At 46.0% G+C, this 72,089-nt stretch overlaps 2 pseudogenes; one reads left to right on the top strand and one right to left on the bottom strand.

Moving 5' to 3' along the window:
* Positions 1-36,464: 36,464 nt before the first annotated feature.
* On the bottom strand, positions 36,465-36,577 carry LOC142186998 (small nucleolar RNA SNORA17; annotated as a pseudogene).
* On the top strand, positions 36,519-36,633 carry LOC142186997 (small nucleolar RNA SNORA17; annotated as a pseudogene).
* The last annotated feature ends 35,456 nt before the right edge of the window (positions 36,634-72,089 follow it).

The raw sequence follows: 72,089 nt of genomic DNA, 5'->3' as shown, positions 1-72,089 counted from the left end.
CCTGGGTATATCAGTGCCATACATTTGTGCCCAAACAGCAGTTTATACCCAGATATGGCATTAACTACGTTATCCCGGGTACACCAGTATCATACACGTGGGCATAAACTGCAGTGTTGGCGCACAGCAGGGCACAGATGTGAAGGACCCCTATGTGGCTTTTGGAGTGCAGATTAAAGAAGACCTTTCACCACTTAGGGCACAGGCGGTTTTATATACCGAAGAAAGCCGACAGTGCGCTGAATTCAATGTACTGTCGGCTTTCACGATCTGTGCCCCGGGTGAAGAGCTATTGGTGCCGGTACTGTAGCTCTTCTGCGTCAGAAGGGCATTTCTGACAGTCAGGAACACCTCTCCTCACAGTAGTGTCTATGGCGCTGATTGTGAGCAGTGAGGAACGCCCCCCCCAGTACTCGTCTATGGAAGAAGCAATAGAAACCCTGAAAGCAAAAGCCTGCAGAACCTTCTACGCCATCAGAAGACAACTGTACCACCTCAAACCACCGGTGAGGGTCTGGCTGAAGATATTTGACGCAGACATCGCTCCAATCCTTCTCTATGGCAGTGAGGTTTGGGGCCCAGGCACCTACCCAGACCAGCCAAAATGGGACTCTAGCCCAACAGAGACCTTCCACCTGATGTTCTGCAAGTACCTGCTCCATGTCCATCGCAACACCCCCAACATGGCCTGCAAGGGCAGAGCTAGACAGACTCCCCCTATGGCTCACCATACAGAAGAGGGCGCTAGCTTTCCAGGCGCACATCCAGGGGAGCAATCTCGACTCCTACCACCACCAAGCATGGCTAAGCCACCTGAGCAAACCAGACACCCCCCAACCAAACAACAGCCAACCACCAAACCAAAAACACCAACAGATGATAACCAAGGCCGAAATAAAGGCGACCACAGAGGCAAACGGAGAGCGGTACATTGAAGAATGGAGAAACGAAATAAATAACTCCAAGAAACTCACCATGTACCAATCCCTACAAAGGGACTACACCATGGCCACCTACCTGGAGAGAATACCCCACCCCAAACACAGACAGACCCTGAGCCGGTACAGACTGAGCGCCCACAACCTGGAGATGGGGCGACACAGGCAGACGTACAAGCCACGGGAGAACAGACTGTGCCAGCACTGTGACCAGGGGGCCCTAGAAGACGAGACCCACTTCCTGCTACACTGCACCAAATACTCAGCTGTGAGGGCCGTCTACTACCAAAGACTCTGCCCACATCCCAGACTTCATATCTGCAGACGAGAAGAGGAAGCTCTACATCCTACTGGGAGAAGAAGAGGCCACTGTGGAGATCGCTGCCCAATAGGTGTCCAGCTGTCAACAAATCAGAGGAAGATGAGACTCCACGGACTGTTATACCCCAAACTACCCCCCACCTTCCCATATAGCGGTCACCAACTAAGAGGAAGATGAGACTCCATGGACTGTTATACCCCAAATCATCCTACCCACCACTCACCCCCCACCCCCACTTTACTAGCTTTGGCAATGCCAAATATCTATTCGGACGTGCCAATAAAGCTTATTTGATTTGATTTGTACTATCAGGAGGGGAGGGGAACACTATCAGGAGTGGAGGGGAGTACTATCAGGAGGGGAGGGGGGTACTATCAGGAGGGGAGTACTATCAGGAGGGGAGGGGGGTACTATCAGGAGTGGAGCACTATCAGGAGGGGAGGGGAGTACTATCAGGAGGCTCGTCTCCTTGCCTCTCCCTATTCATCTATCTATCATGCTGCCAACCCATCAGTGTCCATAAACCCTCTGACCACTCACAAAACAATGCCTGTCTAATGGATACAGGGAAGAGGCTAGAATGGTTAAAAATAAAAACCTGTGTTTGTCTACCTTACATTCTGCTGCTGCCGCCTGTCATCATTGCTATGAAGTAGGTTCTGGCTTATCTTGTGATGAAAACCAGCCCCAACTCCTCCTGGCTGCTTGGGATTCATCCCTTACCCAGGAGCCCATGTTATAGACCTATCGTATTTCTCTCCTTTCAGTGTGGATTACAATGCCGGGGAATCCTGCGGAGAACTGTTCAGGATCAGACACGATCAGTGAGTATTCTGCTCCTCAGAGGCCGATCAAAAGGGATACAGTGAGAAGAAGTTCGATCATGAGCATCGAAATGGGGGAGAGGACGGAGTATACAGACAGCAATACCCAGAACGAACCTATGAAAAGAAAGAAGAGTAAGTAGGACAACTCTAGAATGTCTCTTAAAGGGCATCAGAGTTTTGTCAAAAGTTGAAATATGTGCAGAGTTCTCTGACTGTACAAGTCTTCATACATGGTGTCCGATCAGTGTTTCTGCTGCTAATTGCTCCATTATGGTTGTAGCACATTTTACTTTTCTATCTGAGGCTGTGGGTGTAGTAAGGAGCAGTCTGATGGTTTCAGGAGCCCCAAACATGTATGTGTGACTGGAGATGGGCATGAAAGCGTGACCAGGAAAAGTTAAGGAGCCATTAAAAGTTTTATAAAGTTTGTTGATTAAAGTTTAATCGTTAAATTGATGGGGGGGGGGTTACTGCTGGGGACAGCAAACTATATGGGGCCACTGGGGTAGATATTAAACTATATTGGGCCACTGGTGGGGTATTAAACTATATGGGGCTACTGGAAGGAATACTGCTCATGAAGTTTATTTTTTTTCTTTTGGCGGCCCGTTTGTCGACTGAGATTGAACAAATAACAGAGAAGCCCACGTGGCCATAATATAAGAGATCCAGAAACCCTGAACTGCAAATACAGGACATTATGTAGCTATAAAAGGGACTGAGCAGAGTCAGGAAAGCTGCTTAGTGTTTCATACCATGGCTAAATTTGATGTGGATTCCACCACAAAATCATCTCCAAATTATGTCTGAAAAATCAGCTTTCTTTTCCTTTTACTGGGAGGCAGACGCCATTTTTCTCCTCTGGTTAATTTTTTTCAGCTAGTGGTAAAAATAAGCCTTAAAGGGATTTTCCAGCCTAAAAAAAAATCTTTTTTTTTTTTCTTTTTTTTTTTTTTTAAATAAAAAAGGTCTGTTAGTGCTATTAATGGGCTAATAAGTTCACCCAAATACCTTTAGCTTTGTTTTGAGTGATTTCTGGGTTTCTCTGGGAGCTCCTGGCACTCTGTGCATTTGTGTACCTGGTTCAGCTTCCTGCTGTCTTAGCTCCTGCAATGTATCAAGGTAGGCTGACTCACACTACCTCCCTCTCACTCCCTCGCACACCCTCCCCTTCCTGTCTCCCTAGCTTCTAACCCTTCCAAACTATCTCAGCCTACCCCTCCACCCCATCATACATACTTGCTTTCTTGTCCAGATTTCCATTTCTGCAGGTCGGCTCTTTTATGATTCTGCTGGCACGTGTGCAGGCTGGAGGTGCCTCCAACGCCTGTGCAGTAGAGATGGCACTCCATCTCTACTGAGCAGGTGTCAGAGGCCCCTCTGGCCCTCACACGCATCGGCAGAGTCGAAGAAGAGGAGGAGCCATCCACACAGAGCAAAGTCTGGACAGGAAGACATGTAAGTATGATTGGGGGGGGGGGGAGGAGAAGATTATTGGCGATGTTCTGTTTCCGGAAACGGGGAGACGAAACGTCCCCAAATAATCAGAAAATGTGCCTTGGGCGATCACATGACCGCCTCAGGGATCTGGATAAATATATGTTTTTGCTAAAGTATGTAATTTACAAAGTAGGTGAGGGGAGGGTGTTTAGATTGGTGTAGAAAATTAATTTTATTCCAGACAACCCCTTTAGGCGAATTTCGCTAGATAAACTCCTATTGAACTGAATGGGAGACAAATAAATACTGCCTGGCCGGTGCAGAATTTGTCAATGCAAATTCCAGAAAGTTAAGTTTTTCAGCTTGTACAAATTCCACCATGTGAACATAACCTAATTGTCTATGACTAACATCGCAACAGCAGTAACACAAGCAGTCAGTCGCAAGTACACGGACAGCTCTCCTTATATTATAGAAGCTGCAGAAAAGTTTTACTGCCTGATTTGTGCAGACTCATAGATGTTGGGAGGAGAACCTGTTCCTCCCTTCTCCACGCATTGTGTGAAAAGAGAGCAGGCCCTCTCTCCTCCACTCACTGTGAATCCGTTTTTATTTTGAAAATAACTAAAGGCAGAACATCCGTCGTAACATGGAGTGAACAGCAAATTAGCTAGAATCGAGCAACCTAGTGGCAGCAAGTTTAGAGAGGTACCGTATTTTTCGGACTATAAGGGGGCATTCACACTGAGTAACGCCGGGCGTGTATCACAGCTGTACACGCCGGCATTACGGCAGACTGCCGAACACTTCCCATTCACTTCAATGGGAGCACTCGTAACAGCGGCGTTTACGAGCGCTCCCATTGAAGTGAATGGGAAGTGTTCGGCAGTCTGTCGTAATGCCGGCGTGTACGGCTGTGATACACGCCCGGCGTTACTCAGTGTGAATGCCCCTAAGACGCACTACCCACCCCCCCAGATTTGGTTGGAAAATGAGGGTGCGTCTTTTAATCTGAATGTGTACTATAAGGGGTGCGAACGAGCGGAATTGCAGCATTGTATTGCCATCTATGGGACTTGCAATCAAATGATTGCAGGTTCAAGCCCCCTAGAGGGGGGGGGGGGCTAATAAAATAGTTTAAAAAAGTTTTAAAAAAGTAATAAAAAATTAAATAAATAAAACTTCTAAATCACTCCTTTCCCTAGAATACATGTAAAAGTAGGAAATTACTGTGAAACACATACACATTAGGTATCCCTTAGTCCCAAAATGCCCGGACTACTAATATTTTTCCTGTACGGTGAACGTCAAAATCAAAAGTGCCAAATGACCTTTTTTTCACCGTTTTGCCTCTGATTTAAATTTAAAAAAACTACAACTCCCATATATTAAACATTTTACCATTTTTTGCGTTAACATTTTTTTCCCCTATTTTCCTCCTCTAAAACCTGGGCACGTCTTATAGTCCGGTGCGTCTTATAATCTAAAACTGCAATATTGTTGAATAAAGTTCATTCCATTTTTGGTCAGAATCACATGATGTATCACTTGAGACTGTTAATGATCATTCTAATGGACCCTACCAGTTTCTGAGAATGTTGGGTGAGAACCAATGTTGCCCCTGTCACGCCTCTCGCAGTGGTTGTCACCGAGTTTAACAAAATCCCTGTTCCTTAGGGTCCATTCACACGATGTAACGCAGTGTTGATTCTGACATGTAAACTCGTGTCAGAGTCAGCTCTGCAAAATAGAATCCCATTGACTTCGATGGGTTCCGTTTAGTGCGCGTAACACATTGAAATCAATGGGATTCTGTTCTGCAGCTCTGACTCTGACACGAGTTTACGTGTCAGAATAAACGGCGCGTTACATCGTCTGAACGGACCCTCACACGTCTATCAGCGAGTTGTATCACAGTCCTTCCTCTATAGCAGATTAAAACATTTGCTCATCTCCTTTCCAGAACGCTCCAAGAAAAATAAAACAAAAATCAAGGAATCTCAGGAAGAGACTAAAGCCGTAACAACAGAAGTCATGTCCTCATCATGTCTTATTTACCAGGAGCCTGCTAAAAAACTAACAAAATCTAATAAAAGCAAAGACTCCAAGAAACGCTATGGAAAAGATTTTACTGGTGACGCTTCACATCCCAAGCTTCCTGTGGTAGAAGGTAGTTCAAAGAAGAAGAAACTGCAAAAAGGTGACAAAAAACGACTTTTAGAAGATGGTTTAAAGAAGGATTCGTTAACTCCTGAGACTCAGAGCACAGCCAGAGAACAGCAGAAAGTTACACATCTTCAGAGACGGGATGAAGACAATAAGCAACATGAGGTCACTGAACTCTTCTCCCAAAGAAATGATCCAGATTCTCCTGAAACCACATGTCAAGTACATGAAAGTGTGGGCCAGTCACAAGAACCTGTCAAGAAGAAGAGAAAGCAAAAGACTAAACTTCACCAGGTGGCTGATAACATATCAGTTGGTGATGTCTTCTCCTCAGTTGGCCACCACAGGGGTGAACCCTCCTATAGTGCACTCGCTGCGTCAGAAGATCGTCAAAGGTGGAAGAAATCTAAGACAGTTTACATGGAACATCCTTTAGAAGACAGGTCTGTGGAGGAAAGGTCTTCTCACTTGTATGTTGAGCACCAGGAGTCAAACTTGGAAGACTGTGAAAATAAAAACAATTGGAAACAAGGGCTCACTGAAGTTGTCACCCAACAAAGGAATGAAGGAGATCTAGTGATCCGAGAGCATGTGGACAAATCTGTAGACTCGGGTGAAGTATATGTGGCGAACGTAACAGCGGAAGAAAGGAAACACTCAGACAACGAGGACATGTCAGAAATCGTTCCAGGAAATGTGGAACTGGAAGACAGTAATGGTCCTACGGAAATATGGATTATGGTACCGATAATTATGGTGGAAATATGTTTCTTATGGTAGAGTTGGAAGGGACCTCAAGGGCCATCGGGTCCAACCCCCTGCGAGTGCAGGTTTTCCTAAATCATCCCAGCTATATGTTTATCCAGATTCCGCTTGAAGATTTCCATTGATGGAGCGCCCACCACCTCCCGTGGCAGCCTATTCCACTCTCTCACTCCCCTCACTGTCAGAAAGTTTTTCCTAATGTCTAATCTGTATCTCTTTCCCTTTCGTTTCATCCCATTGCTTCTTGTACTTCCTTGTGCTAATGAGAATAGAGTAGATCCCTCTGCACTGTGACTACCTTTCAGATATTTGTAGACTGCTATTAAATCTCCCCTCAGCCTTCTCTTCTGCAAACTAAACAATCCCAGTTCTTTTAGCCGCTCCTCATAGGACATGGTTTGCAGACCTTCCACCATTTTGGTTGCTCTTCTCTGGACTTGCTCCAATATATCGATGTCTTTCTTGAATTGAGGCGCCCAGAACTGTACACAGTATTCCAGGTGTGGTCTGACCAGGGAAGAGTACAGCGGAATAATGACCTCTCTTGATCTAGATTCAATGCTTGTCTTAATACATCCCAGAATTTTATTAGCCTTTTTTGCAGCAGCACCGCACTGTTGGCTCATGTTGAATTTGTGATCTACTATTATGCCCAAGTCCTTTTCCCCTATGCTATGAGGAGGAGGAAGACACCGAGCAAGCATCAATAAGTAGAAGGGACAGAGCCCAAACCTCTGCAGATGCTGACCAGAATCTGACCATACAAGGACAGTGCGAGGTGACTTCAAGCAAAAGTGACAATAGGTAAGTGACCTTAGAAGAGGCAACATATGTGTCTAACAATTGTGTCCTTGCTGTGATGGAAATCGTCTCTCCTTGTCCTTCTGGAGATCTGAAGCTTATACACAGCAGCCATTCTGGGGAAGTAGCGCTGCAGTGTAAAGCAGAGGAAACAGACAGAAGGACAGCCTGAACCGGTGGAGAAAGGAGATGGAAATAAAATCATTGCTACAGCCTATTTACTGCTAAACTCTTTACAGACCACAAACTTCAAAGGAAAACTCCACTTCCTTGCGGGATAAAGACATAGCGCTGCTTGAAGAATGTGTTCCCCGAGTATTGTCTCTGCGCCCCTCAGGATACCAGTTTGTTACCGAGTGGATGGAGGACCTTCTGACTGAGCAGCGAGGTAGGTGACATTCATGATCTCTGTATATTTGCACAGCTTAGAATCTCATACCTATTATACATGGTGGTGTTAGGACAGAACGAAGAAGAAAGTATGTGTGTGAATAGTAGCTGAGACTTAAAGGGGTTTTCTAGGTGTATCAATTGATAACAAATCCGTTATAAACTGAAAATGAGCAGGGGCTCAATACCTGGGACCCTTGTGGATCAGCGGTGCTCTGTGTGGTCTGCTTCATGTTACAGTCCGTGTGATGTCATGTTCCTCATCACATGACCGATTCACTGCAGCTAATTCTTATATAAGTGAACTGGGCTAAGCTGCAATACCAAGCACAACCACTGTGTAGTGTATGGTGCTGTACTTTGTATACTGTGAATGCTGCAGTCTGTTCAAGCAGCTGAGGGGTGGGGGGCCTGGTTGTCAGACCCCGGCTCATCTTCAGTTGATGACTTAGGGATAGGTCATCAGATGATAATAGAAAAATGTAGAAAAAGTTGGAAGGGCACTCACCCACACCGAGGCTCATCTTCTTAAAAGACTTCTTTTATTAAAGATAACACATCCTTAAAAACAATTTTAGTGCAGGGAGGGAAAGATCAGCATAGAATGGCTAGTAGGCAACAGCCGTTTCGCGCAGCTCTGTGCGCTTTCTCAAGCCTTAAAATGCAATACCAGATGGACAAATAGACAGGTTTAAATACTACCAAGGCAATCAAGCATAAGGGCAAAACGCTGGGATAGATACAACTTCTAACCAATAGGATGCTGATGTAGTCCTTCATGGTGAACAGGTCGGACCTGAGAGAGAACTACCAGCAACTCACCTAAACCAGTCAGCAGAGAGCCAACGCTCATGCGTGGAAATCTAATCCATGTCCTGCCGAGCGGCGTATCTACATCGCCGCATTCCTAATTAGTATGCAGGAGAAGGAGTAAACAACCGGCCAATGGGGGGAGGGCCTATGCGCAAGCGCATATCAATCCATGCGTGTCTCTCTCGGTCTCGCGATCAAGGAGACATCTACCTATGGAGAAAAAGCCGACGCGCATGCGCGTTGTAGCGCAGGGACATCGGCACGTTATATGAGCCCTCGTAAATGGCTATAAAGAAGCCATGTACCAATCATAAACACGCCGATACGCATGCGCATTGTAGCGCATCGGCGTCAACTTTATGGTTACAGCATCTACATTTTTCTATTTCCATAAATGCTTTTTTTCTGGTTGTTGAGCACCCCCACGGCTCGTCATTAACAAGGTTCATTCCTCATATTCACCTCCTAACCATCAGGATTTTCATCTATACATTCAGCAGTGCCATCCCACACTTCTTTCTCGTTGGTTTTCATCAGATGATAAGCCTAGAAACCTCATTATAAAGGGGAGTCCTGCTCCCTCTGCTCAGTCAAACAAGAAACATTGGAAATAGGCACTCACCGTACAAAAAACGATACAAAAAATATCAACATTTATTGAGATCAAGTTAAAAATACATTCATCACAAACAAGATGAGACAATAGCAAAGAACAGGTGTCAGACAAAAGATAGGGCCATAAAGTTTTTATGCAGTAAGTATACGCTCAAAAGAGCTCAGCGCTCACTAGTAATAAAGGAAACCAGCTCCAATGATGGGGTACACAAAGGCACAACAAGAGCAATAATACACTCAGAGTATCAGGATAGTCCTATAATAATGCAGTATGACGTTCCATAAAAGGAATACATATATTCATGAATGATACATGCCTAAAGTGCTGAATGAACAATTCTATACACCCAACATAGAGCTGACAAAGTAGAGCAACCTAAATTAGTAAAATTGTTACTTAGCCATAGTAGGTGCAAGACAAATAGATAAATGGCCTTCACCTTTGCTGACACCACCCCCTGCTCAGTGTCTGTGCCCAGCCTTCTCATAGGGGTTAGTGTATGGACACAACTATTCTTTAGGGCTGTGTTGCATTATCAGACTTGTAGTGTTGATGTTATGCAAAGATAAATATACATACAGTATGTATCTCTAATATATACATTTTATACGTGACCAAATGACTGGACTGATGACCAAATTTGGCACACGGATACTTCAGGTGTCCAGGAAGGTTTAAGACAAGGTCTTGACTCTCTCAACATACCGTTCCAGAGATACAGTATTCCCAAAACAATGACCCCCATTAGCCAATACAAACCTGCAATTCTTTCACTCATTCCCTCTGCAATACACATGGTCACTCCACATGCACAATCCAACACTGATATCCAAACTGAGATAGACGCATCAGAGGATTAGATATACGGCTGAGCACACAGTACCACACGCCAGAGGATTAGGTACGCGCCTCAGGACACAGTACCACATGCCGGAGGATTAGATACACGGCTCAGAACACATGACAACACGCTAGAGGATTAGATACGCGCCTCAGCACACTCTACCACACCCCAGAGGATTATATATGTGCCACAGCACACAGTTCAACACGGAGGATTAGATACGCAGCTCAGCACACAGTATCACACATCAGAGCTTTACTCCAGGTTTCCAACCCCACCATTTTATGTTCACTGATGTATGTTAGCTTTAAAGGGGCAGGGCACTGTGGATGACACTGTTACACAAGGCCACATTTGCGCAGCTTTACTCCAGGTCTCCATAACAACCAATTGCAGGTTTTTCACTGATATCCACATGATACACATGATGACATGACACTTATGGACACACACATAAACGACACATAAAATACACCAGTGCAAAACTGGACACTTATGGGGCCACTACACAAACAAAAAATGACATTATACCCGTGCGAAGCCGGGTCCTCTTGCTAGTAATATATATACACAGTCCTATGAAAAAGTTTGTGCCCCCCTATTAATCTTAATCATTTTTAGTTCTAAATATTCTGGTGTTTGCAGCAGCCATTTCAGGATTGAATGAGGTTTATTGTACTAACAGAAAATGTGCAATATGCATTAAACCAAAATTTGACCGGTGCAAAAGTATGGGCACCCCAACAGAAAAGTGACATTAATATTTAGTAGCTCCTCCTTTTGCCTCTAGTCGCTTCCTGGAGCTGTTAATCAGTTCCTGGATCCTGGATGAAGGGATTTTGGACCATTCCTCTTTACAAAACAATTCAAGTTCAGTTCAGTTTGATGGTCGCCGAGCATGGACAGCCCGCTCTCAAATCATGCCACAGATGTTCAATGATATTCAGGTCTGGGGACTGGGATGGCCATTCCAGAACATTGTAATTGTTCCTCTGCATGAATGCCTGAGTCGATTTGGAGCGGTGTTTTGGATCATTGTCTTGCTGAAATATCCATCCCCGGCGTAACTTCAACTTCGTCACTGATTCTTGAACATTATTCTCAAGAATCTGCTGATACTGAGTGGAATCCATGCGACCCTCAACTTTAACAAGATTCCCTGTGCCGGCATTGGCCACACAGCCCCAAAGCATGATGGAACCTCCACCAAATTTTACAGTGGGTAGCAAGTGTTTTTCTTGGAATGCTGTTTCTTTTTGGACGCCATGCATAACGCCTTTTTGTATGACCAAACAACTCAATCTTTGTGAGCGACCGGAGCTATCACCTTTGTGAAGGTGTGGGGGGCTGATGATATGCCGAATGGGAGGGCGGTGAACTGAAGGTGCAGTAATCTTCCGTCCATGTATATTGCAACTCTTAGAACTTTCTTGTGTGCGGGAAAGATAGGTACATGGAGATATTAGATTCAGGGTGACGAAGTGATCTCCAGGCTGCAGAAAGGGTAGCACAGACTTGATGGTTTCCATACGGAAATGTACCTTGCAGATGAACTGATTCAGGTATCAGAGATTGATAATCATTCGCCATCCGCCTGAAGTCTTGGGTAAGAGGAAAACCGGAGAGTAGACACCTTGGCCTTGTTCCGCCTGAGGAACAGGTTCCAGAGCTGCTTTGTCCACGTATTCTTGGACGGATCTCTCCAGATGAAGTTGTTTGGGGCCCTGAAAAGGACAAGTTGTTATAAACCTGTCTACAGGATGAGATGTGAAGACTATCCTGTAGCCTTCCTGCACCGTTTGAATGACCCAGGAATCCCGGGTGTGCAGACGCCAGGCAGCCAGATGATAGGAAAGACAGCCACCTACATCGGAGGGCATTGGGGGGAGGGAGGTAACACCGTCAGAGGGTCTTTCTTCGTTCACGGGAGGTTCCGCGTCCTCTACCTCTGGAGCCTCTCTGGGAAGATCCGCGACCTCGAAAGAATCTTCGCCTCTCAGCAGGTTGGGGAAGATTCTTTTTTTTTTTTTTTTTTTTTTTTTATAATTCAACAAGTTTCATTGACCCTTCAAATGTTTCTGGGGGTACAGAAAAAAGAAAAGGGTAGGGGTACATCAGGTTGGTACACACTGTGGGCCAGAAATAGCCACAAAGACAACAACACAGCAACACAACAAACAACATCACATCCAAACAGACCAATATGTACCATGTGAGCTGGGTCCGAGTCTGCATCTGCCGCGGCAGTACAGTGTTCACTTGGTCGGGCAAACATGCGATGTTAGGGCGGTTAAGGCACGGGAGAGGTAGTGGGGGGGGGAGGGGAGGGAGGGGAGTGGAGGTCGTTAGAGGGGAAGGGTGTAGCTATTCTCCAACAGATCAGTAAGACTTAAGCGGTATAGACAGTGGGTGTGGTGTCACCCGAGTAATCCTAAGCGAGGCAAAGTTGCACTAGAGGTAATATGTCAGGAGGGAGAGCAAATCATGTCTTCAGCCATGGCGCCCAGATTTCATTAAATTTCTCAATTCGCCTGTCTGACCAGGCAACCAATTCTTCGAAGCGTGCAAGTTCCTGTACCTTTGATTCCCAAAGTGATAGCGGTGGGGCAGTCTGTTGACGCCAGAAGAACGGGATGAGGAGTTTGGCTGCTGCTATTAGTTGAGTGGTTAACTCATCTTTGCGTGGGGAGTATGTGTCGTTTGGTAGAGCCAGGAACACAACCTCAGGGGTGAGGGTCAAAGGTTTTGAAGTAATTGTCTGGATTCGATCTCTTACTGCTTCCCAGAATGGAGCTATGAGTGGGCACGTCCACCATATGTGGAGGTAGGTTCCTGAATGCGCTGAACACCTCCAGCAGACATCATTGTCTGAGAGGCCTCTATGGCGAAGCCAGTCCGGGGTCCTGTACCATCTAGATAGGAGTTTATAATGACACTCCCTCATCCTAATGCAACGCAAGAAGCCTTGAGAAGATTTCAAAATTTTCGAGGCGTCTTCATCTGATAATGTAATGTCCAAATCCTTTTCCCAACTATGCAGGAAAGCTGGTCTGTATGCTTCCAGCGGTGCTATAAATCTTCTCAGCAAGATTGAAGTTTTACGCAGGAGCTTTGTTTTGGATAGTAGCGTTTTTTCAAACTGCGTCAGGTCCTTTCTCAAGGTGTTAGAGGCAGTGAATCTGTCGAGAAAGTGGCGTAGATGGTGCTCGTGTAGGAAAGAGATCCCTTTAGGCGCAAAGGAAGCGACAATCTCCTTAGTTGGCAAGAAGGATGAGCCCACCAAGATTTCTCTAATAGAGGTGTTGCTCAGTTTTGACCAGAGGTCTTCGTATAGGGTGAACCCAGACCGGAGCGAGGCAGGGATAAGGCCGGCGGGCAGTAGCGGAGAAGGGTGTGGTGCTAGTTTCTGCTTCTGTTCTCTCCAAACCTCAAGTGCGCCCCTTAACAGGGGGTTTCGAGAAATTGAGGATCCAAGAATTTTAGGAGGAAGCCATAAATATTGAAGTTCGGCAAAGGACGGCCTGAAGGTAGAGGTGGTCAGTGGAAAGGTTAAATGTGCCCACCAGTGGAGCTGAATCGCTTTGTAATAGGTTTTCGCATCCGGGAGGCCAATTCCCCCTTGGCTTTTATGACGAGTCAATAGTGCCCAGGGAATACTGGGTGGCTTCTGTTTCCAGATGAATCGGGAGAACATAGATCGCAGCGTTGTGAAAAAGGACTGAGGCAGATATATCGGAAGCATAGACATCGTATAAATGATCTTGGGGAGCAGGTACGTTTGAAGGAGGTTCTTTCTCCCGAACCAGGAAAGCGGTAGATGTTTATACGAGTCCAGGTCCTTCCTCAATTGGTTCAGCAAGGGGATGAAATTCTTCGCGTAAAGGTCTTCCACACGACTGGTCAAGTAGATACCTAGATACTTTAGTGACGCTGTTGCCCACTGGTATGGTGAAGAGGTCTTGAGAGATTTAACTTCATCATCAGGGAGGGTAATATTGAGAACCTCCGATTTTCCCAAGTTCGCTTTGTATCTGGACACTTTACCAAAATGTAGAAGGTGATCCGTGATCGCTGGAAGAGCCTTCTCCGGATTAGTCAAGACAAATAATACGTCGTCTGCGAATGCTGCGGAAACGGTGGTGACATCGCCAATCTGCATTCCATGGATCCTCCCGTCCTGGCGAACCGTCTGCAGAAGTGTTTCCAACGTGAGATAAGGGTAGGGGAGAGCGGGCAGCCCTGTCTGGTTCCGTTAGTGATGGAGAAGGTCTGTGATAAGGTGCCATTAACTTTAAGCTCAGCATGGGGAGCCTCATACAGGGAAAAAACAGCTTTCACAAATTCTGCAGGGAATCCGAATTTCAGCAGGGTGGCTCTCATAAAGTCCCAGTCCACCCTATCAAACGCTTTTTCAGCATCCACTCCGAGGAGTACAAGCGGGGTACGGGTAGACTGGGCACGTTGTATCAGGGGAAGGAGTCTAGCCGTGTTATCTCTTCCTTCTCTTCCCATGGTAAACCCAGATTGTTCAGGGTTGAGCAGACCGGGTATCAGGCTCTTTATTCTGGTTGCCAGCAGTTTTGCCCAAATCTTTAGGTCCAAGTTGAGTAAAGATATTGGTCTATAACTCGCACAAGAGGTAGGGTCCTTACCCTCTTTGGGGATCAGGGTGATATGCGCTTCCTGTGTTTGTACGGGTAATTTGCCGCCTCGTAGTAGGTCATTACACACATCCAGGAGCCGTGGCGCCAAAACCTGCTGAAACTTTTTGTAATACAACAAGGGGAATCCGTCTGGTCCCGGACTCTTCCCAGGTGGAAAGCTATTGATCGTGGATAGTATCTCTTTCAGCGTGAATGGTCGCAAGAGTTCTTGAGCTTGATCGGTAGAGATCTTAGGGAGGGAAAGACGGGCCAAGAACTCCTCAATCAGGTTAGGTTTGGCAAGACGAAGCTCAGGGGAGTCTCCGTCGCGAAGGTTGTACAAGCCGGTATAAAATTTCACGAACTCCGCCGCGATATCTTTGGTGTTCTCCGTCATCAAGCCCTCTTCCGTTTTGATGCTTCCTATATAGGAACGAGCTTTAGCTTTATGGATTAGGGCAGACATTAGTCGGCCTCCCTTGTTTCCATGTGCGTACAGGAGTTTCCTATAGCTCATGTGGAGTTTGGCCGATCTGGAGTTCAATATGTCCAGGAGTTGTTTCCTCAGACCTGACAATTCAGAAACAATCGCGTCAGCTTGGGTCTTTTTATGGATTCTTTCCAGTGAGGCAATGCGCTTCAACAAATCATCTAGCAATTTCTGTTTAGCTTTTTTAATCCTAGACGCTGTGGATATTAAGATGCCTCTGATGTACACTTTATGTGCTTCCCATAGGATTGGAGAGGTGATTTCGGGAGTAGCGTTGATCTGGAAATATTCCTTCAGTTTAGCAGTTAAGGTCTCAACTTCTTCTTCCGATCCTAAGATAGATTCATTGAGCCTCCAGAAGTACGACCCTCTAGGCACGTGACTGAGCTCCAGTGTTATGGTGACCGGTGCATGGTCCGAGATCGTTACAGAACCAATCTCGGAGGATTTGATCAGAGGGAGCAGATTACTTGAAGCAAAAAGGTAGTCGATTCTGTGGTATGATAGTGCTGTCTGGGAGTAAAACGTAAAATCTTTGACTGTAGGATGGTGGGTTCTCCACACATCAATCAGATCCAGACTCTGCAGGGCCCTAACAAGTGCACTCAGCGCTCTTTGGGAGAATGGTGTGGCTGTGGAAGACGAGTCTAGCGCATGGTTAATGGATACATTAAGGTCTCCCCCGAATATCAAAGGTCCCTCCCTGAAAAGTTTCAAGGTCTGGAGAGTGTCTATCAGCCAGCTAATCTGGCGTGTGTTGGGGGCATAAACATTGGCGAAAGTGTAGAGTTTATTCGCAATAGTGCCTTTAATGAAGAGCGCCCGCCCCTCCGCGTCGGACCATTGCTGCGTTAAGACAAATGGGAGTTTGGAGCTAATGAGAATGGAGACACCTCTAGAGGCAGCAAGTGGGTTAGTGCTATGAAAGCTGGCTTGGTACTCTTTGGAAGGGAGTTTGGGAATTTTTGTGCCTTTGAAGTGCGTTTCCTGTAGAAACACCACATTAGACTTGAGTTTTCGGAGGAGCAGGAAAATATGATGTCTCTTGTTAGGGGAGTTGAGACCTTTCACATTGAATGTCGTGCACACTAATGTTGCGGGCGTTGACGGGGTATCTGGAGCCATATCACTTAGGAGGAGTGTCAGAGATAGAGTAACTGAGTTGGAGTCTAGTAAATCTGAGAGCCAAGGGCTACAGGGGTAGAGAGATGGGAGAAAGGGGGAAGGTGAGGGAACGTCTAGACGGACGTTGAGAGTGCACGGGTGTGTATATGTGCACTAGAGCAACTACTGTGAATGCGTCAGCTAACAATTGTAGTTCCTAGAAACCTGGAACTGTAGCTAACTTAGTAGGAGTTAGAGTTGTGTGAGAACAAACAACAATACGAGTAACACAAGTAACATTCTAACCAGCTATAAGGTGAGCAAGTAACGGTTCAAGAGAAAATGGTCAAGCAATTGAAATATGATAAGTTAGGTAGGTAAGTAAAGAAAAACAGTTCTAAACAATGCTATGAATAGACTTGCAATATTAGAACAAATAACAGTTGGCACTAATATCAGAAAGGGACAGTCTACAAAGCAAACTGTCACTCAGTGCATGTGGGTCGTGCAGGGTCTGCTCACCAAGGAGAGCCAGAGGCCAACGAGGCTACGAAATAGAAGATACACTCACCGGCCACTTTATTAGGTACACCTGTCCAACTGCTCGTTAACACTTAATTTCTAATCAGCCAATCACATGGCGGCAACTCAGTGCATTTAGGCATGTAGACATGGTCAAGACAATCTCCTGCAGTTCAAACCGAGCATCAGTATGGGGGGGAAGAAAGGTGATTTGAGTGCCTTTGAACGTGGCATGGTTGTTGGTGCCAGAAGGGCTGGTCTGAGTATTTCAGAAACTGCTGATCTACTGGGATTTTCACGCACAACCATCTCTAGGGTTTACAGAGAATGGTCCGAAAAAGAAAAAACATCCAGTGAGCGGCAGTTCTGTGGGCGGAAATGCGTTGTTGATGCCAGAGGTCAGAGGAGAATGGCCAGACTGGTTCGAGCTGATAGAAAGGCAACAGTGACTCAAATAGCCACCCGTTACAACCAAGGTAGCCAGAAGAGCATCTCTGAACGCACAGTACGTCGAACTTTGAGGCAGATGGGCTACAGCAGCAGAAGACCACACCGGGTGCCACTCCTTTCAGCTAAGAACAGGAAACTGAGGCTACAATTTGCACAAGCTCATCGAAATTGGACAATTGAAGATTGGAAAAACGTTGCCTGGTCTGATGAGTCTCGATTTCTGCTGCGACATTCGGATGGTAGGGTCAGAATTTGGCATCAACAACATGAAAGCATGGATCCATCCTGCCTTGTATCAACGGTTCAGGCTGGTGGTGGTGGTGTCATGGTGTGGGGAATATTTTCTTGGCACTCTTTGGGCCCCTTGGTACCAATTGAGCATCGTTGCAACGCCAAAGCCTACCTGAGTATTGTTGCTGACCATATCCATCCCTTTATGACCACAATGTACCCAACATCTGATGGCTACTTTCAGCAGGATAATACGCCATGTCATAAAGCTATTATCATCTCAGACTGGTTTCTTGAACATGACAATGAGTTCACTGTACTCCAATGGCCTCCACAGTCACCAGATCTCAATCCAATAGAGCATCTTTGGGATGTGGTGGAACAGGAGATTCACATCATGGATGTGCAGCCGACAAATCTGCGGCAACTGTGTGATGCCATCATGTCAATATGGACCAAAATCTCTGAGGAATGCTTCCAGCACCTAGTTGAATCTATGCCACGAAGAATTGAGGCAGTTTTGAAGGCAAAAGGGGGTCCAACCCGTTACTAGCATGGTGTACCTAATAAAGTGGCCGGTGAGTGTATATCGCAGTGGCCACAACTAAGAGCTTATCGCTAACAGTCAAACTAACACTTAGGCTACGTACTCTACAGATCGTATTTGCGTGGGATGCAGGACTAAGAACTTAATGACAAACGGCCAGCTGGCTGAGCAAGTAAGCAGGCATTACACTAGACCCAAATAGTAAAGTGGTGCCAAACATGGTGAAGTGGACTGATAGGCATTACTCATCTGGATCAGCCGATCGTTGATCCGCCTTTCTCGTCTTAGGCGATTTCAAACGTCCTGTGGTGCGTGGCATCTCCAGTCTACGGGCCACTGATGTAGATGTCGAATCATCTCCCATGGGTAGCCAGGAGGGGACTTCTACTGGATCAATTCCCAAGGCTGGCCAAGCGTTATCTAAGTCTCTCGGCGTGTATATATTGATCCTCTTACCGTTCTTGAGTACTGAGAGACCGAACGGAAACATCCAAGAATATTGAAGACCATGGGATTTCAGAGTGTCTAACAGCGGTCTCATAGTGCGTCTCTTTTGGAGAGTAGATGGGGCTAAGTCTTGGAAGAACTGTAGCTGGTCCCCTTCATACAACACATCTTTCTGTTCCCTTGCAGCTTTAAGTATGGCCGTGGCGTGAGCTGAGGAAAGGAGAGCGCAAATAACATCTCGGGGGGGGGGGGTTCATACGGGTCTGGCTTAGGGCGTATAGCTCGATGTACCCTCTCAATATGCATGTCTGCGACAGAGTCTTCCCCAACTAGAGATTTAAAGATAGAGGTGGTTACCGCCTGTAGGGAGTCTGGCGTGTGCTTTTCTGCAAGACCACGAATACGGACGTTTCTGCGTCTGTTTCTGTTCTCAAGGTCTTCCAATAACAGATATGTTTTGTTCAGGTGTTCTGACTGTGTGTCAATTTTGTGCGCCAGAATCTTTGTGGTCTTAACTACACCTGATTGTGTATGTTCAAGTGTTTCCACTCGTGAGTTCATGGTCCTAAGCTCAGCACGAATCTCGGACATTTCCGTGTGTAGCGGCGCTAAGGCCTGCTGCAGCGTTTTGCGGAAAAATGACTTAGTAATAACAGAGGGATTTTTATCTAGTTGGGAACCGTCATCATCTGAGTCCATGGTAGTGTCTCTGACAGTACTGGTTTCTTCTATCGCAGCTCTGGCTGTCTGAAGTGGAGATTCTGAGTTCTTTTTCTTGAGAAATTTTTGCATGTCTGCCTGTAAGGTCGGAAGTTTAGAGGTAGCACCAGTGTCAGTAGGTTTGTCTTTACCAATTTTCACCATTTTAAATTGAACTTGAGAAAGAGAGGTTAGAGATACTTGTAGGAACCTGGGCAGCTAGCAAAGCATGCCGGAGGTAGTGTTCACACAACAACAACAAAAGAGCTCTGGCGACACCTTGTGGGAGAGAGTTGCTATAACAGTTTCTTCTCGGTTAGGGAGAGGGGTACTGGAGCTAAATGTACAGAAATAGAAGGCTGGACTGTACAGTCAAGATAGTTTAGCAAATAGTCTCCTAATCCAAAAATGGCAGTTTGCAATAGAGGGAATAGCAGCAGTGTAGTCCTGGTGCTTTTGGTAACACAGGTCACTGGGAGGGTGAAGGAAAGTTCCTATAGGGCTTCACAACCAGGGCCTAGCATGGAGAGGGAAACAGATCCTGGCTCTCTACAGACCTAGAGAGAGCTATTCCCGTGCTGCAGGTGTAGCCCTACCTGCGCCTGGCAGTGGTGTGCCGTGTGGAGCCTGTGGAAGCGCTGCGTATGTCAGGGCCAGCGTGTGTCAGCGGTCCGGAACAAGGGGAAGTCCCGGCTGCGCTCAGCAATGTCGGCGGAGGACAGGGTACCGCAGGAGTCGGAGAAGTGATGCCGCGATCTCCAGTGCAGGTAAGGGTCCAGGGGTGAGGAGGCGGTCTGAGGGGGAGCTGTAAATTCGCGGGCTCAGGCTCCAAGATGGCGGCGCGGCCTAGCAGGCCAGCGTGCTAGGGGAAGTCCAGCCGTTCTATCTCCTCTCACAGAAAAGCAGGGGTGTCGCAGGGAAGCACGGAGGTGTGGGGGATACCCCTGGTGCAGGGACTCTGTTTTGTGTGGCCTCGGGTGGGAAAATCCAACGGTCACGGCCGGTTGGTGCAGGAGCTCTTATCCAGCACGTCTGCTCTCGCCAGCAGTTGGCCACGCCCCCCCCTGGGGAAGATTCTTCCCCTTAGAATCAGTGAGGCCCTCCATTATTCTGTCCAGCTCTGTGCTGAAGAGCCTACCTGGTTCAAAGGGGAGCGAGCAGAGGCTGAACTTCGAAGAGTTGTCTACTCGCCGAGGCTTTAGCCATGCCCATAGGGGACGTCTGGCCGCAGTGGAGAACGCCATAGCTCTGGCAGCCAGTCTTGCCTGGAAACGTCTGAGATGGTCAACCAGCAGGTTGATGTCTTTCACTGCCGACGAAGGTAAGAATCCAGGGGGGGGGAGAGGGAGCCCCGACCCCTGTAAGAGGCCAGAACATCTCTCCCCCAACCACCTGTCCCACAGGACAGAAAAAAACACAAGTGGGAGTTGGTCTTCCGGCGTCTTATAGAGGTCAAAGCTGTTAGGTAATTAAAAATTCCACCTGTCCTAACAGCTCATAGGGGCAGGAATACCCCAGTTGTGCTGCTGTTGGGTGTAGGGGGAAAGGCTATTCCACACTTACCGTTAGTATGTAAATTGCCTCAGTAGATTTGGAATAAGTCCGTTTTTATTCATATGTTAATGAGCTTAGACCATGCAGCGGAAGTGTCTGTGTGCACTGTCTGCTCTATGTGTATGTATAGCAGAGAAGACTCATCAGCACAGCAGCCTCTGCTATACATATATACATATAGAGCAGACAGTGCACACAGACACTTACGGTGCACGGTCTAAGCTCATTAACATTTGACTTATTCAAAATCTACTGAGGCAATTTACATACAAAAGGTACGTGTGAAATAGCCTATCCAAAAATGACTTTTCCCAAAGATAGAGCCCCTTTAAGAGGATTAAATTGAGACTGAGATACCAGTAAGTCTCCACTAGATGTCAGTATTGCTGCAAGTCCAAAGATAAGACTAGATCACTTTAATATTTCCTATACTGGGAATAAGGAATATGGGACAAACAAGTAAGGCTGTGTTACAAAGGCCATTCTACTCCGACCTTCCATTCTTTTCTTCTCTCCACTGTTTCTAATAAAATCTATTTCTTCTGTTATGCTAATTACGATCACAGAGCAGCGGGGGCGCTCTCCCTGTGCTCTGAGCACCCCTACATTATAATCTTCCACCGCCCCTTAGCTCATCGTGTTCACTCCCCTCTTCCTCTTCTCCGTCTCTTCTGCCTTTCGCAGATATCGAACGCAGCGCTGTAACAGACCACCATAAAATGGAGAAGAAAAGAATGGAAGGTCGGAGTAGAATGGTCCTTGTACAAGGTATTCCTACATGCCATTGATTAAAAAGGTGTTTTTCTAATGATAAATCACATCTAGAGGATCATCCAAATGATAGAAGGGTCCAAATAAAGAATGCGGACAACATAAAATGGTATAGTCCTTTCCAGAGTATATAAAGGGAGTCTATCATTGCTATGTTACATTTGTAAATAAGCCCGTCATTATAGAAAAGTATCTGTAGCTCACCATACAAAGGATCTTCTAAGCAGCATGAACCTCAGGGCAGGGGTGAACCTACCCCTTTCGCCGCCCGAGGCGAATGACAGAAAGCCGTCCTCCCCCTGGAGGAGGGGGCGAAGCAAAGGGGGCGGGGCTTAGCGGCGTTCGCAGGCAGAGAGCAGGCACGGAGAGGACCTGCTCTCTGCCTGAGCGTGAGGGGATGCTGCTGGAGCAGCGCTGCTTCAGCGGCCTCTCCAATCCACCGCTCGGTGCTAAGCCAATCCAGGACAGCAAAAATGCCGCGCTCCCTGGGGCCCTGACATAGCGCCGCCTGAAGCAGTCGCTTCAGGTCGCCTCATGGGTGGTGCGGCACAACTGACCTATATGTAGCAGAGGAAAGCGAGTGACCTATACTGTATGTAGCAGAGGAGAGCGAGAGACCTATATGTAGCAGAGGAGAGCGAGTGACCTATATGTAGCAGAGGAGAGCGAGAGACCTATATGTAGCAGAGGAGAGCGAGTGACCTATATGTAGCAGAGGAGAGCGAGTGACCTATATGTAGCAGAGGAGAGCGAGTGACCTATATGTGGCAGAGGAGAGCGAGTGACCTATATGTAGCAGAGGAGAGCGAGTGACCTATATGTAGCAGAGGAGAGCGAGTGACCTATATGTAGCAGAGGAGAGCGAGAGACCTATATGTAGCAGAGGAGAGCGAGTGACCTATATGTAGCAGAGGAGAGCGAGTGACCTATATGTAGCAGAGGAGAGCGAGTGACCTATATGTGGCAGAGGAGAGCGAGTGACCTATATGTAGCAGAGGAGAGCGAGTGACCTATATGTAGCAGAGGAGAGCGAGTGACCTATATGTAGCAGAGGAGAGCGAGTGACCTATATGTAGCAGACGAGAGCGAGTGACCAGAGATAACTCTCAGCCTGCGCTGTGAACAAACAGACACCGGAGATCCCTGGGCGGCCACAGAACGCCGCTGTTTCCTGCTCTCACTTACCCACCCACAGACACGCCCGCCCCACTGGCGGCCTCCCCAATCCACCGCTCGGTGCTAAGCCAGTCCAGGACAGCTTGAGAGACCTATATGTAGCAGAGGAGAGCGAGTGACCAGTGGCGTAACTACCACCATAGCAGCGGTAGCAGCTGCCACAGGGCCCGGGGCATTAGGGGCCCGGTGACAGCTGCTACCGCTGCTATCATTATTCTCGGAGGTCTTTTCGGACCCCCGAGTATAATGATCGGGGCCCCCTGTTGGTGGAATACTTTCCACCAACAGGGGGCCCCGAAGCTGCAGCAACGGCCGAGACACAGGAGCTGCAGGTCTGGCTCCAGTCAGCGCTTCAGGATGCTCCCCCTCTCTCCCCCCTCCCTTTCTCTGCTGTCCTCTGCCCACCAATGAGAGGAGGAGGCGGGGCTTATCCCTGTCGAGCTCCTGCCGTCCTGCACTGGAGGAAGAAAGGAAGAAGGAAAGTGAAACTAAAGCTACACAGGTACGTACTGGGGTTACTTATTAATGTCAGGCATATGGGGTGATTACTTGTGTTTTAGTAACTCCATGTGCCTCATATTAATAGCAGTTAACCCTATCATCTCCCTCACATTAACCCCTGTGTGCCTCACCATAAGAGTTACTGATATGTGAGACATATGGGGGTAATAATAATGAAGATACTTTATTATTACCTCCATGTCTCTCACATATCAGTTACTCTTATGGTGAGGCACACAGGGGTTAATGTGAGGGAGATGATGGGGTTAACTGCTATTAATATGAGGCACATGGAGTTACTAAATTGTAATGCACATGACCAGATTTTTTATCCACAATTTGTCCTGGTATAGCGGTCAGCGGGTGACGTGACAGTATTTAGTCCTGTAGGGGCCACTAAGGGACATAATACTGTGTGCAGTGGCCACTATTGGGTATAATACTGTGTGCAGGGGCCACTATGGTACATAATACTGTGTGCAGGGGCCACTATTGGGTATAATACTGTGTGCAGGGGCCACTATGGGACATAATACTGTGTGCAGGGGCCACTATTGGGTATAATACTGTGTGCAGGGGCCACTATGGGACATAATACTGTGTGCAGGGGCCACTATTGGGTATAATACTGTGTGCAGGGGCCACTATTGGGTATAATACTGTGTGCAGGGGCCACTATGGGACATAATACTGTGTGCAGGGGCCACTATGGGACATAATACTGTGTGCAGGGGCCACTATTGGGTATAATACTGTGTGCAGGGGCCACTATTGGGTATAATACTGTGTGCAGGGGCCACTATGGGACATAATACTGTGTGCAGTGGCCACTATTGGGTATAATACTGTGTGCAGGAGCCACTATGGGACATAATACTGTGTGCAGGGGCCACTATTGGGTATAATACTGTGTGCAGGGGCCACTATGGGACATAATACTGTGTGCAGGGGCCACTATTGGGTATAATACTGTGTGCAGGGGCCACTATGGGACATAATACTGTGTGCAGGGGCCACTATGGGACATAATACTGTGTGCAGGGGCCACTATGGGACATAATACTGTGTGCAGGGGCCACTATGGGACATAATACTGTGTGCAGGGGCCACTATTGGGTATAATACTGTGTGCAGGGGCCACTATTGGGTATAATACTGTGTGCAGGGGCCACTATGGGACATAATACTGTGTGCAGGGGCCACTATTGGGCATAATACTGTGTGCAGTGGCCACTATTGGGTATAATACTGTGTGCAGGGGCCACTATGGGACATAATACTGTGTGCAGGGGCCACTATTGGGTATAATACTGTGTGCAGGGGCCACTATGGGACATAATACTGTGTGCAGGGGCCACTATTGGGTATAATACTGTGTGCAGGGGCCACTATGGGACATAATACTGTGTGCAGGGGCCACTATTGGGTATAATACTGTGTGCAGGGGCCACTATGGAACATAATAGAGCGCGCAGGAATGCATAGGAGGGACTCGGTCGAGATCTTCGGTGTCGGGGGGGCCCCATGTCAAAAGTTCGCAACGGGGCCCCGCCATTCCTAGTTACGCCACTGCGAGTGACCTATATGTGGCAGAGGAGAGCGAGTGACCTATATGTAGCAGAGGACAGCGAGTGACCTATATGTGGCAGAGGAGAGCGAGTGACCTATATGTGGCAGAGGAGAGCGAGTGACCTATACTGTATGTAGCAGAGGAGAGCGAGAGACCTATATGTAGCAGAGGAGAGCGAGTGACCTATATGTAGCAGAGGAGAGCGAGAGACCTATATGTAGCAGAGGAGAGCGAGTGACCTATATGTAGCAGAGGAGAGCGAGAGACCTATATGTAGCAGAGGAGAGCGAGAGACCTATATGTAGGAGAGGAGAGCGAGTGACCTATATGTAGCAGAGGAGAGCGAGTGACCTATATGTGGCAGAGGAGAGCGAGTGACCTATATGTAGCAGAGGAGAGCGAGTGACCTATATGTAGCAGAGGAGAGCGAGTGACCTATATGTAGCAGAGGAGAGCGAGTGACCTATATGTAGCAGACGAGAGCGAGTGACCAGAGATAACTCTCAGCCTGCGCTGTGAACAAACAGACACCGGGGATCCCTGGGCGGCCACAGAACGCCGCTGTTTCCTGCTCTCACGAACCCACCCACAGACACGCCCGCCCCACTGGCGGCCTCCCCAATCCACCGCTCGGTGCTAAGCCAGTCCAGGACAGCTTGTCCTGGACTGGCTTAGGTAAGCAAAAGTGCCGCCCTCCCTGGGGCCCTGACATAGCGCCGCCTGAAGCGGTCGCTTCAGGTCGCCTCATGGGAGGTGCGGCGCTGCCTCAGGGCGCCGCACAAAGCTTCTGCGGACTTGGAGTAATATAGCAATCCTTCAATTTAGAATAAAAATCGGCATCTCTCTGAAGTTAGCAGAAAATGTAACTTTTAATCCATAAGAATAAAAATATACAAACAAGAGAAGAAAAAAAGGAAAATATAAAAAAAGTTTTTTTTTCCGCTTTCCATTGATTTCAATGGGTTTTTCAAGGCAAAATCTGCATGAAGATTGCTCAGGTCACTTTTTTTTTCCTCTAGCTGAAAAAAATCAGATAGAGGAGAAAACTGCTACTGACTACCCTGGAAATGAATGGGAGACGGTTTTTGTGGTGGATACCGCCTCATAATCAACCTGCAAAACCCCATGTGAACCCTTTCCAGGCTCATGTTTTTCTGTATAATATATGTAATAATAAGAACATAAAAGAAAGAACAACTTTATGAAACAATAGCTCAGTAAAGTGGTGGTGACATTACCGCCGCTGTCCACTGTTTCCATCGTAAACCCTGGGGACACTGGACAGGGGACGGCTTGCCGGTGGTCAGCTTTATAACCCCTTCATTTGTACGTGCAGGACTTTCTATCTGTGTAACAAAAAAAAACCTTTCCAGGCGGAGAGGCCGCATATGGACACCGGTGGTCACCTATAAAAATCCATTCAAATGATTGGGTTTTAAAGCTGACCCCCGGCAAGCCGTCCCCTGTCCAGTTTCCCCGGGGTTTACTATGGAAACCCTGGTGCAGACTGCGGCCGTAGTGTGAATCCAGCCTAAGATAATATATCTGCCCATGTTATGTAATGGTACATTGATGCCAATCTGTATTCTAAGTACTGCTTATACATCATCTTGTAAGCAGATCTGAGTGTACTTGTACTGATATTATATACTGATAATATCCTATGCATATATCTGGCTGTCCATAATAAGAAATGTCTAGAATCTGCATATACTTTATACTAAGTACCAGTGGCGTAACTACCGTGGTAGCAGCTGCCACAGGGCCCGGGCCATTAGGGGGCCCGGTGACAGCCGCTACCGCTGCAAATTTTTTTTTTTTTTTTTTTAATAGGCTGATTAATAGGGCGTTACAGGCCCTATTTACTTGCCGATCCTGGCTGGGCCGGGATCGGGAAGTGACACCGCGGGCCCTACAAATACTATCATTATACTCGGGGGTCTTTGCAGGCCTCCTTCCTAGTTGTCTGACGTCTCTGACGTTACATGAACCCGGCCTGCTTCCCGGGTCATGTGACATCCGACGTCATAGAAGAAGGACGGCAGCGGAGAAGACAGCATAGGAGCCGGGAACAGGTAAGAAACAGTGGTTTTTTAATGTTTTTATTCCCCTGAGTCTCCGATTATTATAGTCTGGGGTCTGAAAAGAGTATAATAATTGTTTATGAGTGTCCACAGTGGGGCATTATACTGTGTACTGGGGCCACTAAGGGACATAATACTGTGTGCAGGGGCCACTAAGGGACATAATACTGTGTGCAGGGGCCACTAAGGGACATAATACTGTGTGCAGGGGACACTAAGGGACATAATACTGTGTGCAGGGGCCACTAAGGGACATAATTCTGTGTGCAGGGGCCACTAAGCGACATAATACTGTGTGCAGGGGCCACTAAGGGACATAATACTGTGTGCAGGGGCCACTATGGGGCATAATACTGTGTGCAGAGGCCACTAAGGGACATAATACTGTGTGCAGGGGACACTAAGGGACATAATTCTGTGTGCAGGGGCCACTATGGGGGATAATACTGTGTGCAGGGGCCACTATGGGGTATAATACTGTGTGCAGAGGCCACTAAGGGACATAATAGTGTGTGCAGGGGCCACTAAGGGACATAATACTGTGTGCAGGGGCCACTAAGGGACATAATTCTGTGTGCAGGGGCCACTATGGGGGATAATACTGTGTGCAGGGGCCACTAAGGGACATAATACTGTGTGCAGGGGACACTAAGGGACATAATTCTGTGTGCAGGGGCCACTATGGGGGATAATACTGTGTGCAGGGGCCACTATGGGGCATAATACTGTGTGCAGAGGCCACTAAGGGACATAATAGTGTGTGCAGGGGCCACTAAGGGACATAATACTGTGTGCAGGGGCCACTATGGGACATAATACTGTGTGCAGGGGCCACTATGGGGGATAATACTGTGTGCAGGGGCCACTATGGGACATGATACTGTTTGCAGGGGACACTATGGGACATAATACTGTGTGCAGGGGCCACTATGGGGTATAATACTGTGTGCAGGGCCACTAAGGGACATAATACTGTGTGCAGGGGACACTAAGGGACATAATTCTGTGTGCAGGGGCCACTATGGGGGATAATACTGTGTGCAGGGGCCGCTATGGGGCATAATACTGTGTGCAGAGGCCACTAAGGGACATAATAGTGTGTGCAGGGGCCACTAAGGGACATAATACTGTGTGCAGGGGCCACTATGGGACATAATACTGTGTGCAGGGGCCACTATGGGGGATAATACTGTGTGCAGGGGCCACTATGGGACATGATACTGTTTGCAGGGGACACTATGGGACATAATACTGTGTGCAGGGGCCACTATGGGGTATAATACTGTGTGCAGGGCCACTAAGGGACATAATACTGTGTGCAGGGGTCATTAAGGGACATAATACTGTGTGCAGGGACCACTATGGGGTATAATACTGTGTGCAGGGCTTAATAAGGGACATAATAGAGTGCGGAGGAGGGGGTCGGTCGAGGTCTTCGGCGTCGATTTCGTTTGGGCGGGGGGGGGGCATGTCAAAAGTTCGCCACGGGGCCCCGCCATTCCTAGTTACGCCACTGCTGAGTACAGACGGCCAGTAACACCGCTATTATTCACAAACTGCAAAATACAAGTAGACAAATGATATGGAAACATTACAAAATTGGGAAGTGAAATTATTATACTTTGTGGTGGCTTCAGACCCCAGACTATAATAAGTGGAGGCCCAGGGTAGGTGTGGAAACATAATAAACAGTTATACTCGCCTTCCTTCACCTCTCCTGGGCACCATGTGCTGCTCCATCCTTGTGGTCCTCTTCTGGCCTCCTGGGTGACATCACACAACCTGGTGACCTGTAATTTGGCCTCAGCAGTCCCATGGGGCACGGCAATGTCATGGCACCATATGACCCATTGCTAAAATTAATAGCCGTTTACTCATAACCATTACAATTATAAATATTTCTCTATATATAAAATAACAACACAAGACACTTAAATTCTTTAGTGGAACTTTTGGCCCCGGTGTTTATTAAGGTAAATAAAATTAATAACAATAATAAATAATTCATTAAATAAATAATTAATTCATAAATAAATAATTAATAAATAATCAATCAATAAATAATCAATCAATTAATCCACATAAAAAGATGTCCTATGAGCATTAGCTACAAACCAGCACTGAATCCTTCCAAGTAGATGTGCCTGTAGGAGAACCCATTAATGCTGGGCAAGAACTTTGCCATTGCTCTGTTAATTCTCTTGCGAATTTTCTCATAGAAACGACCGGCCTTGCCAGACCATATTAACCAGGGAATCATCTCTGAAAAAAACAAAACAGTATTTGGAAGCAAAAAATCACTTCTCATTTCACAGAGCAGTGGTAAAGTTCCAACCTTAGACACGTCATTCCCACCACAATGTATGATAAGTAAATCAGGAGAAGGCCAAGTATTAATCAACATTTTTATCTCCCCGACTACTCTCTTCCAGGTTAATCCTCTAATTCCCCACCATAAAACCGAAAGTCTGTTAGAAAAAGCGAAGTTCTCAGTATACGTCCTCCTCATAGCGCGCTGCCTTGCCCAGTGGATATACGAATGACCTAAAATCCAGATGAGCAGATTATTCCCTATTTAAGAGAGAACATAATGAATCATCTAAACATAACTCAGGACGGACATAAATATTAAACCTTCTAGAATTCCATCTCCCAATTCTTCTTATCATTGACTCATCCAGACCCAGTCTCGCTGCCTCAGTCACAGCTCCAATCCTGAATGAATGTGAAGTAAATTTAAAATCAATTAAACCCAATTCCCGCAGCGCTTTGTTAAGTACAAATGAAAATTGATACTTTGTAAGTGGAGAACAATTGGAATGAATGAAGAAAGGGCCATCACCCGTAGGTCTCTTCTGTAACCAACTTAGCACATTCTGCACTGGACATACCTTATTACCTGTTATCTGTCATAGCTTCAGCAGCTTTCCCTTTCCGGTTTGATCTGTTTTGGATTTTCTTACCTTAATGAAGACTACCTCCTGTTGTACATAAACATCCGAATCAAGCAATGGAGAAGTAGATTTAGCATTGGGTGCAACCATCTCACTGATGCGCAAAGCCGCAAAAAATGCAACAACAAACGCTACTCTAAAAAGACTTTTCTCAAATTCATCCTTGCAAACTAGATACAAAACATCCCATAAATCTGCTAACAGCTTAAAAGTAATCGGTCTCCTATTATCCTCCTTACAAGAGAAAAAGAAAAATACGGCACCGAGCCGACCCTAGTGTAGTAAATTCAGCACAAGTATGAGTAAAGGTAAGCAAATGGGAAGCCGCTCACCTTAGGGGGTTGTGTAGGACACAACAACCCCAACAGTTAAAAAGATGCTAGAAACTGAGAGGGAAGCAGCTGGAAGAAACGTCACTGGGACGTAGAGGCATCAACAGACTGGGACCAAAATCTTCAGAAGGTTTGGCAAGGAGAAGCGCTCACCCAATTGGATAACAATATGTTTATTAAGGCACGACGCGTTTCAGGCACTTAGGCCCTTTATCAAGTGCAATAAATCACCTTAAAAATAACATACAGACAAAAGGAACATCATCTAAAATTTAAGCAGTAGACAACAATTAAGCTGGTCAACAATGTAAAATCACACAAAGTTTTTTTCACAAAAAACGTTTTGTATATATCTTATAAAAACCCTAAATCACAATATAAAATATAAATTTATAAAACTGTAATATGTTGCCATATGAATAAAAAGACCCTGCATGGCCGTAATAACAATGCTGAAATAATAATATATCACTAGGAGGTAATCCCCACAAGTTCCTATAGGACGTGGAGGTCCACAGGATTAAAGAATTAGGTCCAACCAATAATAATATGAAACCGCTCTACAAATAAAATCATAGGTCAATTAATAGAAAGAAGATGGCTTACCTTCCCAGAGCAGCTGGGAGTCTTAGTGGTTCCGAGTTCAGGCTCTATTATTTAGCAGCCCGAGAGGCAGAAGCCACATCACGCGGCAAGACATACAGCTCGCTGCACGTGTAAAGACACGGCGGCGTCTGGATAGAGAACATTGCGCATGTGTGAGATTCCCGAGACGCACATGCTCAGTTAGACTCACTCCGGGCCGAAACAGGCGGCTATGACCGCTGAACGCTTTACCAGAAGGCATTGCAATGTGCTATATGCTAATTAGGTAGTGGGAAAATGGCAATATGTATTAAATGAATGAAATCAATAGCTAAGTGTGTTACAAATGTGTTAACAAAGATAAAAGAGGGGGCAGAGGGGGAAAGGGAATACAAACTCTGCAATAGAAGTAATAACAATAATGATAAATAATGATACTAAGCTCATTCCCCAAGACACAGTTGAGGCCATGTGTATTGTCACGGAGCAAAGGTATACGTCTTCCTCCGGATGGTCTTTTGAATCAACACGGACGCAAGAGGTCGGGAGACAACAGCAATTTATTGTAATCCACAAAGTTAGTAGCCGGTGGCCTTCACATCAACCGTAATAACAATAAGTCCACAGAAGTCACAATCCAATGATAGCTTTGGCTCCTTGGTCCTGTAACTAAATCCTGGCTCTCTGCAGAGCTGTGCACAGGCCGGCTAACACATACTAACTGCAAGCTACAACTATATACTAAGACTGTTACACCTATATCTGTGGGTGGGAAGGGCTGAGTCACAGATCCTTCCCCCCTCACCTATACCAAGGAGAGCAGACTCCCTGTCTACTATGGATAATGCACCGTCCAACATCTTCTTGGAGACACTGATCAGATTATCTCCACCCATTGTCCTCACTAGTTAGAGGTATTTGCATACAATGTGCTAACACACTAGACCCTAATCAGCCAACTACACATTGATGTATATAACAGGTTAGAGAATACATTCCACATGAAATATATATTACACATTGCCTATAGTATAGACTCTAACCATCCCGTGACATGTATATACATAAATATATATATATATATATATATATATATATATATACACATACATATGAATAGCATGATACTGACCAGCTGAAAATTAAATGATAAATAAGTATGTATAAATGTATATGTAAATAAATATGGATAGATAACCGGTAATGGAATGATAGAACACATAGAATAAAATAAATATATATATATATATATATATATATATATATATATATATATATATATATATATATATATATATAAAAAGGAGAGTGGGTGGATGTGGCAAGAGCGAGGAAGAGACTGAATGCACCTCAACGTGTGACATCTTCCAAAGTCTCATTAAGACCCTTGGGTACCAAACAGTCAAATTTATATATCCAAAAAATTTCCTTACGTCTAAGTGCCTCAAACCTATTTGGAAAATGGGGAGGGACAAAGTCTATGGGCATGACCCTGAAGCCCACAAACTGGCTGTTATGGTATCTGGCAGCATGCCTAGACACCCCATGCTTCAGATAGCCGTTAATCACATTTGAGTGATGTTTATTGAGTCTTATTCTCAGTGGCATGATGGTACGGCCAATGTATTGCCGGCCACAGGGGCACTCTAACAAATACACTATATAGGAGGAAGAGCAATCTAAATGGTTGGTAAGTTGGAAAGATTCCCCAGTGTAATTGCTCATGACTAAGTCCACTGCGTGATTTATGCTAGTACAGCATTTACATTGCTTCCTCCCACACCGAAAACTTCCATTGGATATTGTCGGATTCAGCACATTGGACGATGTCTCTTGGTTAGCACTCTTTAGTCTACTTGGTGCTATTAGACTCTTTAGTGTTCTGGCCCTCCTAAATGTAAAACCTGGTCTTGTTGGTAGTAGCTTTTGTAAATGAGGATCATTTAAAAGGATGGGCCAATATTTTTGTATTATGGACCGAATGTCTTGATGGGACCCATTGTAGGTTGTTAGAAAATTATGCTTGAAGTCGACCTTAGTGTCCCTTCGACCGGGCTGTAAACAATCCTGTTGTGATAAAGCTGCTGCTTTCATCTGAGCTGCTGTTACAACAGCTTTAGGATAGTGCTTCTCCTGAAACCTTTGGGTTAAGATGGCACTCTGTGCTTCGTATACAGATTTGGATGTACAGTTGCGTCTAATCCGTTTGTATTGCCCAAAGCCGCAAAAAATGCAACAACAAACGCTACTCTAAAAAGACTTGTCTCAAATTCATCCTTGCAAACTATATACAAAACATCCCATAAATCTGCTAACAGCTTAAAAGTAATCGGTCTCCTATTATCTTCCTTAACTGACTTCCTTTTCTATCCTTTTATAAGCTGTTTCACTGGAAAGAAACGTAACAGTGATGGCTTGCTATTTAGCTTTAGAAAGACAGAAATTGCCGCTACTATCTTGGACACTGTAGGAACCGCTTTACCCTTAACAAACAACCTATTTACAAACAATAATGCAGAGCTAACACAAACATCAAAACAATCAATATTACTATTGTTACACAAATGTAACCAATCCCTCCATGCGGCCGTATAACCTGCCCATGTACGAGGGGTTACTGAATTCTTTATATTAGTGACTATTGTTCCCAAATCAACTCCCATAGATGCGGTGAGCAGGGGATTCCCTTCTCTTCTGCGTCTGGAGCCAAATGCCGGAAAACATCCCACTGGCAACGAGAGATTGCATCAGCCATTAGATTGGTCTTCCCTTCTAAATATTTAGCTTTCAACCAAATGTTTAACTTCAGACAACATAAGACCAAATGTCTCAACAACCTTGAAGTAAGAATGCACTTAGATGATAATGTACTGATAGCGAACCAAACTCCTTTATTATCAGCGTGTAACAAAATCCTTTTGTTCCTAAATGCAGATCCCCAAACAACAATAGCAACTACTACCGGGAATAGTTCTAAAACAACTATATTCCTAGTTACTTTATTCAAAATCCAAGATGGAGGCCAGCGCTCCGCTGACCATTGATTATCATAAAAAGCTCCATAACCCACACTGCCAGCTGCATCAGTGAGCAAATTGAGGGCATCCGATTCAATAAAATCATCCTGAACACAGGTCCTACAATTAAACTGACCAATAAACTCTAATCATAGTCCCAGACAGGCTCGGACTGGCCCGCCGGGTAACCGGGGAATCCCCCGGTGGGCCCCAAGCCCTGACTGAAAGGTTTGATTTTACCAATGCAGATGCATTGGTCGGGGCCCAATCGGGATGGCCAGGGGCCTCCAACTGGGCACCTGGCCAATGCATCTGCCTCCACACACAGGGGCCCCCATTAGCTGATGCTGAAGCTGTACACATCGGAGGACAGCATGTGTATCTTCAGCATCAGCTAATGGCCTCTCCCTTCACTCACCTGCAGCTGCTATGCTGCTCTCCTGTGAGGTCTCCCCTGCTGCACGCACACACTTCCTCCCCCTTCCCCCTCCTCCTCACACGGAGTCCTCTTACATCGCAGCGTGTGGGGAGGACAGGGAGCCGTCTGCTGAGTTTACTACTGCTAGAATAGGTGAGTAAATTCTTTTGGTAAAATCTGTATGTTTAATGTATATATGTGTACATTTGTGTAAAGTATGTGACTTGTATACTGTGTGAGTACTGTATGTTTGTATACAGGTATGTGTGAGTATATACAGTATGCTATAATGTGTATGTATATATGTGTGTGTGTATATAGTATTCATACAAGTATATATATGACTTATATATGGTATATGAATGTATATAAATGCATATGTGCTATAGTATTGTATATGTGTGTGTATATATGGTATATGTAGAAGGCCTGGTTCACATCTGCGTTCGGTGATCTGCTTGGGGAGTCTGTATGGGAACCCCCTCCCCCTTCCCCCCGAACGGATTACCAAACGCATTAGCAAGTGGTGTGCAGTGAAAGTACGCGGACCCCATAGACTATAATGGGGTCCGTGTGCTTTCCATGCGGTGTCCGCACGAGTCATGTGGACAGGAAAGTAGATTGTGAAGTACTTTTCTGTCCGCATGTTCTATGCGGACACCGCACGGAAAGCACATGGACCCCATTATAGTCTATGTGTGCTTTCACTGCACACCGTCTGCTAATGCGTTCGGTAGTCTGTTTGGGAGGGTCCCCATGCGGACTCCCCGAATGCATTACTGAACGCAGTGCAATCCCATTCACACATTGCAGAAAAACACACACGGCAGACACACTGCAATTTCCAAAACTGTTGCGGTTTTGGAAATTGCAGCATGTCACTTATATCTACAGAAACACCTGCAGTTTCCCTACAGGTATAAGGCTAAGCTCACATGGGGTTTTTTGGTCAAGAACCTGAGGCGGAGGCCGCCTCAGGTTCTGGACCAAAATACGGGTAGCCGCGACTGAATGCCGGTGCACTGCACCATCATCCAGTCACGCACTCCGCTCCGGATTAGGCCCAATAAATGGGCCTAGATGGGAGGAGGGAGTCTCTTCAGGCTGAATCGCGAGGCGAAACGACCTGAAGAATGAGCACCTCGCTATTTTTTCCAGGAGCTGGAACAAACCGGCTCCCAGAAAAAAGAACTGACCGGTTCCCATTGATTTCAATGGGAGCCGTCTTTTTGGTCAGGATTTTGAGGCAGATACGGCCTCCTGACCAAAAATCCCAGCGTAAACTTACCCTAAAGGAAACAAATGATATCACGAGGGACCGGGAATTACAGAGGATCACCGCGCTCGACTGATTGCCAAATGGATAAACTTTATTTTCATTAAAAGCACACACTACGCATTTCGGGCTGGGTGCCCTTTTTCAAGTGTAAAAGCTGTGTAACACAAAGATAGAAATACAAAACATACAAGTCGAATGCATCCAAGTACAATGCATACTCAATGATTCATCAGGCATGGGAGAGGCATAATCCAGTCCCAGCAGGATTGTAGGGGGAATGTGTATGAAAAATAATTCATAGTTCTTACCTTGCTTTCGTCTTAGCTGGATGCATGTCCAGCCGACAGAAGCAGGTACTATTTATCTCATTGGTGGCAGTGAATGTCCGCGCGCCCTTTTTCCGACGCGCATGTGCAGAGCGCAGCACGCGGGGGTGAATCCCGGCGTGCGGCGGGCAATAGTGTCACTTTTTTAAAATAGGCTTATCTTTTATATGGACTAATCCACCAGTCCTTGGACTAAAATGCAATATTATATATACTATTGGTTAAATGGAATTTGTACTTGGATGCATTCGACTTGTATGTTTTGTATTTCTATCTTTGTGTTACACAGCTTTTACACTTGAAAAAGGGCACCCAGCCCGAAACGCGTAGTGTGTGCTTTTAATGAAAATAAAGTTTATCCATTTGGCAATCAGTCGAGCGCGGTGAACCTCTGTAATTCCCGGTCCCTTGTGATATCATTTGACACCAAAGGTGGCACGGATCTTGCTGTTTCTTGACTCGGGGCGGAACCCCCCCATTTTGAAGTGGTTCAAAGCTATATACAATGGTTGGACATACAACCTCCTAAAGGTGAGAAGCTTTTTTCACTTTCCTGTTCATTTATCCATACGGTACTTCACCATATGCAGCTCGGTGCTGTTCTTTGTTTTTATCTTTAAACTAAAGGAAACAAAGTCCTCAGAGGAAGACGGAAAGCTGTCAGACCGGGTGCGGCGGCAGGGCCGCCGATAGGCCAGTACTACTGCTACTGGCGTCAGGGGCCCGGCCAAATTTAAAAATGCGGGGGGCCCGGGCCCCCTGGCGCCGGCAGCAGTCATTGTATGTCCTGTTTGTTTCAACTCAGATCTGCGTCCAGAGGACGCAGATCTAAGTTGAACACATATGTGGCTGAAGCAAGGAGCTGACACAGGTCAGCTCCTTGCTTCGCCGCTGCCGCCTCTCTCGCTGACACATATGCGGCTGGCTCAGCCGCATATGTGTCAGCGAGAGAGGCGGCAGCGGCGAAGCGAGGAGCTGACACAGGTCAGCTCCTCGCTTCAGCCGCATATGTGTCAGCGTCAGCGAGAGAGGCAGCAGCGGCGAAGCGAGGAGCTGACACAGGTCAGCTCCTCGCTTCAGCCGCATATGTGTCAGCGTCAGCAAGAGAGGCGGCAGCGGCGAAGCGAGGAGGTGAGACAGGTCAGCTCGCTTCAGCCGCTGAAGCGGGGAGCTGACCTGTGTCAGCTCCTCACTTCGCCACTGCCGCCGGCTACCCGGCAGTGTAGACGCGATGTGATGACGTCACATCGCGTCTACAACTGTGCGCCAGTAAGAGAGAGAGGCGCGCAGAGAGCAGTGGGGGAACGAGGAAAAGGTAAGTGTAACGTGGATTATGTGGAACGTGAAACTGGGGGCAGATGAAGGAGAGGATGGCATGACACTGGGGGCAGAGATGGAGGGACATGAATCTGGGGGCAGAGATGGAGAGGATGGCATGACACTGGGGGCAGAGATGGAGGGACATGAATCTGAGGGCAGACATGGAGGGGACATGAATCTGGGGGCAGAGATGGAGGGGACATGAATCTGGGGGCAGAGATGGAGGGGACATGAATCTGGGGGCAGAGATGGAGGGGACATGAATCTGGGGGCAGAGATGGAGAGGACGGCATGACACTGGGGGCAGAGATGGAGGGACATGAATCTGGAGGCAGAGATGGAGGGGACATGAATCTGGGGGCAGAGATGTGGGGACATGAATCTGTGGCAGAAATGGAGGGGACATGGATCTGGGGCAGAGATGGAGGGGACATGAATCTGGGGGCAGAGATGGAGGGGACATGAATCTGGGGGCAGAGATGGAGGGGACATGAATCTGGGGACAGAGATGGAGGGGACATGAATCTGGGGGCAGAGATGGAGGGGACGGCATGACACTGGGGGCAGAGATGGAGGGACATGAATCTGGAGGCATTGATGGAGGGGACATGAATCTGGGGGCAGAGATGGAGGGACATGAATCTGTGGGCAGAAATGGAGGGGACATGAATCTGGGGGCAGAGATGGAGGGGACATGAATCTGGGGGCAGATGAAGGGTGTATATGAAGCTGGGGGAGAGACGGAGGGGGGACATATAATTTACGGGTGACTGTAGGAGGATTATACAGTGTGCGGGCACATGAAAAATTAATGAGTGGGTGGAGTCAACATAACTAAATTTCCAGCGGCGCGCAAAGCGCACATTTTATCCCTCTTTTGGTTCTTCAAAAGTTGGGAGGTATGGGTACAGGGGGCAATGGAAAGATGTTAGAGGGCGGGGGGGGGGGGGGATTGTTGGGACTTCGGGTGTGCGGCACTGCGGAGAGGGAACTGGGGCAATAATATATAATATATAAGTTTTTAACTGGAGAATAATAATGATGTAGGCCGCTATGTTACTAGCATAGCAGCCTGTTTGGGGGTGGGACTTTCACTTTAAAGGAGTATTCACGTTGCGTTTTTGGCCTCCCTTGCCGGGATACGTTGGTAACCAGTCACAATCAGCTCCCCACTTATCCCTGCACGGAGAACTGCAGGCCCCCTTTTTTTTAATGGCCAGTTCTTCGTGCAGGGATAAGTTGACAGCTGATTCTGACTGGTTACCAACGTATCCCGTCAAGGGAGGCCAAAAACGCAATGTGAATAAGCCCTGAGGATTTATTAGGAGGCTCTTATAGATGATGTTGGCTCTCTATAGGCGCTGTCACACGTAGCAGATTTTACCTGCAAATAGAATCTGATTAAGCCTTGTAATGCTGCTAAATAAAGGGAAATGTAATACATAATTAGTATGACGCAAAATAAGGTCGTTTTAAAATGACGGGGGGGGGGGGCAGACACTTAGGCTGTATGGGGCCCCAAAATTCCTGACTGCGGCCCTGTGCGGCGGTGAGTGTTTTATGCTCTCCGCTGCAAAACTGTTTTTTTAAAACCGAACACATTGTACTGCATGTCCGACTCTGTGTCCGATTTAAAAAAAAAAAAAAAAAGCTTTTTCGGCGGGGAGCATAAAACGCTCACCGGCGCTCATGGCCGGACATCTTTCAAATCCACTCAAATGAATAGGTATGAAAGAGTCCTGCAGGTTTCCGTCTCCTGCCTCTGTTTTGTGCAGGAAACGGAAACCTGCAGAACGGAGACCGGGCGCAGATGTGAACGAGCCCTAAGGCTGAGTTCACATGGAGTTATTTGGTCAGGAATCCACCTCAAAATCAGCCTCCAAAAAAGCCTCCCGCTAGAACTCTAACCCTCCCAATAGAACCAAATTCCTGACCAGAAAACTCTGTGTGAACTCAGCCTTATAGTATGATGCTCAGTATATTGAGATAATAAGGATGAGGCCCAACAGTGAGACGCAGCTAAAAAAACAGCTGTGCAAAAAAATAGCGGCGAATCTCAATGTATTTTTTCCACAGTGTTTTTTTCATTGAGCTTTTGATGCATTTTCCCTGCACTTCCACCCAATTGCGCAGCTGAAAGTAACCGCCATGTTTTTAGGAGCGCTCGCATTTTAGAGTTTGTGGCTGTTCCACATCTTTTTTTCCTGCAGTGTGCGGATGAGGGAAATCTGATTACATTTCATTCACTTTTCACATTTTTTTTTTCTGTAGTAGCCAAAGATGTTGTGTTTCTGCAATGTGGGGACAACCCCTTTAATATGCCGCACACAGTGTAACATCCCCCTTCTGCACAATATGTTACCCCATCACTGCTCCCACACAGTATAATGGCCCCATCACTGTATCCCATACATTATGGGGGACCAGTGAAGTGGCCATAAAATATTTGGCCCAGACAACCCCTTAAAACAGCTTGTCTATAAACTGGAGTGATCGCTATGGTGGCCACCAGGGAGGTGTAAAAATAATTTTTTTTTTTTTACAAAAAAGCTTTCTCCCCTGTCCTCAGCCCCCCGTTGTCCCTGCCTGTGTTTGGTCTCATGGCCTCATTTCTGGAAATCCTGCACCTAATTGGTCTCAGCGATCACATGAGGTGCAGGACTCCCAGAAAGTAGTGCCAGTACGAGACTGAATGGACACTAGCGGCGGACAACGGAGCGCCGGAGACAGGTGAGGATTCTTTTTTTTATTTATTTGTTTTTTATTTTACACCTCCCGCCCACCACATGAGTTGCTCCAATTCCTGGACAACCACTTTAAAGGATTTATCCATCTTTATAATATTGATGGTCTGTCCTTAGGATAGGCCATCAATATTACATCTGCAATGATACAACAGCCAGGACCTCTGCAGATCAGCTCTTCCAGGACACTGCAGCTACAAGTAATGGTAACATTTCTAGGAGCCATGCTGGTCACTTGCCATACAGGCTGTAGCAGTAGGTATATGTACTGCACATGGTATAGTGCGTGAGTAGCATGGCTCCCAACATGTTATTACCTTTAACCGCCTTGTCTCGGTACCGCTGATCTGCAGGGTCCTGGCGGTGGACCCCTAGAAACAATTCCACTGGTGAGCCCTAGACATCCCAGTCCGACCCTGGTCCCAGATCATATTTTATGGGACGAGTCAATCTAATATGACTCCTAGGTGATTGTAAACCTCTGGTGGAGTAATAAAGACTTTTGCAAAATACCCATCGGCATAATTCTGGTCGCAAAATGTAACATACCAACTAATGATTGCATTTCCTTTAGAGTAGTCTTATCTTTGGACAACATATTAATCAAGCTAACCTTGATCTTCAATAATTTGTCTTCTGGCAACCGAAACTCCATTTTTTTGGTATCAATCACAATCCCTAAAAGCTCTAACTCCTGACAAGGAAAAACGGTCTTATCCATAGCCAAAGGTACATTAAAGAAATGGCAAACATCCATAAACATAAACAATAAATCCTTACAAATCAGGGAATCTGCATCACCAATGACTAGGAAATCATCAAGGTAATGGAGAATGCCACCTTGCTGTGCACAATCCTCCACCACCCAATGCAAAAAGCTTGAAAATAGCTCAAAATAAAGACACGACAGCGAAAAACCCATTGGCAGCATTTTATCATAAAAATAACCATCCAAATGCATCCCCAAGGAATTATAACCAGAGGGGTGAACCGGCAATAATCTGAACGCTGACTTAATGTCACCTTCGCCAGTAATGCCCCCTGGCCATAAAGCCTCAATAATAGTATAACATCCTCAAATGAACCGTACCTCACAGACGCCAGTGAACAATCTACTTCGTCATTTAAAGAGTTATTTGGTGGGAAGGATAAATGATGGATAAGCCTAAAACTACCCCCCTCCTTCTTTGGTACTATTCCTAAAGGCGATACCCTAAAGTTATTATAAGGAGGACTGGAGAAGGGGCCAGCTATCCGACCAGCCTGAACTTCTTTCAACAATTTTTCTCTAACTATTTCTATAGAATCATCAACAGACCTTAGATTCTCAGAAACAACACAACCGAACCCCTTAAACTCTGGAACTTTAAAACCTTCAGAAAACCCTTCAAACAATCCCCTAGCTTTCTGCCTGTCTGGGTACCTGTCTAGCCAACTGCACATTCTTTCCACTATCACCGGCGTCCATACTTTTGGAAAGCATCTCTTTTGCACTTGGTTGCTGTTGGTTGGCTTGAGCCCTTTTAAAACACCGTGAGACCGGATGAGTGCCCGAACCAAAGGAGCACTCATGCCGGTAACGACAATTCTGCAACCACTTGCATGTAGGATCATTATATGCAAAGCAGAGCCCCTTTTTAAAAGGAGTCTGATTTGCATTAACCTGCTTGTTGGGTGCAGAACGCTGTGGGAGCATTAAATTAAGCCATAGTCCCACATCCTTTACACCCCAACGCAGATTTGGGTGCACTGCTAGTTTTTGCCGAAACATTTCATCGTACAAATCCCAAGCAATGCCTCCAAAGTTTTTGTATGCTTCTAACACTATATCTACATGTTGGAATAAACCACTACATATATATAATGGCAGACATATCCCCCCATACAGTGATATACATGTGCCCCCTCCATATACAGTGACAGCACCATGTACCCATATATATGATGGCAGACATATCCCCCCATACAGTGATATACATGTGCTCCCTCCATATACAGTGACAGACCCATGTACCTATACATATAATGGCAGACATATACCGCCATACAGTGATATACATGTGTCCCCTCCATATACAGTGACAGACCCATGTACCCATATATATAATGGCAGACATATACCGCCATACAGTGATATACATGTGCCCCCTCCATATACAGTGACAGACCCATGTACCCATATATATAATGGCAGACATATACCCCCATACAGTGATATACATGTGCCCCCTCCATATACAGGTACAGACCCATGTACCCATATATATAATGGCAGACATATCCCCCCATACAGTGATATACATGTGCCCCCTCCATATACAGTGACAGACCCATGTACCCATATATATATAATGGCAGACATATACCCCCATACAGTGATATACATGTGCCCCCTCCATATACAGTGACAGCCCCATGTACCCATAAATATTATTGTAGACATATACCCCCATACAGTGATATACATGTGCCCCCTCCATATACAGTGACAGACCCATGTACCCATATATATAATGGCAGACATATACCGCCATACAGTGATATACATGTGCCCCCTCCATATACAGTGACAGACCTATGTATCCATATAAATAAATATATATATATATATATATATATATATATATATAAATGCAGACATATCCCCCCATACAGTGATATACATGTGCCCCCTCCATATACAGTGACAGACCCATGTACCCATATATATAATGGCAGACATATAGCCCCATACAGTGATATACATGTGCCTCCTCCATATACAGTGACAGACCCATGTACCCATATATATGATGGCAGACATATACCGCCATACAGTGATATACATGTGCCCCCTCCAAATACAGTGACAGACCCATGTACCCATATATATAATGGCAGACATATACCCCCATACAGTGATATACATGTGCTCCCTCCATATACAGTGACAGACCATGTACCCATATATATATATATATATATAATGGCAGACATATACCCTCATACAGTGATATACATGTGCCCCCCCCATATACAGTGACAGACCCATGTAACCATATATATATAATGGCAGACATATACCGCCATACAGTGATATACATGTGCCCCCTCCATATACAGTGACAGGCCCATGTACCCATATATATAATGGCAGACATATACCCCCATACAGTGATATACATGTGCCCCCTCCATATACAGTGACAAACCCATGTACCCATATATATAATGGCAGACATATACCGCCATACAGTGATATACATGTGCCCCCTCCATATACAGTGACAGACCTATGTATCCATATATATATATATATATATATATATATATATAAAGGCAGACATATCCCCCCATACAGTGATATACATGTGCCCCCTCCATATACAGTGACAGACCCATGTACCCATATATATAATGGCAGACATATACCCCCATACAGTGATATACATGTGCCCCCTCCATATACAGTGACAGACCCATGTACCCATATATATAATGGCAGACATATCCCCCATACAGTGATATACATGTGCCCCCTCCATATACAGTGACAGACCCATGTACCCATATATATAATGGCAGACATATAGCCCCATACAGTGATATACATGTGCCTCCTCCATATACAGTGACAGACCCATGTACCCATATATATAATGGCAGACATATACCGCCATACAGTGATATACATATGCAGGGTCGGACTGGCACGCCGGTAAACCGGGGAATCCCCCGGTGGGCCCCCGAGGCTGACTATTAGTTTTCATTTCCAAATGTACTTTCAGGGACTTCAGGGGCCCGATCGGGATATTCAGGTGCCCGATCGGGCTCCTGACCATCCCAAAATGGGCCCCTGTATCATTCCCTGCGAGTGTGTGAGAATTAGCAGGCGCGGGGCTTCTCCTCCCTGCGCTGTGCACTGCCGGCAAGTAGCAGGACGTGTGCTGCCCCTCCCCCACACAGATCGGAGAGTGCAGGGGGAAGTCTGCCGGCTACTGCGATGAAGCAGAGCTTTCACCACAGGCCAGACAGGACAAAGCTGCACAGGAGCCTCCTCCATATCCAGTGCACCAGGCCAAATGTAAGTACATTTTTTGGGTAAAAATATGTATATTTATATGTATATTTAATGTTTGTATATTTGTGTAAAGTGTCTGATATACTGTGTGATACCTGTATGCTTGTAGATAGGTGTGTGTGTGTATATATATATGTATGTATATTTAATGTGTGTATATTTGTGTAAAGTGTCTGATATACTGTGTGAGTCCTGTATGTTTGTAGATAGGTGTGTCTGTATGTATGTATATTGTATATGAATGTATGTGTGTAAATATATGTTATATGTATTAGGCCTGGTTCACACCTGCGTTCAGTATTCCTTTTTGGGAAGTCCACTTGGGGTTCCCCTGAACAGAAACCTATACGCATTAAAAAGCAATGAGCAATGAAACCACATGGACCCCATAGACTATAATGGGGTCTTTGTGTTTTCTGTGCGGTGTCCACATGAATCACGTGGAGAGAAAAGGAGTACTTGCAGCACTTTTCTCACCACACGATTCATGCGGACACTGCACGGAAAACACATGGACCCCATTATAGTCTATGGGGTCCGTGTGGTTTCATTGCTCACCGCTTTTTAATGCGTATAGGTTTCTGTTTGGGGGAACCCCAAGCGGACTTCCCAAAAAGAAATACCGAATGCAGATGTGAACCAGGCCTAAGTATATCCAGCATATGAGTGTGTTTCTGTTTTCTTCTGTACATGTCTACCATTATGTGAGTCGCCCCGGCTCGGCCTATGTGGATTCACGGTGCGAGCAGGCCCGACACCGGGGCGGCAGCGCCTTGAAAAAGGGGAGTTTTAAGCAAAAATGGATGAAATTAAAATAAAGAAAAATAAAAGTTTGTCGTGACGCCAGTTGGGGTTTCGGCTTGAGGTGAAGCCGGGCACTGTAGGCAGGGCCTCTGGGAATAGGTGGTGATGCAGTGCCAGATGTTATACCCTCCCCAACCAGGGCAGGTCCCAGGGCCAGATGATATAGGTGAAGAAGGGGAGATTTCCAGGAGGAGTAACAGAGGGATGATCAATAAAGGAATACAGTCCAGACAGGGGTTAACCAAACACTTACAGTTTACTTCTGTAGTCAGCAGGAGATAACAGATGTTACAGGAGGATTCACCTTGCTTCAGTATAGTGAGATGCCAGTCTTCCCTTTTACCACTAGTATGATTCAGCCTTCCATTGCTGCTCAAACTCTCTAATAGATTTCCTCTGGTCCTGGGTTCCAGGGGTTCAGAGGTTTCGTACAACTGGGTAGATCCCCCTTCTGGACAGCAAGTAACGCGGGTTCTTTGGGATGCTGGATACACTCACCCCCAACTCTGTATGTTACTGAGCCTCCAGGAATCTTGCATTCACTAGGCCTCGGTCCAGTGAGTTTCTCAATGTTCTTAGTGTTTCTCACACTAGTTAGGAATTGATGGTCCTATAACTGCAGTTCCGTGCCTGTGAGGTCTCATCTCACCTCTGCAGGTCTCCGGCCTCCTGTGTTGTTCTATCACACCATGAGGCTATAGCACACACTCCACCTCCACACACCTCTCCTCTCTCTTGCACACTCCTGCCCAGGAACTGAAAGAGAGAGACCCTCTTCCAGTCTGTAGCTCCACCCCTTTTCTTAAAGAGATAATGGCTGTGGAACTTTGTGTATGCTGACAGGTTGACTGGATCTCACTATACCTTCACAGTACACAGTGTAGATCACATAAGATGACATTTGTAGTGACCCACTCTGTGGGGCGCTACATATGCATACTAGAATTGTATTTTATAGTGTGATGTTCAGTATACTGAGATGTTACAGGGGTTATCCAGGAATTACAGTTCTCTGCAAGGGAAAGGTCACAAATAAGAAAAAAAGCAAAACCCATACTCGCCTGTCTCCGGTGTCTCCCACGTCCGTCTGGTCCAGTGGCTCCCGGAGTGTTGTTCTGGCAGATGTCATCGCCACACGTGACTGCTGAGGCCAATCAGCGGCCTAAGGAAAGGACACGTGACATCACAGGTGACATATGTGAGTGATATCGCGGTTTCTTTCCTTAGGCTGCTGAGGCAGATGATTGACTTCATCAGTTACGTGTGGCGAGGACTGAAAAAACTCTGGGGCACCGCTGGAGCGGACAGGGGTAGGAGAATCAGGGACAGGTGAGTGTGGGTTTTATTTTTTTTTCCTTCACCGGCCTCCTTGTAGAAACCTGTAATTCCTGGACAAACCCTTCAAGGATTAGGCCCAACTGATCAAAACACAGCTAACGCTGGGTTCACACCAGCGTCTGGTCTCCGTTCTGAGGTTACCGTCTTCTGCATGCAGAAGACGGAAACCTGTCGGACCGAGTCTGGCCGTGAGCGCCAGTGAGCGTTTTATGTTCTCTGCGGCAAAACCTTTTTAAACCGGACACAAAGTCTTGCATGTCCGACTCTGTGTCCGGTTAAAAAAAATCAAAACGTTTTGCCGCAGGGAGCACAAAACACTCACCGGCGCTTACGGACGCACACTTCATTTGAACGGGTTTGAAAAATGCCTGCAGGTTTCCATCTCCTGCCCAGTTTCGGGCAGGAAACGGAAACCTTAAAGTGGAGAGCCGGGGCGCAGATGTGAAGGAGCCCTTAAAAACACTTTCTATTTTTTTTAAGCACACAAGCATACTCTCCTGTTCCCAGTGTCTCCCAGCGCGGTACAGTCCGGCATGTAACTACCAGCAGAACTGCAGGACCGGAGCACTGGGAACACATGAGTGTGGGGTTTCTTTATTGTGTACTTTGTTTTTCACCTCCCCGGAATAATTATAAACAAACAAAAAAAATTATTCTGGACAACCTCTTTAAAGTGTGGGGCATTCGGGGGGGAAAATTAAAGGGGTTGTCCAGGCATAATTTTCTATGGTTTATTGTCAGCATAGGCTATAAATGTCTGATCTGTAGGGGGCCGACACCCAGCCCTCAGACCGATCAGCTGTATGGAGCCACTTCTGGCACCAGTCCTGTACACAATACAGGGCCAGAAGCAGAAAGCTCTGTCCACTGTATATCAGCCGGCACCTTCTCTGCATCTCAGCACTTATTGAAGTCAGTGGGAGCTGAGCTGCCGTGAATCTGCCAGGCAACTATACAGTGGATGAAACTTTCTGCTTCCAGTCCTGTATTGTGTACAAAACGGGCGCCAGAAGTGGTTCCGTACAGCTGATGGGGCCGCGTATCAGCCCCCTAATGATCAGGTATTTATGGCCTACCATGAGGATACGCCATAAAAATAATTAAGCCTGGACATCCCCTTTAATATGTATATGTATGAGTGTGTAGGTAACTGTTGTGTGCAGTTTTTGGAAATCGCAGCATGTCATTTATACCTACAGAAACACTTACAGTGTCCCTATAGGTATAATGGAAGCAGAAAGTCCTCGGAGGAAACCTCTGTGGAGTTTCTGCAAAAAGTGCTGCAGGAAAAACTGATGTGTCGGCGCCAGGGGTTTTCCTGCAGCGCTTTTTGGCTGTGGGACGCTGTGTTAGGCCTTGTTCTTATAGTGTGGTGTACAGTATATTGAGATGTTAAAGAGGACCTTTCACCTCCTGGGACACATGCAGTTTAATACACTGCTAGAGAGCTGACAGTGCAATGAATTCAGCGCATTTTCGGCTTTCCCGTTCTGTGCCCCCCGGTGAAGAGCTATCGGTGCCGGTACCGTAGCTATTCAGTGTCAGAAGGGCGTTTCTGACAGTCAGTCCGGAACGCCCTTCCTCACAGCAGCGCCTATAGCACTGTACTGTGCGCTCAGCGTCATCGCTGCCTGGTAAGCAGCGACCTCTCTCATAGTACAGCGCTATAGACACTACCGTGACGAAGGGCGTTCCTGACTGACTGTCATAACGCCCTTCTGACGATGAAGATCTATGGTACCGGCACAGAACGTGAAAGCCAATAGTACACTGAATTCAGCGCACTGTTGGCTTTCTAGCAGTGTATTAAACCTCATGTGCCCCAGATGGTGAAAGGTCTTCTTTAAGGATTAGGCACAACAGCAAGATGCAACTAAAAAAACATTGTGGGAAAAAAATTGCAGTGAATCTCAATATATTTTTTCCACAGTGTTTTTCCTTGAGCTTTTGTCCCCAGCACCCCGTTTGTCCCCGCCTGTGTCTGTTACACATCGTATGGTGGGTGAGCAGCATGGCTCCTAATATGTTATTACCTTCAGCCGCCCTGTCTTGGTATCGCTGGTTTGCAGGGATCCTGATGGTGGGCCCCTAGAAATAATTCCACTGGTGGGCCCTAGACACCCCAGTCCGACCCTGCACAGAACCCCGTGTGAACTAACCCTGAAAGTTTTAATATTAGGGGAGATAAACAGTTACAAAATAATTACAACATTGTGAAAGTTTCTACAGTAACAAATGATAAATTGAGAGACAGAGAGAGACAACAGACTAGAGAAGATGACAAGAAGGATGTCGCTGGCGTGTAGTGGAGGAGACGCTGGGCCGTATGGGTCGCCAAGTCCCTCAAATCTGCTGGAGCTGCCACTAACTGGCGGGCACAGCTAAGGAGGGCCGAGTCACAAGACGAGAGGTAAGGGTCTGATTGTGGGGTAACAATGCTTGGGCTCTATCTGTCCGATCCTTTTTGAGTCGCACCGACAATGTAATGTAGTGTCCCCGCATGACTGTACTATAAGCCTCCTAAAGAACAGCACCTGAAGCCGCTGACTCCCCATTCTCCATAAAGTAGTCAGGGGCATCCGTACTGTAGTTTAGGGAGTGGGTGATTTAAGTAGAGCCTCATTGAGGTGCCAATGGCAGTGTCTAGTTAGGACTAGGACAGGGGGCAGAGATATAGTCACCGGGGCATGATAGGACCGAGGGACTGAGCTCTACCTCAGTAAGCAGCGTAGGGCTGGTGCACTGCAAAATAAATAATCTGTTTTAGTGTGCGCGTTATGGGGGTGGGAAAAAATCGTATGAGTCCATAGGCGGGGGGGCTCAGCACCCGTGATAATGGTGAATCCAGTTGGGGGGGGAGCACATTATGTTTTCATGTTAAAAGTAGTCAATAAAGTTATAGTAAACAGTCACCTACCTCTTGTCACTTGGTTGGTCACATACCTGTAGGAGGACAACAAGAGGTGCAGCTTTCGGCTCCTGCCCCCAGTGCAGTATCTGTAATGGAGACCAGATCAGCCTTGAGCCATATAACATTTTTGGAAGCTTCTCCAGGTTAATACTTGATGGGATATAATATATACATATTGGACCATATTCACATTGTGGTCCTGTTTACCCTTTTATTACCTTTGGATCGCTCAATGGACAGCTATAGAGGTTCATATATCATATGTCACATATTAGTATTGGACTATATTCATACTTGGTCCTGTTTTGGTGCTGTTTTTCTCCCTTTTTCGGGTCTGTGTATTTAAATTTAAGAGGCACATTGAAGGGAACATTAAACTGTGGGGGCCACTATGAGGAGGGCATTATACTACGGGGGGTACAAGGGGGACACTATACTATATGGAGGCCATAAGAGGGCATGATGTCATGTCAGGGCTACCAAAGGGACATTGGCTGGAGGCCGGCCTTACCATACCGAAATACACCAACAACACCCCTAATATACACTGATATATAATAGGTCCCTCTATAGAGTAACAATTCACATATGCAATGATTTATTTTCACATGTCCTCATATACATGACCACCAGGGGGCATATCTGTAGAGAGGTTGTAACATCATACAGGCCCCCAAACCTGCAGGGGGCCTCTGTCTTGTATTAAGAAACAAATCCTTGTAAATATAGATCACCACTGAGCCGCTGCAGATTTTACATTGGGGCCCTGGAGCTTAAAGCTACTACTACATTTATACCATCAATATTCACCTACAAACAGCCATATACAATATCAGACACATCCCCCGTATACAGGAACATGTCACCATATATACAATGACAGATACTTGCCACTAAATACAGTGATATCCACATGTCCTTGTATGTAGTGAGAATCAGATATCAGATACACACACATATATATATATATATATATATATATATATATATATATATATATTGTGGTAAAGTGTACGGTAAGGTGGTGGATGGAGTGTATATCTCTCCTGGTTTCCTCAGCCAGGCGAGATAAAGGAAAGCCAGGGTAATCATGTTCTAGCAGAGCATAGTCTGCTGGAACTCTTGTTCCTTATTATGGACTGGCTTTTCTGGACTGGAGGGCAGGTTGGTAGTGGGAGCCTTCCAGTCCACACCCTTACTCCACCACGGGTTTTGCCCTGAGTCCGGGGCATTCACAGGTGAGCTTCCTTAGGGCTATTTGACTGGGGAAGGAAGCTCAGTTAGTAGCCCTGATACACACATGAAGTGTGTGAGCAAAAACCCTCCTGAGACAAACAGGTATTGTGTGGATTTGGACCTGCTTATATGGTGACTCAACCTGCTCTAGGTCAGAGAGGTAACCTGCTGTTTAGGTAGAGCCGGACAAGGCTTAGGTTTACTTTGTTGTTTTGTTACTTTGCTGGCACAGTGTTTTATGCCGAAAACCCAAATAAAACACTGGACTTGTTTATTGTACTACCTGTCTGCATGGTGTCATTGCCGTTCCCAACCGGGTGAGCTGAACCCCTTACAATATATATATATTTATATATGTCCCCATATACAGTGTCAGTGCCCTAATGTGCAGAACAAACACATGCCCTATATGACACATGCCCTAATATACAGTAATAAACATATGTCCTATATACAATGACAGATCCATGCTCATATACAGTATAGTGATATCCACAAACCGACATATACAATGAGAAACACGTGTACCCCTATATATAATGGCAGACATATACCCCCATACAGTGATATACAGGTGCCCCCTCCATATACAGTGACAGACCCATGTACCCATATATGTGATGGCAGACATATACCGCCATACAGTGATATACATGTCCCCCTCCATATACAGTGACAGACCCATGTACCCATATATATAATGGCAGACATATACCCCCATACAGTGATATACATGTGCCCCCTCCATATACAGTGACAGACCCATGTACCCATATATATAATGGCAGACATATACCCCCATACAGTGATATACATGTCCCCCTCCATATACAGTGACAGACCCATGTACCCATATATATAATGGCAGACATATACCCCCATACAGTGATATACATGTGCCCCATCCAAATACAGTGACAGACCCATGTACCCATATATATAATGGCAGACATATCCCCCCATACAGTGATATACATGTGCCCCCTCCATATACAGTGACAGCCCCAGGCTCACATATTGGTATTTGCCCCCATTCCCTCCTTCCTGTTCCCCTTTGTTGCCCAATAAGCAGGACAGTGTCCCTGACCGATCCTCCATCTCTGAGGACCACTAAGGTCCTGAGGACGGTCTCTCTCGCTCCCCCTAATAATTACCTGCCCTCACCCCACTGTTTGCCACGTGTTTTTTTTTTTTTTTCTTTTTCTTCAAATTTACCCCATTCTGAATTGTTTTCTAGCTTCTCAGGACATTATATAGAATAATTAATGGCGGCATCATGAAGAAAAATGTGTCCTACAAAGATTAAGACCTCATATGGCTCTGGGATGTTATGGGGTTTAGAAGGAGGGGAGTCAAAGACGTAAAACCGGGGGGGGGGGGAGTTATCAGCACTATGATCCACCCCCGGTATCACCACCGCTCACACCCCGGAGATTTCTTACTTTCATACTTTGTATCTTTCTGTCTGTATTTGAACCCTACACATTGTACAGCGCTGCGGAATATGTTGGCGCTATAGAAATAACATGTATTATTATTATTATTATTCTATTTCCTATACAAGCTGTGGGGCGGCTCATGCTCGGTGTCATGCTTACTACAGGTCAGGCTGCGGCCTAGTACAGGACAGCAGGGGCTCATCAGAATCTCAGGACTGGTCACATCATGAGATCACAGTGTCACACTTCCATCACTCGGCTTGTCACAGTCATTCCATGGAAACCAGGACCAGTAAGGCGGCCATTTTCAGCCCACAAGATCAAGCAATCGCTCCATTAAGATCTCCAGTACTGAGGTGTCCTGCTTGTGAGTTCGGAGGAGGGAGAAGTCTGTCCAGGAACAGCCGAGCCTTGACCAGAAGGACGTCACAGTTACTGCAGGATTTAGGAGGAGCAGGAAGTCTCCATTTGTGTCTGGAGGATCCATGCAAGACAGGTGAGAGCTGGGGGAGAGGTCACCTGTCCCCTCACTGGGTTACCCAGGGCTCAGTTGGGCGGCCCATGGATTATATTGGGTGCAGTCTAATGACTTCTGCCCCTGTAGCCATGACAGTGGGGTGCAGGCGGGTAATTATTAGGGGGAGCGAGAGAGACCGTCCTCAGGACCTTAGTGGTCCTCAGAGGTGGAGGATCGGTCAGGGACACTGTCCTGCTTATTGGGCAACAAAGGGGAACAGTAAGGAGGGAATGGGGGCAATTACCAATATGTGAGCCTGGGTCTGTCACTGTATATGGAGGGGGCACATGTATATCACTGTATGGCGGTATATGTCTGCCATTATATATATGGGTACATGGGTCTGTCACTGTATATGGAGGGGGCACATGTATATCACTGTATGGGGGATATGTCTGCCATTATATATATGGGTACATGGGTCTGTCACTGTATATGGAGGGGGCACATGTATATCACTGTATGGGGGTATATGTCTGCCATTATATATATGGGTACATGGGTCTGTCACTGTATATGGAGGGGGCACATGTATATCACTGTATGGCGGTATATGTCTGCCATTATATATATGGGTACATGGTCCTGTCACTGTATATGGAGGGGGCACATGTATATAACTGTATGGGGGTATACGTCTGCCATTATATATATATATGGGTACATGGGCCTGTCACTGTATATTGAGAGGGTACGTGTATATCACTGTATGGGGGTATATGTTTGCCATTATATATATGGGTACATGGGTCTGTCACTGTATATGGAGGGGGCACATGTATATCACTGTATGGGGGTATATGTCTGCCATTATATATATGGGTACATGGGTCTGTCACTGTATATGGAGGGGGCAGATGTATATCACTGTATGGCGGTATATGTCTGCCATTATATATACATTATATATATATGGGTACATGGGTCTGTACCTGTATATGGAGGGGGCACATGTATATCACTGTATGGCGGTATATGTCTGCCATCCTATTAATATTATAAATGTGAAAGTTTGTGGGTTTGTGTGTTTGGATGTTCGGATGTTTGTTCCTCATTCACGGAAAAACCGCTCCACTGATTTGGCTGAAATTTTCCACAAACATAGTTAATACACCCGATTAAACAATAGGCTACTTTTCGTCACAATAGCGCACATACGTTTGTACCAGGACCCCCACAAAACCCAAACTCACACCACCATCTCTGCAATCTCACACACTTTGGACCATAGCAAGCCACAAAATTCATATTACCCTCTACAGCCTCGCCCCTAACCCCACACAATCACATATACATATACTTTACCACTTTGCCCCTCACCTTACCGATACTCCAGGAGGCTCTCTTTAACACTCCGGAGCAGCCATGTTTGCCGACCCCCACCGCTCTGACAATCCGTGACACCGCCCACCCATGTCAATACCCCTAGGCGGTCTAATAAATGCAAAAAAAAAAAGTTTAAAAAAAGTAAAAAAATATATAAAAACAAAATAAAAAGGATTAAAAATTCAAATCACCCCCTTTCCCTAGAACACATATAAAAGTAGTTAAAAACTGTAAAATACATACATGTTAGGTATCCCCGCGTCCGAAATCGCCCGCTCTACAAAGCTATACAAATATTTTTCCTGTTCGGTAAACGCCGTAGCGGGAAAAATGGTCAAAAGTGCCAAACCGCCATTTTTTCACTGTTCTGATTCTGATAAAAATTTGAATAAAAAGTGATCAAAGCAATAACATTTCCCGAAAATGGTAGAACTACAAAGTACACCCGGTCCCGCAAAAAAGACGCCCTATACATCCCCGTACACGCACGTATAAAAAAGTTACGACTGTCGGAATATGGTGACTTTTCAAAAAATAATTTCTTAACACAGTTTTGGATTTTTTTTAAGGGGTCAAAATCTAAATAAAACCATATAAATTTATATATCCCCGGAATCATAACGAAACACAGAATACAGGGGACATGTCATTTTGGTTGCACAGTGAACGCCGTAAAACCAAAGCCCGTAAGAAAGTCACAGAAATGCATTTTTTTCTTCAAATCCACCCCATTCTGAATTTTTTCCCTGCTTCCCAGTATATTATATAGAATAAATAATGGCGGCATCATGAAGAAAAATTTTGTCCCAGTTAAAATTAAGACCTCATATGACTCTGGGAGCAGAGAAATAAAAAAGTTATGGGGTTTAGAAGAAGGGGAGTCAAAAACGAAAATCAAAAAATGCCATCGGCGGGAAAGGGTTAACTTCAAATACTTCTGTCCCAAAGTCACTATGTCACGTTTCTCACAACACCGTATAGCAGCTCAAATACAAATTAACTTCAACACAAAAGTCTCATGTATTGTCTGAATTACAGCAAAAACAAGATACAAAGTTTCATTTCATATCCCATACCTTATACACAGTACGAAAACCTTACCCGCGCCTGTATATACCCACTTCTACAATCACCGCAGACGAAGTCGCAGGTACCAGCTAGTTATATATATGGGTACATGGGACTGTCACTGTATATGGAGGGGGCACATGTATATCACTGTATGGGGGTATATGTCTGCCATTATATATATGGGTACATGGGTCTGTCACTGTATATGGAGGGGGCACATGTAGATCACTGTATGGGGGTATATGTCTGCCATAATATATATGGGTACATGGGTCTGTCACTGTATATGGAGGGGGCACATGTATATCACTGTATGGGGGTATATGTCTGCCATTATATATATGGGTACATGGGTCTGTCACTGTATATAGAGGGGGCACATGTATATCACTGTATGGCGGTATATGTCTGCCATTATATATATGGGTACATGGTCCTGTCACTGTATATGGAGGGGGCACATGTATATAACTGTATGGGGGTATACGTCTGCCATTATATATATATATGGGTACATGGGCCTGTCACTGTATATTGAGAGGGTACGTGTATATCACTGTATGGCGGTATATGTCTGCCATTATATGTATAGGTACATGGGTCTGTCACTGTATATGGAGGGGACACATGTATATCACTGTATGGCGGTATATGTCTGCCATTATATATATGGGTACATGGGTCTGTCACTGTATATGGAGGGAGCACATGTATATCACTGTATGGCGGTATATGTCTGCCATTATATATATGAGTACATGGGTCTGTCACTGTATATGGAGGGGGCACCTGTATATCACTGTATGGGGGTATATGTCTGCCATTATATATATGGGTACATGGGTCTGTCACTGTATATGCAGGGGGCACATGTATATCACTGTATGGGGGAATATGTCTGCCATTATATGTATGGGTACATGGGTCTGTCACTGTATATGGAGGGGGCACATGTATATCACTGTATGGGGGTATATGTCTGCCATTATATATATGGGTACATGGGTCTGTCACTGTATATGGAGGGGGCACATGTATATCACTGTATGGCGGTATATGTCTGCCATTACATATATATGGGTCTGTCCCTGTATATGGAGGGGGCACATGTATATCACTGTATGGGGGTATATGTCTGCCATTATATATATGGGTACATGGGTCTGTCCCTGTATATGGAGGGGGCACATGTATATCACTGTATGGCGGTATATGTCTGCCATTATGTATCTGGGTACATGCTCCTGTCACTGAATATGGAAGGGGCACATGTATATCACTGTATAGCGGTATATGTCTGCCATTACATATATATGGGTCTGTCCCTGTATATGGAGGGGGCACATGTATATCACTGTATGGCGGTATATGTCTGCCATTATGTATCTGGGTACATGCTCCTGTCACTGAATATGGAAGGGGCACATGTATATCACTGTATAGCGGTATATGTCTGCCATTACATATATATGGGTCTGTCCCTGTATATGGAGGGGCACATGTATTTCACTGTATGGCGGTATATGTCTGCCATCCTATTAATATTATAAATGTGAAAGTTTGTCGGTTTGTGTGTTTGGATGTTCGGATGTTTGTTCCTCATTCACGGAAAAACCGCTCCACTGATTTGGCTGAAATTTTCCACAAACATAGTTAATACACCCGATTAAACAATAGGCTACTTTTCGTCACAATAGCGCACATACGTTTGTACCAGGACCCCCACAAAACCCAAACTCACACCACCATCTCTGCAATCTCACACACTTTGGACCATAGCAAGCCACAAAATTCATATTACCCTCTACAGACTCGCCCCTAACCCCACACAATCACATATACATATACTTTACCACTTTGCCCCTCACCTTACCGATACTCCAGGAGGCGCTCTTTAACACTCCGGAGCAGCCATGTTTGCCGACCCCCACCGCTCTGACAATCCGTGACACCGCCCACCCATGTCAATACCACTAGGCGGTCTAATAAATGCAAAAAAAAAAGTTTAAAAAAAGTAAAAAAAAATATAAAAACAAAATAAAAAGGATTAAAAATTCAAATCACCCCCTTTCCCTAGAACACATATAAAAGTAGTTAAAAACTGTAAAACACATACATGTTAGGTATCCCCGCGTCCGAAATCGCCCGCTCTACAAAGCTATACAAATATTTTTCCTGTTCGGTAAACGCCGTAGCGGGAAAAATGGTCAAAAGTGCCAAACCGCCATTTTTTCACTGTTCTGATTCTGATAAAAATTTGAATAAAAAGTGATCAAAGCAATAACATTTCCCGAAAATGGTAGAACTACAAAATACACCCGGTCCCGCAAAAAAGACGCCCTATACATCCCCGTACACGCACGTATAAAAAAGTTACGCCTGTGCTAGTAGTACCATATAGGCCCGAAGCCTGTGCTAGTAGTACCATATAGGCCCAAAGCCTGTGCTAGTAGTACCATATAGGCCCGAAGCCTGTGCTAGTAGTAGTAGCCTGTTACTGCTAGCACATGTATATCACTGTATGGGGGTATATGTCTGCCATTATATATATGGGTACATGGGTCTGTCACTGTATATGGAGGGGGCACATGTATATCACTGTATGGGGGGATATGTCTTCCATTATATATATGGGTACATGGGACTGTCACTGTATATGGAGGGGGCACATGTATATCACTGTATAGGGTATATGTCTTCCATTATATATTTGGGTACATGGGACTGTCACTGTATATGGAGGGGACACATGTATATCACTGTATGGGGGCATATGTCTGCCATTATATATATGGGTACATGGGTCTGTCACTGTATATGGAGGGGGCATATGTATATACCCCACTGACCTTATATCATCCTTCTCTTACAGGTGCTTGGACTATAATGAAGAAATGGCGATAATACTGAGAACACAAAGATCGGCATCAACAAGAAGGGAAGAATGTATATCTGTAACTGTGCCATTACTGAATGTGCATATGGAATCATGTACCCTGTGATATGTACATAGCCAATCATGTAACCCCTTGACTTGTACATAGCCAATCATGTAACCCCGTGCCTTACATGATTGGCTATTTACAAATATAATAATATATGTGTATACTTAGAGACTGGTCTGGGATGTTACCATATAGGCCCGAAGCCTGTGCTAGTAGTACCGTATAGGCCCGAAGCCTGTGCTAGTAGTACCGTATAGGCTCGAAGCCTGTGCTAGTAGTACCATATATGCCCGAATCCTTTGCTAGTAGTACCATATAGGCCCGAAGCCTGTGCTAGTAGTACCATATAGGCCCGAAGCCTGTGCTAGTAGTACCATATAGGCCCGAAGCCTGTGCTAGTAGTACCATATAGGCCCGAAGCCTGTGCTAGTAGTACCATATAGGCCCGAAGCCTGTGCTAGTAGTACCATATAGGCCCGAAGCCTGTGCTAGTAGTACCATATAGGCCCGAAGCCTGTGCTAGTAGTACCATATAGGCCCGAAGCCTGTGCTAGTAGTACCATATAGGCCCGAAGCCTGTGCTAGTAGTACCATATAGGCCCGAAGCCTGTGCTAGTAGTACCATATAGGCCCGAAGCCTGTGCTAGTAGTACCATATAGGCCCGAAGCCTGTGCTAGTAGTACCATATAGGCCCGAAGCCTGTGCTAGTAGTACCATATAGGCCCGAAGCCTGTGCTAGTAGTACCATATAGGCCCGAAGCCTGTGCTAGTAGTACCATATAGGCCCGAAGCCTGTGCTAGTAGTACCATATAGGCCCGAAGCCTGTGCTAGTAGTACCATATAGGCCCGAAGCCTGTGCTAGTAGTACCATATAGGCCCGAAGCCTGTGCTAGTAGTACCATATAGGCCCGAAGTCTGTGCTAGTAGTACCATATAGGCCAGAAGCCTGTGCTAGTAGTACCATATAGGCCAGAAGCCTGTGCTAGTAGTACCATATAGGCCCGAAGCCTGTGCTAGTAGTACCATATAGGCCCGAAGCCTGTGCTAGTAGTACCATATAGGCCCGAAGCCTGTGCTAGTAGTACCATATAGGCCCGAAGCCTGTGCTAGTAGTACCATATAGGCCCGAAGCCTGTGCTAGTAGTACCATATAGGCCCGAAGCCTGTGCTAGTAGTACCATATAGGCCCGAAGCCTGTGCTAGTAGTACCATATAGGCCCGAAGCCTGTGCTAGTAGTACCATATAGGCCCGAAGCCTGTGCTAGTAGTACCATATAGGCCCGAAGCCTGTGCTAGTAGTACCATATAGGCCCGAAGCCTGTGCTAGTAGTACCATATAGGCCCGAAGTCTGTGCTAGTAGTACCATATAGGCCAGAAGCCTGTGCTAGTAGTACCATATAGGCCCGAAGCCTGTGCTAGTAGTACCATATAGGCCCGAAGCCTGTGCTAGTAGTACCATATAGGCCCGAAGCCTGTGCTAGTAGTACCATATAGGCCCGAAGCCTGTGCTAGTAGTACCAAATAGGCCCGAAGCCTGTGCTAGTAGTACCATATAGGCCCGAAGCCTGTGCTAGTAGTACCATATAGGCCCGAAGCCTGTGCTAGTAGTACCATATAGGCCCGAAGCCTGTGCTAGTAGTACCATATAGGCCCGAAGCCTGTGCTAGTAGTACCATATAGGCCCGAAGCCTGTGCTAGTAGTACCATATAGGCCCGAAGCCTGTGCTAGTAGTACCATATAGGCCCGAAGCCTGTGCTAGTAGTACCATATAGGCCCGAAGCCTGTGCTAGTAGTACCATATAGGCCCGAAGCCTGTGCTAGTAGTACCATATAGGCCCGAAGCCTGTGCTAGTAGTAGTAGCCTGTTACTGCTAGCACAGGCTTTGGGCCTATATGGTAATATCTCAGACCATGTGACATCTGGGACATTATCATATAGGCCCAAAGCCTGCTAGGATAAAACATCCAATCCCAGAGAGGTAACACAGTTTATTATGTTTCCTCACCTCCCCTGGGGCCCCGATTATTATACTCGGGGGTCTGAAAAGAGTATAAGAGTATAATAATAATAGTTCATGAGTGAGAGACTGTGGGGCATAATAGTCGGGTGGGCAACTGTGGGGCATAATAGTCGGGTGGGCAACTGTGGGGCATAATGGGTGGGCAACTGTGGGGCATAATAGTTGGGTGGGCAACTGTGGGGCATAATAGAGCTTGAAGGGTCTGCTGTGGCCCTGTAACCTCTATTATGCCCCGCAGTCTATTGTGCCACTGTGCGGTATAATATGGGCTGCAGGGGCCACTGTGGGTATATACTGGAGCGCACAATGGGTGGTGGTGATATACCTTCATTCTTTTGTGAGCGACGTATTAGGGGGATCACGTGTTTCTAATGTAGCGGCATGCTGGTCCACTCTTCCCACTGTGTAGAGCTTTGTTAGTGGGTGTATACTGGAGCGCACAATGGGTGGTGGTGATATACCTTCATTCTTTTGTGAGCGACGTATTAGGGGGATCACGTGTTTCTAATGTAGCGGCATGCTGGTCCACTCTTCCCACTGTGTAGAGCTTTGTTAGTGGGTATATACTGGAGCGCACAATGGGTGGTGGTGATATACCTTCATTCTTTTGTGAGCGACGTATTAGGGGGATCACGTGTTTCTAATGTAGCGGCATGCTGGTCCACTCTTCCCACTGTGTAGAGCTTTGTTAGTGGGTGTATACTGGAGCGCACAATGGGTGGTGGTGATATACCTTCATTCTTTTATGAGCGACGTATTAGGGGGATCACGTGTTTCTAATGTAGCGGCATGCTGGTCCACTCTTCCCACTGTGTAGAGCGTTGTTAGTGGGTATATACTGGAGCGCACAATGGGTGGTGGTGATATACCTTCATTCTTTTGTGAGCGACGTATTAGGGGGGTCACGTGTTTCTAATGTAGCGGCATGCTGGTCCACTCTTCCCACTGTGTAGAGCGTTGTTAGTGGGTATATACTGGAGCGCACAATGGGTGGTGGTGATATACCTTCATTCTTTTGTGAGCGACGTATTAGGGGGATCACGTGTTTCTAATGTAGCGGCATGCTGGTCCACTCTTCCCACTGTGTAGAGCGTTGTTAGTGGGTATATACTGGAGCGCACAATGGGTGGTGGTGATATACCTTCATTCTTTTGTGAGCGACGTATTAGGGGGATCACGTGTTTCTAATGTAGCGGCATGCTGGTCCACTCTTCCCACTGTGTAGAGCTTTGTTAGTGGGTGTATACTGGAGCGCACAATGGGTGGTGGTGATATACCTTCATTCTTTTGTGAGCGACGTATTAGGGGGATCACGTGTTTCTAATGTAGCGGCATGCTGGTCCACTCTTCCCACTGTGTAGAGCGTTGTTAGTGGGTATATACTGGAGCGCACAATGGGTGGTGGTGATATACCTTCATTCTTTTGTGAGCGACGTATTAGGGGGATCACGTGTTTCTAATGTAGCGGCATGCTGGTCCACTCTTCCCACTGTGTAGAGCTTTGTTAGTGGGTATATACTGGAGCGCACAATGGGTGGTGGTGATATACCTTCATTCTTTTGTGAGCGACGTATTAGAGGGATCACGTGTTTCTAATGTAGCGGCATGCTGGTCCACTCTTCCCACTGTGTAGAGCGTTGTTAGTGGGTATATACTGGAGCGCACAATGGGTGGTGGTGATATACCTTCATTCTTTTGTGAGCGACGTATTAGAGGGATCACGTGTTTCTAATGTAGCGGCATGCTGGTCCACTCTTCCCACTGTGTAGAGCTTTGTTATTGGGTATATACTGGAGCGCACAATGGGTGGTGGTGATATACCTTCATTCTTTTGTGAGCTACGTATTAGGGGGATCACTTGTTTCTAATGTAGCGGCATGCTGGTCCACTCTTCCCACTGTGTAGAGCGTTGTTAGTGGGTATATATTGGAGCGCACAATGGGTGGTGGTGATATACCTTCATTCTTTTGTGAGCGACGTATTAGGGGGATCACGTGTTTCTAATGTAGCGGCATGCTGGTCCACTCTTCCCACTCTGTAGAGCTTTGTTAGTGGGTATATACTGGAGCGCACAATGGGTGGTGGTGATATACCTTCATTCTTTTGTGAGCGACGTATTAGAGGGATCACGTGTTTCTAATGTAGCGGCATGGTGGTCCACTCTTCCCACTCTGTAGAGCGTTGTTAGTGGGTATATACTGGAGCGCACAATGGGTGGTGGTGATATACCTTCATTCTTTTGTGAGCGACGTATTAGGGGGATCACGTGTTTCTAATGTAGCGGCATGCTGGTCCACTCTTCCCACTGTGTAGAGTGTTGTTAGTGGGTATATATTGGAGCGCACAATGGGTGGTGGTGATATACCTTCATTCTTTTGTGAGCGACGTATTAGGGGGATCACGTGTTTCTAATGTAGCGGCATGCTGGTCCACTCTTCCCACTGTGTAGAGCGTTGTTAGTGGGTATATACTGGAGCGCACAATGGGTGGTGGTGATATACCTTCATTCTTTTGTGAGCGACGTATTAGGGGGATCACGTGTTTCTAATGTAGCGGCATGCTGGTCCACTCTTCCCACTATGCAGGCTCCTGTATTCTATATTTATCATTTATTTTTAGTATTTGTCAATGTTACTTTTATTTTTTAGCACTGTTGTAAGGGAATTGATAGATACTAAATAAGACTAAATATTGTCACGTTTTTTATCAGGTATATGAACTTGGAAATGCAGTGAATTGCTGCAAATTTTTCAGCCCATCCCCCCCCCCCCCCCCCCCCAAAAAAAAAAACCCAAATGCAAGGGTTTTTTTTATCAGGTATATGAACTTGGAAATGAAGTGGATTGGATTGCATCTATCTCTATGCAGTATATATGCCCCCACCAGGGTCCCCCTACCACGACCCCGACACCTACGAGGTCCTACAAAGGGAAGCCGCCCAATTCCAACCCAAAGGCAGAGTACTAATATGCGGAGACCTGAATGCAAGGACAGGCACAGAGATAGACTACCTGCCCCCTGACGACAACCCACATACGCACGGTAGTGAGATCCACCACCCAGAACCCACACAGACAAGAAGAAACAGCCAAGACAGAATTGTCAACAAGAGCGGGAGACAACTGCTGAACATGTTCCGAAGCCTAGGATTGTACATAATGAACGGACGTATCAGAGGCGACTGCATAGGACGCTTCACACTAAACTCTCAAGTGGGCAACAGCGTGGTGGACTATGCCAATACAGACGCAGACCTGTCAGACATTGAAGACTTCACAATCGCCCCTGACTCCCATCTATCAGACCACAACCAGATCCTACTATACATGAGAACCATGAACAAAACACCCACACATGAGCCCCAACAGTCCGGCCTCTACAACCTACCAAGACATTTCAAATGGGCCAACCACCAGGCCATAGAATATACCAACGCAACCAACCGACCCGAAATCAAGACACTGCTCACAAACTTCCATACAAACACCTATCAGCAAGACCAACAGGGAGTCACCAGAGCTGTGAAGGATCTCAAGTACATCCTACAGACCACAGCAGAACTAGCAGGCCTGAAACCAACCAAACCAATAAGACAAACCAACAAACAGTCCCACAAATGGTTCGACAGCGACTGCAGAGCATTACGCCATACCCTAAGAACAACCTCCAACCAAAAACACAGGGACCCCAACAACAAGGAGGTGAGGGAAGCCTACAACAATCTATGCAAGCAATACAAAGGCACCCTCAGAGAGAAGAAACAGAGGTACCTCTCCAACAAAATAGAGCAACTAGAGGACTCCCTCCAGGACAGCTCATTCTGGGAGACCTGGCACCATATGGGCACAAAGCCCAAGAAAAACTCTCTCCACATCCAAAATGGCAATATCTGGCTCAACTACTTCAGAGGTCTCTACAAAAACATCCCAGAAGAAGAACTAACTCCAGAACAGCAACAGATAATCACCAAACTGAAGGACATGGAGAAAGTCATCAAAGACTTCCAGAACCCTCTGGACTCACCAATCACCATAAAAGACATACAGGAAAGAATTGTCCTGCTGAAAGGAAAAAAGGCCAGTGGCCCTGACGGCATCCTACCAGAGATGATCAAATACAGCCCTCCAGCAATACACGCGGCACTGGCAAAGCTATTCACCCTCGTGCTCAATGCTGGACACTTCCCCAAAGACTGGAACAAAGGCCTCATAACCCCCATCTACAAGAATGGGGACCAATATGACCCCAACAACTATAGAGGGATCTGCGTCAGCAGCACGCTGGGGAAACTGTTCAACAGCATCATCAATAACAGAATCCTCACCTTCCTCACACAACACGGGGTCCTCAGCAAGAGCCAAGCAGGGTTCATGCCAAACCACCGCACCACAGACCATATCTACACCCTGCACAGCCTCATCAAGACACACGTCCACAACACCAGAAGAGGCAAGATATTCACCTGCTACGTGGACTTTAAGAAGACGTTCGACTCAGTATGGCACCCAGGCCTACTCCTAAAACTCCTAGAGAGTGGAATAGGAGGAAGAACGTACAACGTCATCAAGAGCTCCTACACCGGAAACCAGTGCAGTGTGAAGGTGAATGGGAAAAGGACAGCATACTTCCAACAGGCCCGAGGGGTCAGACAAGGCTGTAGCCTGAGCCCAACGCTCTTCAACATCTATATCAATGAACTGGCTACAGCCCTGGAGGCCTCACCAACCCCAGGCCTCACCCTGAACAATCGAGAGGTGAAGTTCCTGCTATACGCCGATGACCTCCTACTCCTGGCCCCCACCGAGAAAGACCTCCAAGAAAGCCTATCAGTGCTGGAAAAATTCAGCACCACATGGGCCCTACCCATCAACCAGAAGAAGACCAAAGTCATGGTATTTCAGAAGAAGGGCCACAACAAAGCCCCCACCCACAATTCACAATGAACGGCTCCACACTGGAGAAAACCAACAGCTACACCTACCTGGGGCTGGAGCTCAGCCAATCAGGAAGCTTCAAAGCAGCAATAGAAACCCTGAAAGCAAAAGCCTGCAGAACCTTCTACGCCATCAGAAGACAACTGTACCACCTCAAACCACCGGTGAGGGTCTGGCTGAAGATATTTGACGCAGTCATCTCCCCGATCCTTCTCTATGGCAGCGAGGTTTGGGGCCCAGCCACCTACCCAGACCAGTCAAAGTGGGATTCCAGCCCAACAGAGAACTTCCACCTGGAGTTCTGCAAATACCTGCTCCATGTCCATCGCAACACCACCAACATGGCCTGCAGGGCAGAGCTAGGCAGACTCCCCCTATGGCTCACCATACAGAAGAGGGCGCTAGCTTTCCAGGCACACATCCAGGGGATGAATCCTGACTCCTACCACCACCAAGCATGGCTAAGCCACCTGAGCAAACCAGACACCCACCAACCAAACAACAGCCAACCACCAAACCAAAAACACCAACAGATGATAACCAGGGCCAAAATAAAGGCGACCACAGAGGCAAACAGAGAGTGGTACATTGAAGAATGGAGAAACGAAATAAATAACGCCAAGAAACTCACCGTGTACCAATCCCTACAAAGAGACTACACCATGGCCACCTACCTGGAGAGAATACGCCACCCCAAACACAGACAGACCCTGAGCCGGTACAGACTGAGCGCCCACAACCTAGAGATAGAGACGGGGCGATACAGGCAGACGTACAAGCCACGGGAGAACAGACTGTGCCAGCACTGTAACCAGGGGGCCCTAGAAGACGAGACCCACTTCCTGCTACACTGCACCATATACTCAGCTGTGAGGGCCGTCTACTACCAAAGACTCTCCGCCCACATCCCAGATGAGAAGAGGAAACTCTACATCCTACTGGGAGAAGAAGAGGCCACTGTGGAGATCGCTGTCCAATACGTGTCCAGCTGTCACCAAACAAGAGGAAGATGAGACTCCACGGACTGTTATATTTATCCCAATACACCCGCCCCACCCCACCTCCCCATATAGCGGTCACCAACTAAGAGGAAGATGAGACTCCACAGACTGTTATACCCCAAACCAACCGCCCCACCCCACCTCCCCATATAGCAGTCACCAACTAAGAGAAAGACGAGACTCCATGGACTGTTATACCCCAAACCACCCACCCCACCCCCCCATACCCACCACTCACCCACCCGAATCCAACTCTCTCATCCCCCCCCCCCCCCACAATACTAGCTTTGGCAATGCCAAATATCTATTCGGACGTTCCAATAAAGTTTTTCTTGATTTGATTTGCTTCAATTTTTCAGGCCCCCCAAAAATGCAAGGTTTTTATCAGGTATATGAACTTGTAAATGCAGTGGATTGCTTCAATTTTTCAGCCCCCCCCCCCCCTCCAAAATTCAAGGTTTTTATCAGCTATATAAAATTGGAAATGCAGTGGATTGCTTCCATTTTTCAACCTCCCCCCCCCCCCCAAAAAAAAAAAAATAAAAAAAAATGCAAGGTTTTTTTTATCAGGTATATGAAATTGGAATTGCAGTGAATTGCTTCAATTTTTAAGGCCCTCCAAAAATGCAAGGTTTTTTTTATCAGGTATATGAACTTGGAAATGCAGTGAATTGCTTCAATTTTTAAGGCCCCCCCCCCCTTCCAAAATTCAAGGTTTTTATCAGGTATATGAACTTGGAATTTCAGTGAATTGCTTCAATTTTTCAGGCACCCAAAAAATGCAAGATTTTTTTTTTTCCCCTTCTTTTTATAACAATTTTATTGCTTTACACAACACATACAAAGTAGATAATGACAAAGCAATTGTGGATTGTAGACAAATGTAAGAGTAGTAACACGAGATAAAGGAAACATAACGATTAATTGTGTATAAAACTAGCAAATAAACATTAAGGTGGGGGGAGGACCTAACAAAAAAGGTAATAGTTGGCGTATATGGGCGGGGAAGGGGGGGGTTAGGGGATATTTAAGTAGAAAATAAAGGACGTCCATAAAACTTGAATCGGCTTCACGTGATATTCATATATGTCAAAATGAGTTTAAAAAGGATGTTGAAGAGAATTAGGAGGAGGAAATGAGAGATAATATTGTGGAGACAGAGGTAAAGAAGGGGAAAAAGAAAAGGGAGGGGGGGGGAAGGGGTAGGAAGGGGGGGAAAGGTGGTAATCCGACCATTGCAGTCCAGGACCTAAAAGAAGGCGTAGAAGGGTTTATAAATTTAGGTCTCTCCAGGGGGTCCAGATTTTCTGGTATTTATCATGTCTTCTAGCTTTCCAGCTGGACAATTCCTCGAAGCGGGATATTTGATGTACTTTATTGATCCATTCTGCAATCGTGGGTGAGTCAGGGTTGAGCCATTTCAGGGGTATGATAGAGTTCGCGGCTGAAAGGAGGAGGGAAGTAAGGTTTGACTTTGAAGGAGTATAGTCTGGGGAGTGTAAAGAGAGAATAAGCATCTCTGGGGTCAGTGTGAAAGAGGGCGAAGAAATGCGTCTAATTATAGACTGAATTTCTGACCAATAAGTTTGACTGTCTGGGCATTGCCACCATATATGTAGGAGGGAACCGGTGTGAGTTTTGCAGCGCCAACATAAATCTGAGTCGGCTAAATTTTTAAAGTGGAGCCATTGGGGAGTGCGATACTGAGTCGCCCCAGCTCGGCCTATGTAGATTCACGGTGCGAGCAGGCCCGACACCGGGGGCGGCAGCGCCTTGAAAAAGGGGAGTTTTAAGCAAAAATGGATTAAAGAAAAATAAAGAAAAATAAAAGTTTGTCGTGACGCCAGTTGGGGTTTCGGCTTGAGGTGAAGCCGGGCACTGTAGATTGGGCCTCTTGGAATAGGTGGTGATGCAGTGCCAGATGTTATACCCTCCCCAACCAGGGCAGGTCCCAGGGCCAGATGATATAGGTGAAGAAGGGGAGATTTCCAGGAGGAGTAACAGAGGATCGATGAAAGAATACAGTCCAGACAGGGGTTAACCAAACACTTACAGTTTACTTCTGTAGTCAGCAGGAGATAACAGATGTTACAGGAGGATTCACCTTGCTCCAGTATAGTGAGATGCCAGTCTTCCCTTTTACCACTAGTATGATTCAGCCTTCCATTGCTGCTCAAACTCTCTAATAGATTTCCTCTGGTCCTGGGTTCCAGGAGCTCAAAGGTTAATTGCAACTGGGTAGATCCCCCTTCTGGACAGCAGGTAACGCGAGTTCTTTGGGATGCTGAATACACTCACCCCAACTCTGTATGTTACTGAGCCTCCAGGAATCTTGCATTCACTAGGCCTCGGTCCAGTGAGTTTCTCAATGTTCTTAGTGTTTCTCACACTAGTTAGGAATTGATGGTCCTATAACTGCAGCTCCGTCCCTGCAAGGTCTTGTCTCACCTCTGCAGGTCTCCGGCCTCCTGTGCTGTTCTATCACACCATGAGGCTATAGCACACACTCCACCTCCACACACCTGCTCTCTCCTGCCCAGGAACTGAAAAAGAGACCCTCTTCCAGTCTGTAGCTCCACCCCTTTTCTTAAAGAGATAATGGCTGTGGAACTTTGTGTATGCTAACAGGTTGACTGGATCTCACTATATCTTCACAGTACACAGTGTAGATCACATAAGATGACATTTGTAGTGACCCACTCTGTGGGGCGCTACAATACCATCTGGTAAGAAGTTTATAGTGTGCCTCTTGTAATCTGACACAAGGTGAAAATCCATGTGAGTGTGAGAGGATTTGTTTGACTTGATCATCTGTGAAAGTTTTTTGGAGATCGTATTCCCAGGAGGCGAGAAAAGCCGGTTTATATATCTTTGGAGGATTTATCAGTGACGAGAGGACATAAGAGGTCTTTTTCAGTAATTTGTTTCTAGCAAGAGCGGTACGTTCAAAAGACGTAAGGTTCGCTCTAATTTGATGGGATTCTTTCCAACAATGGAAATTTCTGAGTAAATGTTGTTGTTGTAAGAAATTGAGGCGGAGTGCTGAAGACAAGTGTAGTAATTTATCAGGGTCCAAACAGGCTTGGTCATCCATAATGTTCAAGAAGGTGTAATGGCCAAGGTGTGAGCAGAGAGCATTGTAAGAGACGTTGGTAGAGTTAGATGACCAGTATGGGATTAGACCCACAGGCATCATAGGTGAGGGGGTTGGGGCAAGAGAATCACTCATCAAGGACCAAGTCTCGCACGCTCCAAGGAGAAGTTGGTCGATACGTTTGGAACGGTGTCCGATTGAACCATGTAACCAGAGATCAGCAAAGGATTCAGGGCCAAAGGTGGAGAGAGAAAGGTCAAAAATCATGGAGGGATTAGGGACGGCTAGTTCTGTCCAGCGTTTGAGTTGGACTGCTTTATAGTAATCCGAGATGTCTGGGAGTCCGATCCCACCTGCTATTTTCTTTTTCATTAACAGTTTGATGGGTATACGAGGATGTTTTATGTTTACAGAGAAAGGTGGAGAACAAACTCTTTATAGATCTGAAAAACTGGGTGGGAAGTCGTATTGGAACCATATGCAATCGGTAGAGGATGGTTGGTAGTGCGTAGGTTCGCAGCAGATCACGTCTGCCGAACCACGAGAACGGTAGGTTATTATACGAAGCAAGTTTGGAACGAATATCGGCAAGAAGGGATTGGAAATTTTCATTATATAAATGTTGTGGGTCCGCCGTCAGGCGTATTCCTAGGTATTTAATAGACTTAGTAGTCCATGAGAATGGAGAAGAGGAGTCGAGAAGCCTAGCCTGCTGCTTGGGAATATTAATATTTAAGACCTCAGATTTTTCCAGGTTTATTTTGTAGCCCGATATCTTTCCGTATTTGTCTAATAAGTCCAAGATCGCTGGAAAGCCCTGCGTGGGGTTAGAGACTAAGAATAAGATGTCGTCGGCGAAGGCCGCAGCATGCAGCGTATGAGTACCAATTTGGAACCCAAGAATGGATGAGTGGGCACGAACCGCCTGCAGCAGAGGCTCGAGTGAGAGGATGAACAGTGAGGGGGAAAGGGGGCAGCCCTGCCTCATCCCGTTTTGTATGGAAAAGCAAGGTGACAAAGTATTATTTATCTTGAGGCGGGCGTGGGGTTGATCGTATAGCGATAGTATTGCTGTAATGAATTGGAGAGAAAAGTTAAATTTACGTAAGACCGCAACTAGAAAATTCCAATTAACACGGTCGAACGCTTTTTCAGCGTCTAGTCCTAGAAGTGCTAGTTTTGTGTTTGTTTTACGAGCATATGCTATTGCATGAAGTAACCGGTGAGAATTGTCTTTACCTTCGCGCCCTAGAACAAATCCAGATTGTTCTGGATTGAGCAGTTTGGGTACAAGGGACTTTATTCTAGTTGCTAAGATTTTTGCCCAAATTTTAATATCTAAGTTCAAAAGAGATATAGGGCGGTAACTACCACATAGGGACGTGTCTTTACCCTCTTTTGGCAAAAGTGTGATATGTGCTTCTAGGGCTTGTCTGGGGAGGTGTGCACCTTGCAATACAGCATTTAGTGAGAGGGCAAGATAGGGAACAAGTTCAGATTGGAACGTTTTATAGTACTGTAGTGGCAGGCTGTCTGGACCGGGGCTTTTCCCGGGTGGGGAACTTTTTATAACGTCAGTTATCTCAGAGTGAGATATGGGGTCAATAAGCGATCTTGTCTCGGCATCTGAGAGAGAGGGTAGTTCGAGAGAAGAAAGAAATTCTTCAGTCAGTTTAGTTTTCCGGAGTTTATCAGAGTTAGAGTCTGAGCTATCTAGGTTATAGAGGTCAGAGTAGAAAGACAGAAAGGCGTCAACAATGCCAGAGGTAGTGTTATGTCATGTGCCTCGCTTATCTTTGACTGAATTAATGAAGCATTTACTTTTTCTTTTTTTAAGCATTGAGGTCATCAATTTCCCGCTTTTATCTCCATGGGCGTAAAGCTTGTGTTGGTAGTGAAGGTATTGTTTTGCGGTGCGGGCATTAATGATATCTTTAAGTTGTTCTCGTAGCTTGGTGAGTTCGTCCTTAAGGGGATTTTGTTTGCTGACTTTCCTGATCCTCTCTATTGCAGCTGTATCTGCTAGCAATTTGTCCAAAATAGCTTGTGACTCTTTCCTGACTCTAGAGGCGATAGAGATGAATTCTCCTCTAATGACCGCTTTGTGTGCCTCCCAGACGATTGACGGGCTAGACTCGCCTTGAGAGTTTAAGGAAAAATAAGATTTAAGGTTATCCCTAATTTTCTCGACTCGCTCGGGCTTATCTAGAAGGGATTCATTCAGTCTCCAACACCAATCCCTTTTAGGGAGCTGTTGTAGTGTCAATGTAGCCCAGACTGGGGAGTGATCGGAAACAGTAATGTTTTCAATTCGAGCTTTGGATGTATAAGGGAGGAGGGTACGGGATAAGAATAGATAGTCTAGCCTCTGGTAAGATTGTCTAGGGTTTGAGTAGAAGGAGTAGTCTTTAGTAGAGGGATGTAGTGATCTCCAGATATCTGATAGATTGAGGTCATGTAGAGTTTGGGACAATTTGCCTAAAGCTTTTTGTGAGATTGCGGAAGTACCGGACGAGGAATCCAGACCTGGATTAAGGGTAAGGTTTAAGTCTCCGCCAAGTATGATTTGGCCTTCTGCAAATAATTCAAGTGTATGGAGTGCTTCAAGCAACCAGGGCACTTGTTTTTGATTGGGAGCATATAGGTTCGCCAGCGTATATGTATGGGAAGCTATTGACCCCTTTACTAGTAATAGTCTGCCTTCTGAGTCTGTGTATTGTTGGGTACAGATGAAGGGAACAGAGTGATGTATTAAGATTGAGACTCCTGAGATTGGTTTAAGAGGGTTTGTGGAGTGAAAGTTAATCGGGTAAGCATTGGTTGGGAGTTGTGGGATCTTTCCCCCTTTAAAGTGCGTTTCTTGTAAAAATACGATATTGGATTTTAGTTTTTTGAGTATTGTAAAGATTCGGGATCTTTTATTCGGGGAGTTCAAACCATGAGCGTTAAATGTGGTTCTCTTCAAGGAAGACATTGTCCAAGGCAATTAGGTTTAGCCAGACACGGATTAAGACTGCAATGGCCAGATGGGGATGGGGGGGGGGGGGAATAAAGAGTGAGGGGGGGAGGGGTAGTTGAGAGGGCGGGTTATAGAAAGACGGGGAAGGGAGAAAGAAGAAGAAAAAGATAAAAAGTGGAGTGAGTGTGCAGGAGAGTGGGGGGGAAAGGAGAGAGAGTTAAAAGGTAATTAGAAGAGAGAAGGAAGAGGTGAGAGGAAAAGAGTCTAAAGCGGGAGAGTTATTGACCAAATTTCACTGTGAAGCTTTCAAGTATATGGAATTTATCGAAAACAGGTAGTGAAGCAATAGAATAGGGTGGATGTTGGCAGCCTGTTAGCCAACAGCCTGAGATCTATGCTATGGTCTAGGTGGACCAAAGCGGAATTAAAGGGGGTGGCGGGGTATATCTGATCGGGATGATCATGGACCTTGTCACCAGAGTTACAACACAGCACTCAAAATAAGGGTGAAAAAACATACGCTAAACAATGATTGATTATGACTCGGAAAAATCAGGGAGTAAAATGGGAGAAGGATCTGGGGGGGGGAGGGGGAGGGAAGTTAGTTATGAGGAGGGAGGGCATTTACTCAGGGGAGGCTGCTCATGCATACAGTGTGCATAACAGAGGACGTGTGTTTATCAACATCTGAAAAGCTGTGGGTATAGAGGCTGGAGAGAGAGATATGGTATTGAGAAGTAATC

Source organism: Leptodactylus fuscus, unplaced genomic scaffold (genome assembly GCF_031893055.1).
Source record: "Leptodactylus fuscus isolate aLepFus1 unplaced genomic scaffold, aLepFus1.hap2 HAP2_SCAFFOLD_127, whole genome shotgun sequence".
Classification (NCBI taxonomy): Eukaryota; Metazoa; Chordata; class Amphibia; order Anura; family Leptodactylidae; genus Leptodactylus; species Leptodactylus fuscus.
The sequence above is the reverse complement of the archived record's forward strand: the minus strand, read 5'-3'. Positions and strand labels throughout refer to the sequence as shown.